Source organism: Halichoerus grypus, chromosome 4 (assembly GCF_964656455.1).
Source record: "Halichoerus grypus chromosome 4, mHalGry1.hap1.1, whole genome shotgun sequence".
Classification (NCBI taxonomy): domain Eukaryota; kingdom Metazoa; phylum Chordata; class Mammalia; order Carnivora; family Phocidae; genus Halichoerus; species Halichoerus grypus.
In genome coordinates, this window is record NC_135715.1 from 82,586,025 (window position 1) to 82,643,124 (window position 57,100).

The following is a 57,100-nucleotide window of genomic DNA, read 5'->3' on the forward strand; positions in this document are numbered from 1 at the left end:
CTACACCTCGAGGGGAACAGAGTGATCGATGTGAGCTCTGAAGTCTTATTTTCGACGGCTGCACTTAGGAAATTGAACTGAGAGGACTGTCCCACATTTGAGAGGCTATAATTGTGGTCAAAAGGAAAAGCAAAATGTGTTCATTATTATTATTATGAATATGTAAGGTATAAACACTCATTTACCTTTTAAGCAGAAAATGTGTTCCTTCTAATAGAATAATTCCTGACTATAAATAAGAAAACCAAATTAACCATTTTTTATATCTATCATCTATCATCTATCTATCTATCTATCTATCATCTATCTATCATCTGTCTATCTATAAATCATCTATCATTATCTATCTATCTATCTGTCATCTATCTATCATCAATCTCCCTCCCTCTCTCTCCCTCTAAGAAACATTTACCTAGGGGCACCTGGGTGGCTCAGTTGTTAAGCGTCTGCCTTCGGCTCAGGTCATGATCCCAGGGTCCTGGGATCAGGCCCCGCATCGGGCTCCCTGCTCCGTGGGAAGCCTGTTTCTCCCTCTTCCACTCCCCCTGCTTGTGTTCCCTCTCTCACTGTGTCTCTCTGTCAAATAAATAAATAAAATCTTAAAAAAAAAAAAAAAAAAAAGAAAGAAAGAAACATTTACCTACCTAACTCAGAAAAGAACATAAATTACCATCCAGGAATTGTGAAAAGTAAGCCATCAGCTTCTTCATGGTGCATGGAGAATTTGAGGATAAAAGGTATTTTCCCTGTAAATAGCTCCCCAGGTGTCCAGAGAGATCATTAAAAAGCAGACACTTCCCAGGACACAAAAGAGGATCCAGGGCTCATGGTTGGAAACGTCACATAAATGTGTCACCTGTCTTATCTCCGTCCTGCCATTGAGGAAAGCACACAGAGACAGCTTCCTAGGCCAGGATCTCAGCGCTGCCCCATCCCAGGGATGAGCCTTCTCACAGCCCTGGTTTTGCTCACCATGACAGCTGATGCGGGGCCCTCCTCTGGAGACAGCACTTACAAGCTCTCTCCACTGTGGACTGTTTATAGAAGCGACTCTCTCCTTGTCACCTTCCCTTCTCACTCAGACTACCCTGGCACAGCTAGAAAAGTAGGATCTGTTCCCACAAGGCCATGTGGGCTCTTGCTAAGGGAGCCCCCTGAGGACACTGAGAGAAGGGACAGGGAGAGCCACAGGGGGTGATACAGTCACGGGGTGTCAATGTCCTGACCTTTCAGAGCCTTTAACCCACTTCTGCATTAGAGTTTACCGCAGAGTCAAAGCGAATGCCTGCCGGGCCAGGAGCCCTCTTGTACCTTCGGCCACATCACAGTCCCTGCACCCCGGCCTGGAAGCAATTGATTTCTTGGCTGGGAGCATTAAGCGGAGCTCTGAATGTATGTCCAATGCTTGAGGTCTGCAAAAGCCACCCTGGCACAAGTCACTTCGTATCACACGGGCAATAGACCCTGTGACCGACCTTTCCATTGAATTTATCTTTGAATCCTTATCTTTAAGTTCTATAAGCTTTATAGGCACAGGCTTTGTCATTTCACCTGGACCCTCTGCCTTTGGAAAGGAAAACAAGGAGTGGTGTCTCCCCCAGTTAGAACGGCTGGGCCCCCCACTGATCCCCTGACCAGCAACTGGATCCCGACTAGACATTCTGAAAGTCTGTCGCGACAGCGATGGCTGAGTCCCCAGCAGTGAATCCTGGCAAGCTGGAAGGGAGCATGCTTGGAAATGTCTGCAGCACTTCCGCTGGTGTGTAGACACTGGCATGCAAGCAAAGATTCCATAGCCAGCTCTCCAGAACGAAATGGATCTATGAAAAATATGTGTCGTTACTTGTAATACTTGCTGTATATACTTACAAAGACGTTATACATTCGAAGGGGACAGACCTCTCAATTTATTAATAGTAAGGTAGATTCAGTTTGTTATACATAACATATAGATAGCTCAGAATTTATACATAATAATAATAGCAACATATATAATATTCTGTTGTAAATCCCATGTAGCCAATAAGCTGTTGTTGAGTTTTTACCCAATTTTGCATATGAATGCAACCTATGGTTCTGATTCAACCATAATCTGACAAATGGTGCTGCATCGTAATTCACTCTTTCTGCAATGAATGTATTGTCATTACATCTGTATGTGATCTACTGAGAAACGATTTCTAATGCTCATACAAATGAAGTCAATGAACTGAAACCCCTTTGAACTCTGTTACTACATGTGTGAGAACTTCACGGCTTGTTGACATGAGTGACTCCTTTGCTGTTTTAAAATGTACCTGGGATTAGTTTTAGTCAAGTCTGGTGAGACATACAGGCACGGAAAAGATTGTTATGAAGGAAGAAGTTTATACGTGCAGATCCCTAGAAATAGGAGGCATGGAACACCACACAGAGCCACATGGGGAAGCACCAGCCTCCTTCAGGAGACAGGGCTACAAGGGAAGATAGCAAACCTTGGTCGTCATTCTGAGTAGACATAAAATGAGACAAATTGCGGTTTGAGTTTTCCTTTCAGATCATGCATATGTATGAAACACGTTGCATCTGAATGGACTTTGTGTGCCCTGTCAGGGTCAGTATCTTCCTCCACAAAACAAAATCTGAGACTGCTGGATTGAAAAATGTCACTTACTCACCCCAGAAACTCCTAGAAATCCATCATCTCCAGAGTATAGTTTCCATGCCATCTGCAGGGAGGCTCTAAGGATTAAGAGTCACTACCTGGTGGGCTCCATGGGTGAATGCAGCACTCAGAGCCTAGGGCTGGACCTTATGAGGAAAGACTTCTGAGGGCAGAAGGAAGACACTAGGCGCATGAGACCATGGCACAGATGAAGGGGCTAAGGTTTCCAGATCAGAGACTCGGTAGAGTATCACCACCTGAGCCCGACCATGTCTGGCTGACGTCCCTTCCCCATTATTGGTGCTCCTCTGAGCGGGGATGAGGCCAGATATGAGGCTGCGGCTGGCATGAGCACCACCTGGGGGTCTCCCTACAAGACTGCAGTAGGCCTTCCTTCTCCTCTCTTGTCTTCTCCAACTACCCGTGTGCCAGGACAGGTACTTTCTTCCATGACTTCAGCAATTTCACCGACAGAAGCAGGCGAGAGGCAGAGAAGCGAAGTCAGGTCTCCAAAGATTGGCCCAGAAACGCATTCACCCTTTTTCAGTTAGGTAGTTTGCAAATATTTTCTCCCACTCAGTATGTTGTCTTTTCAATGTGTTGATGATCGGTGATTTCCTTTGCTGTGCAGAAGCTTTTTAGTTTGGTGTAGTCCCAGCTGTTCATTTTGCTTTGTAGCTTTTGCTTCTGGTGTTAAATCCAAAAATCAGTATCAAGAACGATATCAAGAAACACTCTTCCAAAAACATTGTGTGTTAAGGTGAACAAATGAATAGAGATATTCTGACACCTCTGTGCTCCATAGTTTTAATAGATTCTTGGCTGGCTCAGCAGGCACAGCATCTGACTCTTGATCTCAGAATCTTTAGTTCAAGCCCCGTTTTGGTCATGGAACCCATTAAAAAAAGGGGGGTTGTTAAGAGCATTCTGCCCCATTTTCATCTAGGCATTTTATGGGTGTAGCTCTTTTGTTGAAGTCTGCTACCTTTTGACGTCCTTTTTGTGGATGGGGTTGGACAGGCATCCAGTTGCATTCCTTTGCTTGCAGCTGCCCAGTGTTTCCAACACCACTTATTGTGCAGACTGTTGCTCCCCTATTTTATATTCTTGGAGTTTTGTTGTAAATTAATTGACGAATTAATTGTTGATTTCTTTCTGGGCTTTGCAGTCTGTTCCATTGATCTGTGTGTCTGTCTGTATGTCAATACCATACCGTTTTGATTTCTACAACTTTGTAATACACTTTGACATCAGAAAGCATGATGCTTCCAGTTTTGTTCTTTCACAAGATGGCTTTGGTTACTCAGGGCTTTCTGAGGTACTATTCACTTTGTAGGATTATTTGTTCTATTTCTGAAAATGCCATTACATGTTGGTAGGGTAAGCACTGAATGTTTAGATTGCTTTACGTAATGTGGACCTTTTGATTACATATATTCTTGGGATCCATTAGCGTGGGAAGCCTTCTGACTTAATTCTGTCTTCCTCAAATTCTTTCACTAATGATTTATGGTTTTCAGTATACAGGTCTTTCACCTCTTGATGAAAATAATTCCTAAGGATTTTATTCTTTTTCAGTGATTATAAATTAAAAATGATTTTCATAATTTCTCTCTATGATAGCTTCTTATTGGTGTATAGAGATGAAACTCATTTTTATATGTTGAATCTGTGTCCTTAAGTTTTACTGAATTCATCTGTTAGTTCTATGAGTAATTTTATAGAGTCATTAGGGGTTCAATATATCATATCATGTTCCCCTAATAAGTGAAAAATTAACTGGGAATATAAGTTGATGCCATGTAACTTAGAAGAAAGGATACAGATATGCTCAGTGATAGTTTTCAATTTCTCTAAAATGTTTTGTGATTAATGTAATCAAAGGAATCCATAAATATGGCTTGTTTTAATGTACTGTTTTCTTTAAGCCGGATGTACAGAGCTGTGGCGTGGACCAATTATTCCCAATACTTTCCCAACCTACACCCTGTGCGCTTTGGGAGGCCTACACGGTTCTCTCTACTTTCTGCTCTGGAAACCAGTGTCTGACTCAGCTGCTCAGAAAATACTTCTCGAAATAGTGCACTTGGGAAGAAGCCTATTTCTTCATAGATCGCCTAGAAACGCTGAATTGTACAGAATTGTTTTTGATCTCTCCGGGAATCCTTGAAGATGTCCCAGGTGGAATGTGGCTTGTTTCACAGACAGATCAGGGAGCCCCGCTGCGCTCCTGCAGTGCCTCCTGTGGCCACCAGAGGGGGGTGTGTGCTCTCAACAAGGACCCTGCTCTGAGACTCCACAGAAGACACAAGTGAATCTCCTCTGGGACTTCCTTTACAATCAGGCAATTGCTTCCGGATGATTTATTCTAAAGTCTTTGGGATCTACTGACAACTCCGTACAAGTAACAACCTAAGGTACTACAGTGACTAAATCGTGTCCCTTCTTACACGTGCAGATACAGGAAATTATAAATGAATGAATGAAGGTGGACCTTCACCTCACGTGAGACAGAAAATGAACCCCAAATGGATCACAGACCTAAATTTAAGAGCTAAAGCTATAGACCTCAGAGAAGAAAGCATTAGAAGAACTCTCCCTCACCTTAGATTTGGCATCTGTTTCTCAAGGATGACCCCAGAATCAACAAGTGGAAGAACAGAGACATGGGTAAATTGGTCCCCAACAGGACTGTCTGTCCTCTTGGCTCCCCATGTGCTCCAGGCTCCAGGCAGGACCTGTACCAGTCATTTCTTTCTACAACCCATGTAGCAGTAGCCGTTACGTTCTCCGTTTTAGGGATGGGGTCTGTAGCTTCAGAGCCCCGCCTGGCGTCACCCAGCTACCAAGAGGCTGAGCAGGGGCTAGAACTGCTGACTCTCTGCCATTGGACTCTGTGCTCCATCGAAACGGCTCCTCCCTGGAACTCAGGTGTGCAAACTCCACATCCAAACCCTGAGGCCTGGGGACCTCACTGAACTCAGGGGGCAGTGGTGCCCGCTCTGACTGGGGCTGGGCCTGGGCCTGTTGTCTGACGACGGCAGGCCTTGGCCCTGAGGCTCTCCCAGTACCAGCCAGCCTTCATCTGGGCAGGAGGAGGTTTCTCCCTGGCACCAGGCACAAAGGTTCATGTAACCTCAGACCTGAGAAGTCCCTTCTGAAGCATCTGGATGCAGCCTTCTTGTCAGGTGGGGCCCCCAGGGGTGGCAGGAACCTGGAGTCAAATCCTGCCTCAGCCTCACTGTGGAGCACGGAAGTCAGAAGTTCCTTAAAGCCTGGATTCCCTTATTAGTCAAAAGGGGACAGCATTTCTACCTTCCGCGTGGAATTGTTATTGGGATTGACTGACATGATTCATGTTCTCAAAAGACACTCAGTAATCCTTAGCTGTACCTGTTTAAGTTAGCCCACTGTGAGCCCACTGGGGCCATGGGCTCTGGGCTTCGGCCTCACTCTGTCCCCTCTGCCCGGCAAGCCCAGCTCCCCCGGATTCAATTGTCCTTCCAGAAAGCCTTCATCACTTCCACTATGGGTGACAGGTCCCTCAGTTGGGATCCCACAACACTGGTGCTCACCCATCAGACCCAGGCGAGCCCTGGGACTGGACATCACCCAGAGCTTGTGTCCTGGGCATGGACAATCCCCAGTGTGGACACTGGCAGCCTGGAGCTCCCTGAACTGTCACCTGCTTTGGGAACAAATGTTGGGGTGCCTTGAGATGGGGCTCTGTCCCTCCATAGCAGACAAAATGAGCTGCCCTCAGCTCCATCATGCCTGTCCCCCATCTGTCCCCACCGTGTAATCATTGGTACATGGCAACTCGGGCCTCCTTGGCTGCCAGGATCCCAGAGGCTTTTGGTGGTTGGTGTTGAAAGTATTTTCTGGAGGTGAATTTGGTTTTGATGGAAACCTCGGGAGGATGAAGCCTGGCCACCCCCTACAAGCCCACACAGAGCCTGTGCCCCTGACCAATACGGCAGCGCCCCAGCCTGTGGCAGCCCTCCCCCTCATGCTCAGAGCTCTCCTCTCTCTCCTGCTCCCCATCCAATGGTGTTTTTCTCTCTTCCTGCAGGGAGAGCCCCCAGTGTTCTCTCTCTGAGGATCTGTCTTCTGTGCCTGGGGAGCTCCATCTTGTGGCAGAGAGGACAGGGGTGACTGACCATGGCCTCCCATACAGGTTCAGGTGAAGTGGACTCCCCCTCACCTGCCGCTGGGGGAGGACAGGGGTCTCCCCCTTCTCCTCACATGGTGTCTTGAGCAGGAAGTGCAGCCCCCTCTCTCGCACAAGCTGAACTTGAGGGACACCACGGTTGGGGCAGGCAGGGGCAGGGGGTCACTGCTGGAGGAGCCTGAGGGCTGTGGAGGGGCTATGCCCAGTGCCAAAGCCCCTGGCTGAGGCTCAGTCCATCCTGCAGCTCCCATAGGCACCCAGTGTGCTTTCTAAAGGTCTCTCGTGCTCACAGAGGTACCAGTGGTTCTCGCTGTCGCCACTAATCCTACATCCGGATGAACGCATGTCTGTAACTCACTGACCCGCGCTGCCATCCGAGGTTCCTCCCTGAGACGATGGGCTCCAGCCAGGATGGCCAGGGCGCAAGCAGACAGGAGGGGCCCGACATGCAGCCCTCTGCTGCCTGGAGCACGGCCTGGTTGCTCGAGTTAGAAGCTGAGTTATGGCGCAGGAGGGGCTGGAGTGGCTGGGGCGCGTCCCGGGACGGGCCTGCGTGAGGTGTGTCCCAGGACTCGGGGCAGGGATGCTTGTGGGGGAGGACCCCTGAGGGGGGTGTGGGCAGGCTCTTCCCTGCTCTGTGGGTCACTGCCAGGGACCCTGATGGCCTCACTGCTGGCTTGTCCTCCTCATGATTTCAGGGCTCATCTCGAGTCTCCGGGGTCCCTCCTTTCCCAAACAAGGCGCCACCTTAATAAAGAGAGCATAGATAGAGGAGTCTGCGGCCAATACTCCAGAAATGTGGCTCAAGGGGGTTCCATTTGTTCCTCTAGGAATCAGTCCTAAAGAAACAGAGATTTATGGCACGGATGTACTTTTCAGTGTAATTCTGAGAGGCAAATCCGTATAAATGGCTCAACTGTTCAACAGCTGGGGCAGCTGAGGAAATGCTCTGTGGCCACTGAGAATGCCCCAGGGGACAGGAGTGACAGTGTCTGTCCACTGTGGGGACGTCAGGTAGATCAAGAGCCCAGCCCTGGAACCCCCCTGCCCCACCATGTCACACACACACACACACACACACACACACACACACACACACAGCACTCAGAGGGAAAGGACTAGAAGATGGACTCATGTGTTAAGGGTGATTATTTCTTGGGAGAAGGAATGTGTCTTCTTTTCTTCATATTCAAATGATTATTTTACTAAATAAACATAATCTGGCTAATACCTAAAGAACTATTTACTTTAGTACCAAATATATTAGTAGTAAATGGGAAGATTTCATGTGAGATTTTAACATTTTTATAATATGCACATTACAATAGGATAAACGTGGTCTATCCAGGAAAATGAAAGAATTTAAAGGTGTCTCAAGGACCCAGACATTTCTCTTGTGGTTTCTGCCTTTCGAGGCATCCTTATAAATGGGAACCTATCCCACATAATGAAAAGACTTCATTTTGCGGCTTCCCAGAATCTTTGCATTGTCAGGAACATTCCTTTGTAATAAAAATGTTATTTTTATAAAAAATGGAAAAACATTATGAATCACTCTTCTGTTCTGTAACCAGACACAAAAGGCCATATTGTAGGATTCCAGGCACAGGAAAATCCCAGAACAGGTAAACAACAGAGACAGGGAGAAGAGCAGTGGTCTCTGTGATGGGAATGTTCTAGAAGTGAATGGTTGAGCAACACTCTGAGTGTACCTCATGGCACCTGGATATACAATTGAAAAGGATCAGAGGGGCACCTGGGTGGCTCCAGTCCTTAAGCTTCTGCCTTCTGCTCAGGTCATGATCCCAGGATCCTGGGACTGAGCCCCCATCAGGCTCCCTGCTCAGCGGGAAGCCTGCTTCTCCTGCTCCCTCTGCCCCTGCTTGTGTTCCCTCTCTCGCTGTGTCTCTCCCTGTCAAATAAATAAATAAAAACTTTATAAAAAAAAAAGAAAGAAAGAAAGAAAAGAAAAGGATCAGAGTAGGGGCGCCTGGGTGGCTCAGTTGTTAAGCTTCTGCCTTCGGCTCAGGTCATGATCCCAGGGTCCTGGGATCCAGCCCCACATCAGGCTGCCTGCTCAGCGGGAAGCCTGCTTCTCCTCTCCCACTCCCCCTGCTTGTGTTCCTGCTGTCGCTCTCTCTCTCTCTCTCTCTGTCAAATCAATAAATAAAATCTTTATTAAAAAAAAAGGAAAAGAAAAGGATCAGAGTAAAATTTTATGTAAACTCAGATTCTACTTCATTTAACGAACAAAGTACAGGAAGCCATTATACAGGTGCATACAGACCACAAACACTACAAAGAATGCAGTGACAGGGGAGGGGAAGCCGTCCTTCGGGGCTGTAGCCAGCACGAGCTGCTGCTCGGGGGCCGGGGCTGGTTGCTCCACTGAGGCAGGGGCCTGCTCGGGCCCGGCGGCGACCCCAGGACCAGGGCCTGGACCCTGCTCGACCTCCGGGTCGGGCATCGGTGCGGGTGGCTCTTCCAGCGCAGGAGCGTGAACGAGCGCTCTGACTAGCACCTGCGCCGGCGCCCGCGGGGCAGGGGGCGCCCCTGCTCTCCCTAGTGGCTGAGCCCCCGCAGCAGGGACGGGCTCGGCCCGCGGGGGCTCTGAGGCGACAGCAGGGGCCACAGCGCGAGCTGGGCCCAGTTCTTGCGCTCCTTCCGGATCTCGCTCCGGGGCTGGTGCTGTAGCTCCAAGAAGAGAAAGTATCGTCGGCCTGATGGGCTTCCCACGTCCCTCCTAAGTGAAGGAAACTTTTCCCTCCGCTCAGTGCTGTCTGAGTCCAGGATCCGATCCCTGGGAGGTCTCCCCGGACGGCAGGCCATGGGGACAGGGATCTGGGACTACGCACTGCTCCCGGCCCAACCGCACTCTATGGAGGCTTGCTCTGCGTGGCCCGCCCGGTCCCCTCCACGGGCCCTCGCCAGGCACCCCCGGCCCTCCTCACCCCCAGCCTCTGGCTCCGGGGGCTCCAGGGCTTGCAGCTGTGACAGCAGACGCTGGGCACGGCGTTCCAGGTCCGAGCCTGGCATATGGAGGCCCATGTACGTGAGCAGCACGTTCAGGCGGGGAAATTCTGGGGGCTGGAAAAAATCCTGGGGATATTGGTCCAGCCATGTGCCCAGGATGGAGGAGATGGCCCTGGGGACAGACAGGTAGGCAGGGAGTCAGAGGACAAGGCACCCTCCCACACAGATGTCCCAGGGAACCCCTGAATGTCAGAGACCGGGCCTACTCCTTGTCCACCTGTGATCTGGAAGGACTGCCTGACACAGGCCTGGTCACAGAGGACAGGCTGCCAAAAGCCTTTGTGAGGGGGAGCCCTTGATCAATGGTGTGGCCATTTCTGTCCTTGTTGGGGGAGTCCGGGCACACTCCTCAGTCTGTGTCCTTGCCCACTTGCCACTTGGATTCAACTGCATGCGGCCAGGGAGGGGTGGTGTCGGGCCTTGTTCATTGCCCTCACTGCACACATCACTGCTCTGTGAATATCCAGCCAAGGAGGGAGCAAAGGGACTCTGTCTCGTGCCAGGCCTTCCCAGGACCCTCCCAATACCTCCAGCTTTACCTCCTGTGCCTAATGCTGCCTCATTCACTAGGTGCCATGAGTGGGTCTCTTTCCACTGACACTCCTCTCCCACAGGGTGGGGGACGTCTGTCCCTGAGCTCTCACTGGGTCTCCTGAGCACCTGCTGAGCACCCAGTGTCCAGGTTCCACCAGATCGCTGAGTGTGATGGCCCCACACTCCTTGTTCTGGGTCCCGGGATTGGGGTAGAGACAGGGCTGGGAGGGGGCAGGGATGGGCAATGACTCTCTCAGGGGCTGAAGCTGTCCTCCAGCCCCCTCTGCTCTCCCACAGTGCCCACAGCCCACCCACAGCTCCCCTTTTTCCCAGATTCCTAAAACAGGAGTCGCAGATGTGTGGGATGAGGGTCCAGCAGCCCCCCATCTCACAGTCCCCTCGTTGCCCTCATGGGGAGGGAATTCCCTCCCGTAGTAGCCGAAGCTCACTCACATGTTCCGCTGCTCCAGGGCTCCGCCGAGCTCATCAGAAGTAGAGAGAATGCACCCATATCTAGAGGAGGCCAGAGGGGCACCACATGAAATGTCCTGTGGATGCCACCTCTCATCATGTCTAGTGTCACTGTCTGACTAGTCTGGAGCCCTGGGGTGCTGTCTGCTCTGTGCAGGGGTCAGTCAGCTCCTAGGGAAGCACCTGCACTGAGTGGGGCTTCCTGAATGCTTGATGAATGGAAGGGCCCCAACCACCCCATCACAGATACCTGAGTGGGCCTGGGCCCCCTGCTCAGCCCCAGGGATCCCTGCTCTGGTTTCACCCAGGACACGGACCCCAGATGGAGTCTCAAATCTCCCTTTCAAATGGCAAAACAGCCCAGCTGGAGACCATAGTGACAGTGAGGGATGAGGCAGAGGATTCCTCGTGAGGAGCAGGACAATGATAAATGAGCACAACCACAGCCCCTCTAGCAGGCCTTTCTGCAGGCCCAGGCCCCCAGGTGTACTTTCCCTAAAGGACACCACTGAGTCCCTATAATAACTCTGCCCCAGTCAGAGGAGCAAACCGAGGCTCGAGGAAGTTTGGTGACGTTCCTGAGACTCACAACCAGGCGGTGGCCAGATCTCACTGGGCTGTGGAGGGGCAGGGTGCTCACGTTGTAAAGAAGAGGTCCAGCACCTCGGGGTGGTGGCAAAAGCTGTGTTCGTGCCCAGGAATGTGGAGATGTAGCTGAGGTCTCTGCCTAGGAAGGCGGGCACCAGGTGTTATTCGCATCTCCAGCAGGTCAGCCCGGTTGGTCCAGAGCACGCGGGTCTCATTCCTCTCTGTGGCTGAGCCATTTTTATCCTGAGGTGAAACGGAGGAGACATGCACTCAGCTCTGTAGCCACCAGGAGGGTTGGGGGTGGGAGCGCAGACCAAATCCCCAAGATCTCAATGACTTATGGCAACAGGTGGGACAGGAGGGCCCATGGTAGAAAAAACAATGAGGTGCCTGGGTGGTTCATTGGGTTAATCCTAAGACTCTTGGTTTTGGCTCAGTCACGATCTCAATGTCTTGAGATCGAGCTCCTCGTAGGGCTCCGTACTTAGGGCAGAGTCTGCTTGAGGATTCTGTCTCTCCTTCTGCTTCTCCCCACTCTCCCCCTGCCTCTCTCTCAAATCAATCAATCAATCAACCAATCAGTAAGTCTTTCAGGAAAAAGAAAAAAGGTCCTTGACATCCATACAAGGAATTGAAGTAGATGATGTCGGAACACGTTTTATGTCAGGTCAGGTTGTTAGCTGAGTATGGACACCACCTCCCCGCATGAACGGCACCGATCCCGTGATCTCTGACAACATACCCCATTCTTGAGATGAGAGCACAGACACGTTTTCTTAGGCGAGAGGGCTCAGGATAGTAGGGCATGTAGGATGTTTAGTGCAGCACTGTGAGTTGGCCACAGAGGGGAGTCCCATCAAAGCCCTGCATCAGTCAAGGCCTCAGTGGCTGTGGTAACTGACTGGCCTTCTGGAATGTTGTACAATGAGGCCCCTGCTCCTGACCCTGTAGGGGCCCCAGGGATGTGGACTTTCACAACCCAAGGGCAAAGCAGGAGACACAGTACCATGAGCCCCATGTCCCTTTGGGGAAAACTCTCCCAACTCACCATGATCATGTGCAAGATTGGAGAAGATGGGGAAGGACTGTCAGGCCAAAGGGGACACCTGGAGGACTAGTTAGGAAAATGCATAGCACAGTGCAAGACGATTCTAGATGAATGGGATGAGACATGGTTTAAGGTGTCTTTTCTGATGTTCCTACAAATACGTGGACAATGACGGTGCATCTGGCCCAGGCAGGGCAGGGCCCCGAGGGCAAGTTTGGGGAGGAGATGGGGATGCAGATTCAGATGGAGCAGGACTGTGGGAGGGAGCCCAGGGCAGTAGCAGGCTGGCTTCTGGGACCTGAGGCCCTTTTGCTGCATCGGGGCCCTGGGGGGTGGGTCACCCCAGCACCTGCACTCACCCTGAGCCAGCGCTGGACTCTGTTGCCAGTGTGGGGCACCTTCCTGTCCTTCACGGAGGGAGCGTGGAGGCCCTCATCGTTCAGCTCCTGCCCCGTCTCCTGTGGGGAGCTCTGTAGAGACAGTGCCAGGCAGCCAGGCACGAGGCCTCAGAGCCCTGTGCGGCTACCTTCGCTGGGCCTCGGACCCAGGGACTCCATTCCACACACACACCACACCACAGGATGCACAGCCCTCCACCGCGGAGAGAAACGTGACACAGCCTCAGGGCCTTGGATTCACTCTGGCACAGGTGAGAGGCCCTCAGGGATCCTCATCTCCCCCCGCCCCCCACCCACCATGACGTCGGTGTGAACATGAAGGCACCGCCAGGGCATCCGCTGCCCTGCGACGTCCTCCAGCCCAGGGGCAGGCCCTCCCCGCACATCCCTCCTTCCCGGAAACTCAAGAGGAGGGGATGGGGCTGCCCTGGGGTGGCTCAGGGAGGTGGCTTGGCCTGGCCCGGCCTTCTCTGTATTACCTTATGGCCCCTCCTGCCAAATGCCCTGAGGCAGCGGGGGCGAGCCTTGAGCCAATGTCTGCAGCAGGTGAAAAAGCCCTTACCCTGGGGTTTCTGGAAGCCAGAGCCCCGGGAAGTAGGCAAACAACAAGAGAACATCTTTCACGATCGGATGTCTCCAGTCAAGTGACCCTGATACGGGACTACAGTAGAATGTGGGTGCCTGGTCACAGGGGTTCCAAGTTCTGTTGGGGTCTGTGGTCAAGGAAGTGACTTCACTGCCTGGGATCCCCTACCTGAGTCCACTCCTGGATTGACGCCCCCACCAACAGTGCTCTGGGCTGCCGGCTGCTCATCCCCGGTCCGCATGCAAGGCCACATCTGTGTCCAGTGACACCAGCGCACCCCTCACCACAGCCCGCAGGGAAGGTCTGGGTGCAGCCAGGGCCCCAGCTCGGAAACACACCCGGCTTCAGACACAACTCTCCACTCTTACCTGGTCTGACCCTGCCTAAGCCACTGTGCTTGTCAGGGACGGTCTGTGTCTGGTCTGTCCAGTGCACAGTATTCCAGCATGGACTTCCTCCAGACGTCCACGGCATATGTGGGATGATATCTATGAAACTGGAGGAGTGGTGTCTCATGTAGGAAATACCTCCAACCACATTTTCTTCCTCTTCTCACCTTCTCTGAGTCCGCTACTGGTCAGATTCCACCCCACAGTCCCTACTGGGGTGTGTGTGTGTGTGTGTGTGTGTGTGTGTGCGTGTGTGCGTGTGAGCATGTGGACGCTCACCATGTTGTGCACGTGTGTACACCAGGGCTCACACTCTGGAGACCCAGAAGATGGCAGCCCCTCCGACAGAGGGATGGGCAATAGCTTCCCAAGATCTTAGGCTTCCTAATTTCCAGAGCAAACCCTAAAGAAGACGGTGGAGCCTTGGCCCTTGAAGGTCAGAATCCACCCTTACCCCTAGAGTCTGCCTGTCCTGTGCTGCGAGCCATTACCTCCTTTCCAATGGGTGTGATGTGGATGGGGGGGCCACTCAGTGGGTTGCCAGGACCTGGTTCCTCCTCAGACAAGAACGTGCTGGAATGCCTCCTGTAGGATATCAATGCTCACCCTCACCCCCACACCATCTCCATGTCTGTAGCCACTTACTTCAACACGACCTTTTCCAGAGCCCCCACTGAATGGTTAGGTGCATCCAAGGCCCCAACTTTGAGGACATTCAAAGAGGTGGGTTCGTGCCTGGTCCAGCCTTCTTACCAGTCTGTGATTCTGGGCAAGGCACTGACCCGGCAGGGGTCTTGCCCTTCTCCCCTCAGTGGCTCCCGCCGATCCCCACCTCCTGTGTACACATCCTTGTGTAACCCCCTCCCCTGGAGTGTGATCTGGACGTAGTGGTTCACTTCCATTCCACAGAACGTGGCAACATGACCCAAAGCCCCTTCCGAGATTCGGTTATAAAAGCTCCGTGCCCAGCCCCGTGCTGACCCTGATCCGTGTTCTCGCTCAGATCCCCACACTGGGAAACAAGCCCCTATGTGGAACCATGACACAGGCATGTGCACGTGGCCTAACACCGAGGGCCAACAACAGACAGAAGAACTCAGGCCTTCGAGATGGACTGAATCCCGCCAACACCCCTAAGTGAGCTCGGGTTCTAAGTGAAGCAGGTCCTGCCTTGGTGTTGTCAACAGCCCCAACCTCCTGAGAGGCTCTGGTAGGAGCCCCCAGCTGAGCACTGCTGGGGTCCTGATCCCCGGAGACTGTGACCCAGTGAGTGTTTGTGGGCGAAGCCACCGAGTGTGGGGAGATGTGGTGTGACCCAGCACTAGGAGCAGGGCACTGAGACTGTCCACCTGCCCCAGGCCCTGCCCCTCCTCCTCTCCCTCTCTGCTCTCCTCCTCAGCTTCCTCCAGCCACCCTGGCCTCCTTTCTAACCTCCACTCTGGCAACATCAACTTGGGCCTCCACTCCTCTGCAGCGTGGTGCCCTCTGCTGGCTGCATATACTTGGATTTGTGCTGGGGTGTCTCCTTGGCCTGCCTCAGGAAATCTCAATGTCACCTCAGCACGGCCTTGTCAGACCCCTCACCTGCCGGAGCTCGGGACCCAGTTGTCGCCCCTGCTCTCTTCCTATGGAGCAACTGCTCTTTTCATTCACGTTTTTCATTCATGTTTGTCCATCTTCCCTCTAGACCCTGAGCTCCTAGAGGGGGAACCCGGGTGGCTGAGAAGCACCTGCATCATCTGAGTGCTCGGGGCACAGCGGCTGATGAACAGGCCAGAGGATCCATCCCACCACCGACCAGCTCAACTGTTGGAGCCTAATTGATTTGGGTCCTTTGGAAGTCCTTTTATTTTGTTTTGTGTTTTAAGTAAACTCTGTGTTCGATGTGGGGCTCAAACTCACCACCCCGAGATCCAGCGCCATGTGTCCTACTGACTGAGGAAGCCAGGTGCCCCTTTGGTCATTTTTAAAGCTACTAGGCTGATAACTATTGAAGTTAACTTGGTGATTTCAACATTTAGCAGGTATATTTCGTTATGCTGAATTACCAAATATCTCCCCAAGTTTCGGTAGCATGTCACCATGGATTCCCCCACATGACAGCGCTGAGTGGCTGTTCAGATGGGAGATGGAGCGCCTTCCTGTGGTCATTCAGGACCCCAGGGTCCCTGCACCGTGGGCCTTCTCCCTCCCTGGGAGGTCATGTACCTCTGCAGCCGTGAGCACAAGGGGGAAGATGACAAAGATATACATACAGGAGAGTGTTCCTAGCCAGGTCTAAAAGGCTCAAAATGTCCACCTTCATGCTCAATCTTTTATTTTTTGGGGGGATTTTATTTATTTATGAGAGAGAAAAAAGCACAAACAGAGGGGAGGGGGCAGAAGGGAGAAGGAGAACCAGAGAGATGCTGGGGGTGAGGAGGATAGGGGGTGGCTTAATGGGCCTGTGGAGGGAACAGCTTGGGCCACGCAGAGCAAGCCTCCATCGACTGTGGTTGGGCCGGGAGCAGTGAGTAGTCCCAGATCCCTGTCCCCATGGCCTGCAGTCTGGGGAGACCTCCCAGTGATTGGTTCTTGGACTCAGACAACATTGAGTGGTGGAAAAAGTTTCCTTTATTTAGAAGGGACCTGGGAAGCCCATCAGGCTGATGATACTTTCTTTTCTGGGAGCTACAGCACCAGCCCCAGAGCGAGATCCGGAACCAGCGCAAGAACTGGGCCCAGCTCCCGCTGTGGCCCCTGCTGCAGCTTCCGAGCCCGAGTGCCGCGGGTGGGGATGAGTGTGAGGGGCATATGGCTGAGGATACAGCAGAGGGGAGGCACCCGGCTTAAGGAGGCTACTGCAAAGTTTTATAAGCAAAGAAGTGCCAAGTTAAAACTTTTAGAAGTCTCCTACTGTGGGGGATGACCCTGGCTTAAAGGTGTTCAAGTGGGGAAGCAGGGTGGAGTCCCCGCTGTGACAGCGTGATCTCAGGATCCCGGGGGTCACAAGAAGAGCGGGTGGGGCCTGAATGCTTCAGAGTTCCCAGACGTCAGATCGGGAAGGCTGGCTGAAAGCCGCGAGTCTAGGTGCTGGCTTCCTGCTCTATGTAGCCCTAAACCACGAATCCCAGCACGGTTGCGGGGTGGCTTTCCTGGGAGGGGTCCAGCAAAAAGCAGAAGCATGGCAAGCCCTCCAACACCCAGGACGTACAGCGTGGGTCTGGGCCACAGGAATCCATAGAACCTGGAGTTGGAACTCGGTCTCGGGCCTGAGATAGGAACACTTCGTCACTGGCAGGTGAACACAGAGTTCTGACAGAAACCGGGGAGGTAAGACAGACTGCTTTTCTGTGAGGGCTCACTGAAGAGCTGGGGGGCAAATTTTCAGCTCCTGGGTAGGGAGCAGGGTGCAGCCATATTCATCCCACCCATTGGGGCCGCAAGCCTTCAGGGAGTAAAACAGCGCCACATCCTGGAATCCAGAGCCGCTTACACTGAGGCCTGCCTCTGCTGGGAGAGGGGCATTTGCACCAGTTGAAGTACACCTGAGGATCAGTGCTCAGGGCCCTCCCCCTGAAGGCCAGCACAAACCATTCAGTCCTGTCATGTTTACCGATCAGAGAGGGGTGCAAAGCTTCAGCTCCCAGGGGAAACACTAGTAGCATTCTTTGTATTTTTTTTTTAACGTTTTATTTTTTTCAGGTATTTTTTCTTATTTTTCCGTCTTTTTTATTATTAGTTTGTTTGATTCCTTTCATTGTATTTTTTTTTCTTTCTTCTATTCTTTTCTGGACACAATGACGAGATGGAGAAATGCACGCCAAAATAAAGAACAGGATGTAGTACTCACTACCAGGTATTTAATCACTATGGATATAAGTCAAATATCTGAACTAGAATTTAAAACAATGATTAGAAAGATACTAGATGGGTTAAAAAAAATCGTAGGAGACATTAGAGAATCCCTCATTGTAGAAATAAAAGAACCAAAATCTAGACAGGCCCAAATTAAAAATGCTATTACAGAGATTCAGTCCCCAACGAAGACTATTAAAAGGATGGCAAAGAGGCAGAAGAGTAAGTCACCAATATAGAAGATAAAATAATGGAAAATAAAGAAGCTAAAAAAGAGAGAAAGAAAAATATTGGATCACAAAGGGAGATTTTGAGAACTCAGTACTTCCCTAAAGTGAAAAAATATCCAGATAATAGGGGTCCCAGAAGATGAGGAGAGGGACAGAGGGGGAGAAGGTTTATTTCAACTAATTGGAGCTGAGGACTTCCCAACTCTGGGGAAGGAAACATGTACTCAAGTCCAGGAGGCACAGAGAACCCCTCTCAAAATCAATAAAAATGTGTCACCATCTTGACATATAATAGTCAAGCTTTCAAATTTCAGTGATAAAGAGAAAATCCTGAAAGCAGCTCAGGACAAGAGGGCCTTAACCGACAAGGGTAGATACATAGGTCCAGCAGCACACCTGTCCACGGAGACCTGGCAGCCCAGAAAGCACTGCATGATATATTCAATGTGCTAATGGGAAACTTACGCAGTCAAGAACACTTCATCCGGGGAGCGTGTCATTCAGAGTAGAAGGAGAGATAAAGTATTTCCAGGACAAACAAAAAGTTAAGGATTATGAACACTAAACCAACCCCAAAAGAAATATTTTTGGGGATCCTTTGAGTGGAGAGAGAGCCCAAAGGTAACAAAAATCCAGAAAGGAACAGAGACAATCTAGAGAAACAGCACCTTTGCAGGTAAATCAATGGCACTGAATTCATTCCTTTCAATAATTTACTCTGATGTAAATGGACTCAGTGCTCCAATCAAAAGACATAGGCTATCAGCATGGATTAAAAAACAAAACAAAACAACAACAACAAAAAAACAAGACCTATCAATATGCTGCTCACAAGTGACTCATTGTAGAGCCAAAGACACATCCAGATTGAAATTGAGGGCATGGAGAATCCTTTATCACACTAATGGACATGAAAAGAAAGCTGGAGGAGCCATCCTCATACATCAGAAAAAAACAGATTTTAAACCAAAGCCTATTATAAGAGATAAAGAAAGATACTATATCATAATAAAAGGGTCTATCCAACCAAAAGATCTAACAATTATAAGTATTTATGCCCCTAAGTTGGGAGCAGCCACATATATACACCAATGAATAACAAAATTAAAGAAACTCACTGATAATAATACAAAACTAGTAGAGGTCTTTAAAACCCCACTCACAGCAAGGGACAGATCATCTAAGCAGAAGATCAACAAGGAAACAAGGGCTTTGAATGACACAGTGGACCAGTGGGACTGCACAGAGATATTCAGAGCATTGCCTCCTAAAACAGCAGAAAACACATACTTCTGGAGTGTACATGGAACATTCCCCGGAACAGATCACATACTGGGTGAGAAATTAGGTCTCACTAGTACAAAAAGATTGACATCATACCATGCATATTTTTAGACCACAGTGGTATGAATCTTGAAGTTAACCACAAGAAAAAATATGGAAGGACCACAAATACGTGGAGGTTAAAGAGCATCCTACTGAAGAATGAAAGGAGAACAAGGAAATTAAAGAAGAATTAAAAAAATACATGGAAGCAAATGACAGCAGGACAACTCAGAGCCTTTCAGATACAGCAAAGGCGGTCCTAAGAGGGAAGTATATAGCAATATAAGCGTTCCTCAAAAAACAAGTTATTATTCTCCAATACACGACCTAACCCAGGAATGGACCCACAACTCTATGGTCAATTAATCTTTGACAAAGGGGGAAGGAATAGCCAATAGAAAAAAGACAGTCTCTTCAACAGATGGTGTTGGGAAAATTGGACAGCCACATGCAAAAAAAAAAAAAAGAAAGAAAAAACGAACCCAGACCACTTTCTTACACCATACACAAAAATAAACTCAAAATGCATAAAAGACCTAAATATGAGGAAGGAATCCATCAAAATCAAAATCCATCAAAAAGACGAGAACACAAGCAACAACCTCTTTGACCTTGGCCACAACAACTTCTTCCTAGACATGTCTCTAGAGGCAAGGGAAACAAAACCAAACATGAACCATTGGGACTTCCTCAGGAAAAAAAAGCTTTTGCACAGCAAAAGAAACAATCAACAAAACTAAAAGGCAGCCTACACAATGGGAGAAGATATTTGCAACTGACCTCTCAAGTAAAGGCCTAGTCTCCAAAATCTAGGAAGAACTCATCAAACTCAACCTCCAAAACCCAAAAAATCCAATCAAGAAATTGCCAGAAGACATGAACAGACAAATCTACAATAGAACACATAAATGGCTGACAGACACATGAAAAAAAGGCTCAATATTGCTCTTCATCAGAGTAATACAAATCAAAACCATAATGAGATACCACCTCACACCAGTCAGATGGCTAAACTGAACAGCTCAGGAAACAACATATGTTAGCGAGGATGCAGAGAAAGGGGAACCCTCTTACACTGCAGGTGGGAATGTCAACTGGTGCCGCCACTCTCGGAATAGTATGAAGGTTCCTCAGAAACTTAAAACTAGAACTACCCTATGACCCAGCAATTGCACTACTAGGTATGTATCCAAAGGATATAAACGTAGTGATTAGAACGGGCACATGCACCCCAATGTTACTGCACCAATGTCCACAAGAGCCAAACTATGGAAAGAGCCCTGATGTCCATCGACTGATGAATAGATCAAGAAGACTTGGTATAGATACACAATGGATATTACTCAGCCATCAACAAGAAGGAAATCTTGCCCCTTGCCACACTGTGAATGGGACTGGAGGGTATTATGCTAAGTGAAATAAGTCATTCAGAGAAAGACAAATACCATAAGATTTCACTCATATGTGGAATTTAAGATACAGAACTGATGAACTTAGGGGAGGGAAGGAAAAATAAAATAGGCTAAAAACAGAGAGGGAGACAAACCATAAGAGATCCTTAACTACAGAGAACAAAGTGAGGGTTGCTGGAGGGGAAGTGGGTTGGGGGATGGGGTAATTGGTGGATGGGCATTAAGGATGGCCCTTGATGTCATGAGCACTGGGTGTTATATGCAACTGATGAATCAATAAATTCTACCCCCAAACTGACAATATACTATATGTTAGCTAACTTGAATTTAAATAAAACTAAAAAATACAAGTAAAAAAAAAAAAAGAGGTGTGCAAAAAATGTAAAAAAATCACTCTTCTCACTAGCTTTTTAAAAATACATAAGTATTTTTCACTTTAAACATGTGTTAATATAAGATGTATGTGGAATTTAAGAAATGAAACAGATGAACATATGGGAAGGGGGAAAAGAAAAAAAAATGAGAGACGGAAACAAGCTACAGGAGACTCTTAAGGATACAAACTGAGGGTTGATGGAAGGAGGTGGGTGTGCGGTAGGCTAGATGGGTGATGGGTATTAAAGAGGGCACTTGTTGTGATGAGCACTGGGGTTGTATGTACGTGATGAATCTCTGAATTCTACAACAGAAACCCATTTTGCACTGTATGATCTCTAACTACAATTAAAATTAAACAAACAAACCTGTGTTAAGATGGGTCAGCCAATACTATTTTAAGTGAATTAAGAAGTATTTTAAATCTTAAAAATTCTAATATTGGAGATATTAATACATGTAACCCACGTAATGAAAAACTCTTCGATATCTTCAATAATTTTTCAAGTGAGGAAGGGTCTTGAGAGCACAAACTGAGAATTGGGATCCCAGGAATGCCTCCGGCTGTCCTGCCGGTGGTGGGCCACAAGGGGGCAGCATGCTCCCTGCTACTCACCCACAGGGGTCTCCCCACATCCCTGTCCAGCACTCTTCCCGCTTCCCTTCTTTCCTTCTCTGCACTCTCCTGAGCTGCACCGCCTCTTCATTACAGGAAGTAACCTTCTAAGCGTGGTGCCATCAAGACCAAGGCAGTCACATATTACTCTGTAAATGTTCATCAGATGTCTCCTATGCAAAGCTTATCACCCAAGGCTGAGTGCACAGGAGAAGCCCCCTCTCAAAGAGTTAAATAAGTGGTGAGGGAGCGGGACCCAAAGGCCAGACATTAGAACAGCGACACGGTGATGAGTGCGAAAGCCCTTTATTTTCTATAAAGGACTGAATGTTACTAATAGATTCCTGACCTGACAGGCAGAGGAAAACCAACAGGGAGATACTGAGATACTGGCCAGGAATGTCTGGAAGGATCTGGAAGCTCAGGGACATAAGAAGGACAAACACCAGGTTCTGAGAGACATAGAAGAGGAGAGATTGGAAAACTAGAAGCCAGGGAACTGGAAGGGGAACACAGGATTTTTCTTTTTTTTTTTTTTTTTAAATTTTATTTATTTTTGACAGAGAGAGAGAGAGCACAAGCAGAGGAAGCAGCAGGTAGAGGCAGAGGGAGAAGCAGGCTCCCCGCTGAGCAGGGAACCCGATGCGGGGCTGGATCCCAGGACCCTGAGATCATGACCCGAGCCAAAGGCAGACGCTTAACCGTCTGAGCCACCCAGGCGCCCCGAACACAGGATTTTTCTACTTGGAAGGTGAGGTTTCCCAGATGTCAGGAGAATTTGAGCAAAGACTCCAAGTAAAATGGGGAGTAGAGGACCTTCGAACTTGGGAGAACGGCCGGTGGGGATCTAAGGAGCAGGCCTACTGGAGGGGCCTCACTATAGAGACAGGGGCAGGGTCCAAGCTGCCCCCAGCAGTCTGTCTCAGAGACACAGGACACTGGTGGCTGAAGGCCATGAGCAAGCTAGGTGGCAGTCAGCCTTGGTGTGGACTAGCCCGAAGGGACAGTGGTCTGACTTACCCATGGCCATCCTAATATGCCAGAGACAGAATGTGTAATCTGGGGGCGGGGGTGTCAGGAGGCCTGTGGTCAGGAGTCCAGATCCAGAAATCTCCATGGAAGAGCATCTGGGAGTCCTGGGCTGAGATGGAGGGGAGGAGGACAGGGAAGACGGAGGGAGGGAGGTGTGCAGGAAGAGGCAGCAGGGGGTGTGGCCAGGAAGGGGTTTGGCCCAGGAGCCATCCGCCCTGTGGGAGAGGGAGCCTGACCTCTCTTGCTGGGGGAGCTGCAGGTAAATGGGGTGGAGGGTGTGGGGGGAGGGAGCAGACAGGGCCCTGGAGCCCTGAGGCATGTGGTACTGGGGCAACCCCAACCCCCTCCAGACACCAGCAAAGCCTGGAGGCAGCCCTAGAAATGACTAATGGCCAGCAAGTCTAGCCTCCTCACTTAGTGAAGAAAAGGGACATAGCCGATGAACATAGGGGAAAGGAAGGAAAAATGAAATCAGGTGAAAATGAGAGAGAGGCAAACCATCAGAGAGGCTGACCTCTAGGACACAAACTGAGGGTTGCTGGAGGGGAGATGTGGGGGAAGGATAACTGGGCGATGGGCATTAAGGAGGGCACTTGGTGTCATGAGCACTGGCTGTTACATGCAACTGATCAATCGCTAATTCTTTCCGAGAAACTCGGGGGGAAAAAAAAAGAAAAGTAAAGGGAGTCCTGGGCAGTGGGATGAATGACTACCCCGAAGGCCACGCAGAGAGTCTGGCAGAGCTAGGGCTGGGACCCAGTTCCTAGCTCCCCCTTCTGCCATGACCTTTCCCCCAGGGTCCCACAGGCGAAAAGAGGCAGGGCCTGAAGAGGTCCCACTGTGTGCCTGGGGTCCCCACCCGTCCTTTACACATCAGGAAGGGGTAAGCTTCCCTGGGGGCCCACAGCAGGACAGCTGCGCAGAGGGGCAGAGACAGCCCCAGTCTTGGTCCTGGGCATGGGGGAAGGAGGACAGGGACAGGACGAGGGCCGCAGGAGCCGCTATCTGCTCACCTGTTTGCCCATTTGCTTGAACACAGCTAAGGAGACCGCACCCACATCTCCCGGGGACAACCTCCAGGAATCCTGTGCAGACCAGGAAATCTCCCCAGTTTATTGCAGAGGCCGCGGACAGGTTGCCCCAAAATGTGCCATTTTGGTATACTGGTTATTTATTTATGTATTTCTGATTTTATTTTTAAGCAATCCCTACACCCTACCTGGGTCTCAAACACATGACCTCAAGATACAGAGTCCCACACTCCACTGACTGAGCCAGCCAGGTGCCCCTGGCATACTGAATATTTTCCATAAAGGTGACTTAGGACACAGCCTGTGCAAGGACACTTAGACCTTCCCCTGGCAGCAGGAAATACATCTCGCATGGAACAGGTACCCTCTCTGAAGCAGGACGTAAAGAGACTGCCTTATCCCCAGAGGTGGGGAATTTAGAGCCCAAAAGGCTTTAGAAACAACCCGTTACTTTTTACCATGTACTGTTCCAGCCCAAACTCTGTCTAGAATTCCTTACTAATCCAAGCTCCCAAAGCTCAGGGTTCTTTGTCCTGTCGATGCCTCACAGATTTATTGTCACTTTGTCAAATGGGTAAAACTGCCTGCCTTGGTCCCTTCTTTGAGTCTCAGTTGCATTATTGGGCTTCCAATCATTATCCTATTAATCTGACTCATGCAATTTTAATTCTTAGTCCTGCTAAGACCTTGAGGGTAGAGAAGAACTTTCCCTCCCTTCGTCAAGCCGTAGTAGGAGGCTCTGAGTCTCCCCAAGGAGAAGACCTTACTTCCCACCACCTGCATCCCAACCTCTGGCCTTGGGGATCATTGAGGAGGTTGGGGGGAGCCCCAACTGCGGGAGCCCAGAATAGGCTGCCTGGGTCAGGACCTGCACTGTGCAGCCCGGCCCTCCCTCGAGTCTGGGTGGACCTGGGATCACTGGGCCCGCTATGGCCTTCTGACCTGGAAGAACCCACTGGCATCACAGGATCCCCCTTCTGTTGGGGGACTCCCTTGTGTTTCAAAGTCTGTCTAGACTCTCAGTCCTGCTGACTGCTGATCCTGTTCTCGCTGCCCCCAGGTCACTCTCGTCCTGATTGGAAGCTACAGGGTCATAGTCAAGGAACCTCAAGCCCTACATTCAGGCGAACTCTCCCCACGCTTGTCCTGTTCCACATCACTGGCTACTCTGCCCCAAGCTGGCGCATGCGCAGCACTCTCCTCTCAGCTCACCCGAGGCACTGAGGGCACTGCAGGCCCCTGGAGCCGGGGCTGGTCCCTGGTCACCAGGGTAGTGGGGCCCACACACCAAAATTAACCATGAGATCGAGGGGGGTACTCGACATATGCCAACTTCCAAGCACTAAGCTACACAAATGCTCATCTTTTCCCCTACAGTAGAACCACGAGTATCTGCACTGCTTTGCCAGGACGGAGCAGGCAACTGACAAAAGCAGCCCCGGCCCCATATGAGAGACCTGGGAATACTGAGTGTGGGAAGCCTTGGACCCCATCAGGCTGACTGTCACCATTTAAAAGCTGCTTCCGAAAAATTTGGGGGGTTGACTCCCTCTACCCTGGAAGGTATGCAGGTGGTTGGGAAGCAGCCTGAGCTACCTAGGCCTGCCCAAGCCTGCCAGATGGGGTTCTTACTGCGCATGCACACGCTGCGCATCAACAGGGCAAGAAACGGGAGAGGCCGGTCACTGGAGCAGGCTTCTGGGGGCACAAGGCCACCTGCCTCATTCTAAACTCTAATTACACAGTTTTCCATTGAGGGCAGAGATGGAGAAACCAATCTTGCCAGGACAGAGCCAGACAGGCTGGGTAGGGCATCTTCCAGCAAGACACACTGGGGAGCCTTTACTGCTGGTCAAGCCCGGGACCCCATCCAGAGTGGGTCCAAACAGGTTCTGACTCTGGCCAGTTGAAAACTGCAGCCTCCACGGAGGTATCACATTGCCTGATTTCAAACTCTACTACGAAACTCTAATAATCAAAACAGTAGGGCACTCAGACATACAGGTGAATGGAATCAAACAGAGAGCCCAGGAGAAGCCATGCATATAAAGGTCCATCAACTGATGACAAAGGAGGCAAGTCCATACAAGGGGGAAAGGACAGTGTCTTCAATAAAGGGTGTTGGAAAGACTGGACATGCGTAAGAATGAAACTGGACTACTGTCTTCCGGCATACACAAAAATAAACTCAAAATCAATTACAAACTTGAGTGTTAAGACGGAAACCATAACACTCCTAGAAGAAAACATAGTCAGGAAGCTCTTTGACATTGGTCTTAGCAATATACTTTTTGGACCAGTCCCCTCAGGCAAGGGCCACAGAAGCTAAAATAAACAAGTGCCGTAATAGCAAACTGAACAGCTTTTGCACAACAAAAGAAACCTACAACATAAGGAAAAGGCAACCCAGTGAATGGGAGAAAACATATGCAAAAGGTACATCCAGTGAGAGTTAATACTGAGAATATGTAAAGAACTTATACAACTTCATGCCAAAACCACAAATAACCTGATTTAAACATGGGTAGAAGACTTCATCGACTCTTTCCCAAAGAAAACACAGGTGGCCAACAGGCTTCCGAAAAGCTGTTCAACATCACTGATCATCAGGGAAATGCGTATCAAAACCACAATGAGATATGACTTCCTACCTGTCAGAGTGGCTATTACCAAAAAGACAAAAAATAACAAGTGTTGGCGAGGATGTGGAGAAAATGGAACCCTCGCACACTGTTGCTGGGAATGTGCATTGGTGCAGCCACTATGGAAGGTCCTCAAAAAATTAAACATAGAAATACTGTATGACCCAGCAATTCCACTTCTGGGTATATACATGAAGAAAACAAAAAAACACCCATCCGGAAAGATATACACATCCTTGTGTTTCTGGCAGCATTATTTACAAGGACCAAGATACTGATGCAACCCTAAGTGTCTGTTGATAAATGTATAAAGAAGATGAGGTATGTATACATAAGGAATATAACTCAGCCGGAAAAATGAATGCAATCTTAACATTTGCAACAACTTGAATGGACCTAAGAGTATTATGCTAAGTAAAATGAATCACAGAAAAACAAATCTACTAGGATTTCACTTATATGTGGAATCTAAAAAACAAAACAATGAAACAAAACAAAACAGAACCAGACTCATAGATGCAGGAAGCAAGCTGTTGGTTACCAGAGGGGGAAGAAGGGGTCAGGGGCAGATGATACAGGTGAGGGGATTAAGCAGTACAAACTTCGAGTTATAAAATAAACAGGTCATGGGGATGGAATATACACATAGGGAATATGGTCAATATAATTCCAGTCACTTTGTAAGATGACGGATGGTAACTAGACTTACCCTAAGGATCATTTCATAATGTATAAAACTACTGGATCACTCTGATGTTGATCCACCTCAAACTAGAAGATAATGTGTATCAATGATACTTCAATTTAGAAATTGATTAAACTGAAAAAATAAAAAATAAAACTGCTACCTCACAGAGATTCTGGGGCTGGGCTCCCCCTACCAAGCATACTGGGCAGTTGCTTGGGGCCAGGCCCCAGCTGCCCAAGACCTGCTGAAGGAGTGTGCCCTGCACATGCAGGGCTGCTCAGTGCAGGGCTCCCAGGGATCTGGAACAGGGCAAGGGTTTGCAGACGCTGGTTCCAGGAGCTGGCGCTCGGGGTACAAGGGGTTGGTACAGTCACATGCCTTCTATGCACAACACAGCCTAGGCTCACCTCAGGCACAGCTGGAGGATACTGGACTAGCCAGGGCAAGGAAGGGCCACTGGCTGGCAATAAGAGACAGCTGGGCTGTCTGGCAAGGGAGACACCTGGTCCCCAATCAGGCAACCGGTCCAGACGTACTGTGCATGGACTGTGCCTGTGGGCCTAGCGGTTCAGGGTTGCCTGGGATCTGGAACAAGGCGAGTGTCCAGGTCATAGGCTCCGTCTCTACAGGGATAAGGGGTATGTCTAACTTCAAGGCATAACCTGCAGAAATGAGCATAAGTTTCCCAAAGGCACAGCTGGAAGAGACTAGAATATATTCCCAGGGCGGCGCTAGTTGGCTGGAAGGTGATTCTTCCAAGGAGAGTCCTCTGGGTTCCCTGGTTCTGGAAGAGCCCTGGACCCGATTAGGCTACAAGTCCAAATAAGGATTTGCAGCTGCCGCCTCAGTGTGATTCTCAGGGAGTGAGCTGGGGACAGTGCTCCCCAAATCTGGGGCCGGAGGCCCTCCCACCTGCTCTGTGCTGCCCTGCAAGCAGGTGAGCTCCAGGGGAAGCTGGTGGCCTCTCAGGCTGAAGTCACACATTTCCCATTCTCGGGGGTCTTCATCCATTCTTGTTCACCACAAGTCCCTCTCCATTGGGTTGCTTGGGCCCCATGGTAGGAAGAAACTCACCGGCTGTGCCCGCACCGCACTGTGCTCGGGCCTCCAGTGGAGGCTCCATGGTGCAAGGACCTGGGGTTTGCTCACCTTGCAGCCAGAGCAGGGCTGTCTCCAAACAGGCACCTAGAAATGCTGCAGGAAGGATGGATCCTGCCACGAAGTCAGGGATGGAGGAAACCAGGAGCTCTACTGGGGTAGAAATCTTGTAGAGTCAAAAACTCCACCTCCCAGCCTGTGGGAGGAGTCTCCCACATGATCCAAGCAGCCTCTATTAGAGAGCACACCCCTGTCCCTCACAGCTACTCCAGCCCCGAGAGACCCTGTGGTATCTAATCCCAAAGCAACCTCAGGGCCCAGCACTGATGTGGGGAACAAAGGCAGAAGAAAAATTATTAAATTTCCTTATACCTACAGCCCACTGATAAACCCTTGAAACAGGCAGAGGGACATTCCTCTATCTAGGGACTCAACTGCCTCTATTGATACTTTGCTAAGGGGGAAAGGCAACCCTATCCTGAAAGCACCCCCAACCCCCAGATCCTGTAGGTCCAACTTTAGCATATAAAACTTCCTTCGGAAACTTCCTTTCTCTCTAAACCCCTCAAGATATGTGTTGGTAATCACACCCCAAGCAGATGGCCCACGGATATACATCTGAAGGTTCTCATGACTCAGGTTTTATTAGGTGGTAATAAATGACCTTTTCCCAACAATAGCTAGCCCCCTCAAGGTCCTGGAAACCTTGCTTCCAAAGTTCCTTAGAGACTTACCCTATCCCTAACCCCCTCCCAACTTGAAAGTATATAATGGGCCACTCCTCATGACCCCAGTGCAGTTCTTCCTGAGCTTTCATAAAACCACCTTTTTGCACCAAAGAGGTCTCAAGAATTCTTTCTTGGCCATTGGATTTGACCCCTAACGTTCTTTCCTACATCAGTCCCACCTCCCAGAACTTTCCCATCCTCCCACCTTGAGAGTGGACTTCCACTTTAATTAGGTGTTTGGTGCTTGCTACATCCCTGCTGACTGCCTCGATTCAAGCATGGATCGGATCCCTGCATGAATCTTCTCCTGGAGGATCCAGGAACTGAGACCTCCCTTCACACAATGCAGACTCAGGGGTAACAGCTTCAACTGATGCCTGAGCGCCACCAATTGGCACCTGCTGCCTCAGAATGATTGGGAGTGGGGGGCTCTCCCATCCTCTACACTATGCAAGCATTTGGGGACAAGCACTAACTCCCCAGGCCCAGAGGGCCCCAGTGCCCAAGGTCTGCAGAAGGACTACCTGCTGTGCATGCGCAGCTGTGCAGACCAGTATCGGGAGGGATCTGGAACTGGCAAGGGTCTTGGAGTCCTGATCACAGGATTCAGCTCTTGCAGGACCAAGTTTGTGCCTAACTGGAAGCTCCACTCGGCACAAGTGGGCATGGTCCCCCTGAAGGCCGAGATGGAGGAAATGGTAGTGCCCTGCCTGCATCAGCCCAGCCCCCTGGCTAGGGTCTCCTTCACTGAGAGACTTGCTTACCGGTCAGCCCAGGCCACTATCAGGCAGTCAGTCCAAACGGGGACTGGTAGTCCCCAGTTTAAAGCTGCCCTCAGGAAGATTCAGGGGGCATTGGGCACTGTCCCCTCTGGAGGCTATGCAGCTTTGGGGGACCAGCCTGAGCCTAACAGGTCCCAAGAGCCAAAGGCCAGCTGACAGAGTACATACTGCACATGTGTGGGAGACACAGGTCAGGGGAGCCTGGAATCTGAACCAGGGCATCTGTAGGGACAGGCTGAGTTCTAGTAGTGAGCTACTGGGGGACCAGGACACGGCCTAATTACAAGTGCTAGTCTGCACAGATGCGCCAATTCTTCCCCCTGAAGACATACCTAGAGGAATCTGGACTGCCCTGTCAGGCAAGGCAGTGTAGGATGGGTTGAGATTTCCTCCAGTGAGAGACACCCAAGAGCCTTGATTATGGTAGCCCGGGACCCCATCAGGCAGCCAGTCTAAGTGGGGAGTGACTGAGCCAGGTTGAAGCTGCCACCTCAGAAAGAGTTTTGGGGAGTGAGCTCTGTCCACCCCGGGAATGCTGCAGGTTCAGGGGACCTGACTAAGCCCAGCGGGCCTGGTAAACCGGGGCAGCCCAACACTGCTGGCCGACAGTGCAGACACTCTTGGCACACACTACTTGTCTCTCCTGGTTTAGCACCCCATATCCTCTCCTGTCTTTACCTGCTAGACGCAACCGGCTATCACCTGCATGTCTCCATACTGACTGTCTGCATCATATTATGCATACATCTTGGATTTCTTTCTTGTCCTTTCCTTTCCTTTGCTTCCCCTCCCTCCCTCCCTCTCTTCCTTCTTCTTTCCTTCATTCTTTCCTCCTTTCTTTCTTTCATTGTTTCTTTCTTCTTTCTTTTCTCTCTTTCTCCCTCTCTTCTCTCTCCTACCTCACACCCACGCCCCTCCCTCTCTTCCTTCCTCTTTCCTTTCTTTCCTTCGTTCTTCCCTTCTTCCTTCCTTTCTTTCTCTCTCTTTCTCCCTCCCTTCTCTCTCTCCTACCTCCCACCCACGCCCCTTCCTTCCTTCCTTTCTTCCTTCCTTCCATTTGTTTATGCTAACTGGGAGACATTAATTTGTCAAAAGCTTTTATTCCCTTGCTTGGCACAGTATCCAAATAAGCTGTGGCCCTAAGGGTAGTTTTTCTAAGTATGTCACAGCCACACCTTTCAGGTGGTGAAATTCATGCAGCTCAAGACTGAAACCAGTTCCTGACGGTTAGCAGATGCTGTAGGACGTTGCTAACCATGCTGGAGAAGGTTATCTTTTGACATCTGCGCCACTATGGATGAGAGAGAGGGGAAATACTGGCCTTCCTCCTTCTCAAGGATGTGCCTGGAGGCGTGGATTGGATAGGAGAACGGCTGCCTCCCTTCTGTCACCCGCTCAGTGTCCACGTGGCCTGCACCCACCGGAAGTGGGACTGTCTGTTTGCCAGAGTTGCAGTGGCCTGAAAAGAGTCCTTTCATTTTCAGGGGAATGGACCACATTCTGGAGAAAAGGGAGCTTTTAATACGTTCTGCAGTTATGCTTAAGCACTACTCATTGGGGTCTCTCTTTATACGTCAAGTAAAAGGATCCCTCCCTGCAGTATGCAATGAGACAGAGGTCCTGTCTGGACAAGAACTTTGCGTCCTTACACAGAATTACATCCACGTGGGGAGCACGGTGCCTCGGCAGGAAGTCCGGAGCAGCACGGTGACCGCAGTGCAGTCAGACAGTCCTTCCGCTGCCTACCTTTGTGGCCTCCCCCTGGCCTCCTGGAAGACAGGGGGCACTGCTGCCCCACCTCTGCCCTGTGCACCAGTTGCCCAGGTGCGAAAGCAAATGCAACCTCACGAGTCTGGAGCCGCATTGGGCCGGCAGCTCCCTTTCCCCTACTAGTGGTACCCGGCATAGCCGGAGCTCTGCTTGTTGTAGAGCTAAAGACAATCAGCTCAAGGCCATCTGGGTTGGTTAGACTGCCACTGCCCAGTGTGAACGTGGGGCCTTGCGTTTCTGAACACAAAGGCAGTGATTGTGTTCGGTGGGTGCTGACCGGGTTCATGGTATTACAAGGAAGGGAAAGCTGTGTTGTATGATGTGAGACCCAGGGATTTAGAGTATAGGGCGTCTTTACACTGTTGGCCCCAAATATAGTGAGCAAGTTCCCTTAGATTCCTTATATACAAGAAAAGTCACCTGCCTTTCTCATGTGGATTATAGCATTATAGTTCTCTTGGTTGAACTACTCAACAAAAGTCCTACTAGTAAGGGGGACTGGTTGGTTCAGTCTGTAGAGCATGTGACTCTTGATCTTGGGGTCCTGAGTTCAGCCCCATGTTAGGTGTAGATTTTCCTTTAAAAAAAAGAAAAGGGAGAGAGAGAGATTTTACTTAATACCTTAGAAAAAGGGTGGTGGACCTGAGTGGCTCAGTTGGTTAAGTGTCTGACTCTTGATCTCACCTCAGGTTTGATCTCAAGGTTGTGAGTTCAAACCCTGCTTTGGGCATGCAGCCTACCAAAAAAATAGTTTACTTAAAAAAAGAATTACTTCTCTTTTTTCACTATATATTCATTTTCTTATGTTTTCAATTTTCCCTGCTGTTATACATGCTTACTGACATAATTTTTATGAGTCTATGATAGTCCATTTAGAGGTTTGCACTATGTGAAATATTCCTCACATCCTATGTGAGAACTTGGTGGACCCAGGTCCTCTGGGGTCCTTGGTCTGCGTTCTCATCTCATTATGTCTTTTTCTCTTGTCTCTACTAAGGAAATCATAGGAAACAGAAATTTGCACCTACCCTAGTGCTATGGTTCTGAGGAGCAGGTGAGAAACCTGTGTTTCTCTCTAGCATGCTCCTCCTCAGGGTAACACATTTGCTGGCCAGCTCTCATCTCTTCTCAGTCTCTCATTTCCTGCCCCTCCCCATGGCCACCTGTGATTGTCAGCCTCTGACCTTTCTTTGCCCGAATGGTGGTTGCTAAGGGCTCCCTCAGAGCACTGTCAGCACGTAAACAAAAAGAGAAGGAAGGTCACCCGTGAAATCCAAAAGGCTGGGTGCTTCTTCAGAAGGAAGATGTACAGCCCATCACCTGGCCCATCCCCCAGGGAGGCAGGAGGTATTTGGGGGGATGGGAGAGCAAACCAAGGCTGCCCTTTTCCATGTGGTTTCCCAGGCCTTGGACCACAGAGTTTTCTCTGTGCCCCTCCGTGTTGCTTTGTGCACATATCAGTAGCCTCGGCAATGGTGATGCCCACTGGCTGTGCTTACCAGACCTCGCTCCTCTGGGAGACTTCTGAGCCAAGTGACCTGCCAGTGCAATCTCCTAATGACCATTTTCATCTGCAGAGTGAGCTCTGCTGCAGAAGCTGTGTGGCCAACAGGAGAATGGGTGTCCCGGGGTAGCAGAGAAGTTTTGCTCATGGATCATTGCCATGGGTCTTCTACTTCCTTTCAGTGACCGCTTCCGAATGTCCAATCAAGTTCAGCTCTGTTGGGGTAAGAAAGAGAATTCACTTCAATCTATGAGGCAGGTTATAGTCAAAATAGCGACTGGGGTGCGTGGCTGCCCAGTCACTCGATAATTTAAAACCAACAGGTGATGCAGGCAATTCTCCCCTCAGCCACTCACCAGCTCAGTATGTCTGTGTGTCTGCTGTCTTTTGTGGCTAGGATATTTTTCAGTATATTTACCAAATCTCCTTTCTTAAGAGATGGCCCATCTTGACAGTTGTCTAGCCTGCTTTCATCAGTGATGATTTAATGTGGCTCTAAGCTTGTATTGTTGACTTTGCTGGTCATAGACATTCCTTCAGAAGCAGTACCTCAGGGCAAATGGTTTGTTCCCAGTGGGCTGCAGGGTTCCACCTGGCAGTTTTCCTCCACAGGGCAATCCAGAGACAGAATCACAGATGCAGTTGCGTCTTCATCTCATGAAGTTTGTGAAAGTCAGGGTGAGTCTCCATGACCCATCTGGTATCCACAGTAGACCAGCCTAGTAAAATGAACAATGGTTGGAATAACCCACTCTGCCTCTCTGCAGAGCTTCACAATCTTACTAATCTCTCCCATCCCTCCAAGGATGTTGCATGGCCTCTGATTTAGTCTGAGGAAGGGCATGGTTCCAAGGGCCTCTCTTTGGTCTCCTCTTTCCTAATAAACATCAGACCAAGGTTCAGAAACCAAAGTGGGAATTCCACCAGTGCTTATATGAGTATTTCCATTCCACATTCTTGACCTGGGGAAATGAGCACAGGATGACTCTCTGGTCTCAGTGAACAAACTGTTAAATGTAGGACGAGGCTTCTTCTATTTCCACACCTTCCAAAGCCCCTACTCCAACTGTTGGGCAGGTCATGTAACAGTCCTGGTCTTTGGGCATCAACATATGTTCGGAATCATTCTATAAAAGTTCCCAGAAAAGGTAGTGTTTCCCTTTTTTCCAGAGTTGGTCCCACCAGTGAATATCTGTGTCTTGGGGGACATTTGGGGAAAGTTGGGGGTGGGAGATGAGATGCATGGCACACATGTAGAAGGTTGTAGGGTCATTTCCCAAAGGGCTCCAGTCTCTCCCTCACTCTAGGGGCTCAGAGGCCCACACTGGCTTAGGGCTCATAGCTGGGGAAGAGACCATGATTCTTCACTATAGTAACGACTCAATCTAGATATTTATTTTTTCTGCTACATTGTCCAACAATTTCAATCTGGACAGACCTGATCTCAACTGTCCAACAGCACACACCCTTGAGGTTCCCGTCCTCTGGTTACCATTCTGGCTCCGTGGCTCCTGGGTGACTGCACACACCTTGACTCTGCTGGTTGAAGCATCCTCTCCTGCCACTCCTCACCTCCCATCTCCTCCTGCAGTGTAGGACAGCTCCCCCAGAGCTCCTCAAGGACACTGGTACCTCCCGTACCCATGCCTCTGTAAGTGTGTTGATGAAGGTAGTGCACAGATGGCTGTGTCTTTCAGCAAGCACGATTAGGGATGGCTGAGCACATGGCACATCACAGAACCATTTCAACATGCCTGACTCTTATGCTTCCTGACTTCTTCCTGCCTTCCTCAACGGTATACCCAAGGAAATCCCAACATTTGGCCCTTATTGACCCAATATAGCATCCAGAATATCAACACCATGTGCAAGTGGTCAGGGTCGTCCTTTAAATACCAACTCTTAACTGAGCATATTCCTATCAATGAATTCAGTCCAATCCATATCTTTATTTTGTCCCTTTGGTCTACCACTCTCACAACATATTCCAGCCCTGCCATTCAGGCTTTGGCCAGCACAGAAGGGCTAGGTTCTCTAAGCTGTCAGTGTATCGTCTCTCCTTCAGGAAAGGCCTCGGAACTTTCTAAATGGCTAATTTTCAAAATTTTTTCTTTTCTTTTTCTTTTTTTTTTTTTTTTTGAGAGAGATAGAGAGTGACCATGAGCGGGGGCATGGGGGAAGGGTGGGGTGGGCGAGAATCCCAAGTCGGCTCCATGCTCAGCATGGAACCCAATGCAAGGCTCAATCTCACAAGCCTAAGTTCGTGATATGAGCCAAAATCAAGAGTCAGACACTCAACCAACTGAGCCACTCAGTCGCCCACAAAATTTATCTTTAGATCAACTTCTATTATGAGCTCCTATCAATACAGAGCAATGAAGTCAAGCAATTCTTTCATCCTATAGAAAAACTTCTCCCTGAGGAAAGAGTGACTCTGTAGGGACCAACAGAAATTACACATCAAGCTAATCGTGGACTATAAAACAAGGGGGAAAATCATTTTAGGGTGATGGATACATGTACATCACCTTCATTACAGTGATTGTTTTACTGGTATGTATATATATCAAGAGTCTTGAAATTATACACTTAGATCTATGGAAGTTTTGGTTACATAATTATACTTCAAAAGGCTATAAAAATATCCAAAGACTCACACACCTAGGAAGGTAAATACTCTGTACTTATTGATCTGAAATAGTTACAGAAATAGACAACTCATCTCAAAAAATCCAACCACATCATAATGAGGAATTCTGGTAGGTCAGAAGAATTGAATGGAATAGAATAAATTCACTAAGGTACTTGAACTATAGGAAGCTAGAAGGTAATATATTGATGTCCTATATGCTCTCCAATTTCCCTCTTGATATACACTTTCCTTCTTAAAAATTTTATCTATTTCTTTGAGAGAAAGAGCGGGAGCACACATAGAGGCAGGGGCGAGAGGGGCAGAGGGAGAGGCAGAAACAGACTCCCTGCTGAGCCCGATGTGGGGCTCCATCCCAGCACCCTGAGGTCATGACCTGACCTGAAGGCAGCCGCCCAACTGACTGAGCCAACCAGGTGCCCTAATATTCTCTTTTTTTATTACTTTCTACCTTCTTACCTATTTTATCCACTTCTTGCCCCTCACCTTGGCAAATCATGTATATGTTCTCTGTATCTATGAGTTCGAGTTACTGTGTTTTTTGTTTTCTGGTTTGCTTTAGATTCCACATATATGTGAACTCGTGGTATTTGTCTTTCTCTTTCTGATTTATTTCACTTAGTATGTCCCCTTGGCTGTTATGAATTATGTGGCAATGAATGCAGGTGCACACGTATCTTTATGAGTTAGCGATTTCAGTTTCCTTGATTTTAACACCTAGGAGGGGAATTGTTGGATGATATGGTTATCCTATTTTGAAATTAGTTTCCCTGAAGTAATCTGTATCCCCAAGGTGAGTCTTGAACTCACGACCCGCAATCAAGAGTCACACACTCTTCTGACTGAGCCAGCCAGGAGCCCCTCACATTGAATTTTTTGGGAAAACTTGATACCGTTTTCCATAGTGGCTGCACCCATGGACAATCCCAACAACAGAGCTTTCCTCCACATTTTGGTCGACCCGTGTTATTTCTGGTCTTTTTACTACTAGCATTTCTGACGGGTGTCAAGTGCCATCTCTTTGGGTTTTGATTTGCATTTCCCTGGTGACACATGGTGTTGAACCTCTCTTTATGTATTTGTTCGCCATCTGTGTGTTTTCTTTGGAAAAATGTCTATTCTGAACTCTGCCAATTTTGTAACTTCTATTTGTTTTTGTGTTATTGAGTTGTATGAGTCTCTAATAATTTGGATATTAAGCCTTTATCAGTTAGGCAGTTTGCAAATATTTTCTCCCATTCAGTATGTTGTCTTTTCACTGTGTTGATAATCGGTGACCCTCACAAGTGTCTGCAGTTGGCCCTGTCTGTTCTTCTAGGTCACAGTGCCCTACATGCTGAAAGGAGACCCCAACTACAAAACACATTCTTCTCTAGCCTGACCATACCCCACATCCGGGTCAGAGCACCTCGAAAACCTGTCACCTGCTGCTCTACCTGGCCAAGAATCAGCCCCTCCCCTCACCCCCATGGGCGCGGCTGCAACCCTCTCACATCCTTCAACACCCCTCAAAAGGCCCAGCCTGACAGAAACTCGGGGCTCACATGTCTCTTGGTGTCTGGCCCCTCTCTTCCCTTGGAGAGTGAACCCACTCTGTCCTGCTTGTGGCTCTACTCTTTGTGCAATTCTTTTTTTTAAATTTATTTTTATTTATTTTTTTTAATTTTTTTAAAAATATTTTAATTTTTATTTGGCAGAGAGTGAGATAGTGAGAGCAGGAACACAAGCAGGGGGAGTGGGAGAGGGGGAAGCAGGCTTCCCGCTGAGCAGGGAGCCCGAAGCGGGGCTCGATCCCAGGACCCTGGGATCATGACCTGAGCCGAAGGCAGACACTTAATGACTGAGCCACCCAGGTGCCCCTCTTTGTGCAATTCTTTGCCGCCCGCGGCACCGGCCACCCTAACCCTAACATCAGAATACATTACATCTTCCAAAATTAGAGAAAAATGATACTGGTCGTTAAATCTGTTTAGAGTTTATTCTTTTCTCTTAATCCCCACTTGATCCCTATCGGGGTCTTCATGACTTCCTGCGTAAGCATCCAAGAGCTTCCCCAGGGTCTGGCCTTTCTATGCTGTAGTTCCTCCTGCATCACCTGGCTCCACCCACGGCTCCTCCTCCTGCCCTTCCACCCCTCCTAAGGACCCTGGTGGTCCTGCTTGTCATTCCCACAAGACCTCCCTCCCTCTAGCAGGCAGTGCTCTCAACACTGCCCCCCAGAGCCCACGTCCTGTAACTGCCCTGTAACTGCCCCGTGGGGGTAAATCAATACTTCCTGCTCTAGAAAGCCCTGCCTTACCTGCAGAACTGGGGCAGTGACTCTCCATCCAGTCTTTTCCACTGTGCCCACGCAGAAGCCCTGAGCCCCCAGCAGGGGTCCGCAGCACACTGTCATGGTTGCGAGGGGTAGCTCAGCTTTCACCGCCTGGGCCAAGGCTGTGAGGCACACTGTCCAAGCCCTCAACTCTTGAAACCTCACTTTTCTCACCTACAAAATGGAGACATTAATGTCTATGTCATAAGAACGGATGCCAATAAAATAGAACAATCTGTGTGACTCAGTGAGAATAGTATGCCTGGTCCACATTAAACAATAAAATAAAGCAACTTGAATCAAACCAGAGTGTAGATCAGATGAGCCTGGGTTCAAGCCTCCACACAGCCAATAGTCACATATCCCCAGGCCAGTTTCTTAACTTCGCACGTCTCAATTTCCTCACTGAGAAATGGGTGTAGGTGTGATAATCCATTTATTCCTTTATTCATAGGAACACCACCAGATTGTGTGGTACCATACATCAGGCCCTGGGCCACAAGGTAGGAATGCAAGGACAAGAAAGGAGCACTCCCAGCACTGGGGGCACAGAGCCACCGAGAACACAGACCGCAGAATCACAGTCCTGGCTAAATACTGGAGTCCCCTGAGCAGGGTAAACAATCCTGATGCTGGGCTCTGCCCAGGGATTCTGAGCAGGAGGCCTTGAGGTGTGGCTTTAGGAGGGATTCAGAGCTTCCCCTCAGACCCCAACAGGCAGTACACATCGAAAACTACTGCTTTCGCACTCTCAGAGAATTCCTTTACACCTGATTTGTTGCAGAACATTTCCCCCAGAGCTTGTTTGAAGTACTGAGGACACAGAGGTGGGGTGGTATTCAGTCCTGGGACAGGGTGTCCCACTTTCCCACACACGTTGTGTCAGCTCAAAGGGAGTCAGAAGCTCCACTGGAGGTCTGGTGGGTGGGTTGGCTCCCATCTTATCTGTTTACAGCTGATAACAAGAAAGAACCTTCCCCAGAGCCAGGGATCCGCTGCCCCTCACCAGGCTTCCAGCCCTTCTCAGGCAGCTGCTTCCAGCTGGGCCTTGCTCACCAAGGGAACCTGTGCTTCTCTGCCCTGAAATGCAAAGCACTCTTTTACAATACCTGTGGGTAAATGAGAGCACGTGACAGCCCTTTCCCTTCCTGGAGCTGCCTTAGGCAAACAGCCAGAGACAGGACTTTCCATCCCTCTTTCTGGCTTCTCAATCTTGTCTTGCTGGCAAGACATTTCCTTTGCTTTTCCTACAGGTTCCTTGTAAAGTGTATATTTTCAGAACCTTATTTGACACAGAAGTTATCATGATTTCTGAGATTTGGTTTCAAAGACTCCAGAAAAAAAAAGGGGGGGTGGGTGCTGAATAAATGAGATTGGCAAAGGTTGATACTTAATCTCTGAACCCCAGTTCAGTGAATCATTATCCTGCTTCTTGGTATATTCAAAAGCGACCACAAACAAAATATAATGAAAGGCAGTATGGGAGGAAATACAACTTTGGATACTACTCTTAGAACGTTAATGTCATAAGAATGGTTTGAATTTGTTCGATATTATCATGTAAACTGAAGTTTTAAAACTTCTTATTCAAAGAAATATAGCCCTTTAGATTATACATGGTTTTATTTTAGCGTACAACCCATTTTGCTCAAAAGAGTTTCTCTTGATTTAGAATCATATAATTTTATATATAACTAAACTATGCAGTGAACAAGTAATAAGCATTAAGTTCAAAGGTATTTGTCATGCCTGCAATCACAGATGCTTGCCCGAAGGTGTGAGGGGTCCTCCTCCAGAGAGTTTGCCCAGCCAGGTCTCCTGGTCCCCCCGGGGTCCTGGCAGCTCACAGAACTAGTCCTTGGGAGGCCCACGGGAGCCAGGCTCACCAATTCCCTTGGCTCTATTGCTGTATTTATTAGCCTCTGGAATAAACCTCACATTTAAAGATTATGAAAATTAAATCAGTATCAAAGACTATTTCATCTTTGGAGGAAGCAGACTATTTCTAGAAAGCTGTTTTTATATTAAAATCACAGGACAATTTGCCCCAGAGTTGCAAAGCATCCTCTTCAGTGATGATAAAAGGGTCCCAAGGCCTTATTTTGGCAATCACTCCCTTCTTGGATCCAGAGCTTAACATCAGACAATGACTGGGGGAGTGCCCTCCCAACTCCGTGGTCTTCACACACTGAGCACCCTGTAGGCTTCTTCTCATAAAATTACCTATTGTTTGAAGATCTAACTGCCACAGGGACTTAAACTAAGCCTCCGTTGCCTCTCCTTTTACATGGAGGATAATAAAAACACTGCCCCAGAGGCATGCTGTATTAAATGGGTAATGTATATGACACAGTCACCACCGTGCTGGGCAGAGAGAAAAGGCTCAGTCTGTGGAAGGATCGATACATCCTCAGAAATCATTCGTGGGGAAATGTCTCCCTTTATATTCATGCTCCCCAGTCAAGACTTTTGGGACCCATGTCCCACCCAAGGGCTCCCTTCTCTAGCTGGGCCCTCACCACCATACAAGGGTATGCAGTATAAAATTTCCATTTTCCTGTGAAAACTTTTCTTGTTGAGATTTTAATTGTTTTTTGTGTTTTGTTTTGTTTTTTCGGTGAGGGAAAGGCTTGTTGCCTTAGCCACCAATGCTGACATCAGGGATTGACTACTCCTGTTGCTGTCAGCCCTGTTAACACCACTGAGGGGAGAATCAGCCCAAGTCTCCAGCCTTCACCCCACCCCCACCAGGTCTCACTGAGGGGACAGTCCTGGAGGCTCAGCATGGGCCCTGCCTGTCACAGCAGCTCACTGCCTAATGGGCTTCCACAGCAGAACGCAGAGATCTCACTGCTGTTTCTCACGGCCTAGAGAAGAAGAGGAAAGATCTGTTTCTTCTTTTCTTATCCGTCTTATGTCCTAACGCAGTTATTCTACGACCTGGAGTAAAGATCCCTTCAAATACAAAACCCGGTAAGACTCGACTTCCTTGGAAACAGATCTACACTTCCTTGGAAATTGATCTTCAATGTACTGAAGAGAGAAAGAGACGCTTACACCAGACCTGTCAGTGGGAAATGACCCGGAGACACCCTGTTAGGTAAGGACACACATCATCCAGATCTCAGGGCCAAGAGCGGCATCCAAAAGCCTCCAGAATAAACTGCAGTGCATGCACAAATGTTCCTTCTCATTAAGGGACATGCACACTTCCTTGGTCTCAAAATCTAAGTCACGACAACATTAATTAAGTTACATCTACAAGTTACAAAATGATGGCATAATATTTATTATACATTACATATTGAATATACTTACGTTTATATATGATTGCTTTACATTTTAAGCATATGTACATTTCTACTTTTAATATTTTAAACTTCAATAATTTTCTTTAAACATTCTAGGCTTCTGTTTTTTGTCAGTTTGGCATTACACATCATCCACTTGGGAGACAACAGTAAGAAACATTTTATTTATACTCCCTTTTTATTGTATATTTATTGTTTAGTCATCATCAGTCTCATACTTTCAATGTTTTCAAAAGGTTATCAAGGAGAGAAACATAAGGGTAACAGAGAAGAAATCAATGCTCCAGCCCAGAAGCTCCAGCAGAAAACACTCAACTGGACCCTGAATAACTCTGGGGAGGGGAATGGAAGCATGGATGGCTGGCGGCCCCAGGATTCAAGTCCCTACCTCAGGGCTTTCCAAGGTGGTAAGTCGCCTTGTCCCCCAAATAGCTTTGTGGTCATCTCCATCACTGGTCTCCCAGTTTAGGATCTGAGAACAACCTGGAATACATTAAGAATAAAATGAAAACCCCAAGAGAGTTCATTTTATCATCTTCACATGATGATATCCTATAAAGCGAAAAATATGTCCGAGTGACGTGCTCCTTTGCTGTGAAAACAAGTTGTGCCCTTTCATTGGTACAATGTTGCATTTGCACAGGTCTAGAGGAGTGTGATAAACATATTCAAAACAACTATCCCACTCCAAGTGAAAAGCGCACCCTTGTTTGGCTTATTGCAGACTCTCTGGCTCCAGACCCCACGTCTCTCGCGGGGGGGGGGGGATGATGTCCCTCTGGGGGGGACAAGGGGTTGGGAGGGTTTTCTGTAGTCATCAAAACCTGTGGGTGGTCCCCGCCCTGAAGGCCTGGTTTTAATCACTGTCCAGGCAAGTCACAGCCTGACTTTAACATATGAAAGGAAGGAAGAGAGAAAATGCTACTTGCTGGGGCCAGGGTTTCTCCTTGGGTCCTTGAGCCGGTTCCTGACCCTCCAGGACCCCTGGCAGTTAGTTTTGAATCCTTAAATTAACAAGCAGGGTTTACCTGAGCAAACACACATGGGCATGGAGGTAAAGTTTACTGCCTCTCCGGGGAGGCTCATGAGGCGCTCTCTGGGGGAGTCACTGCGAAGGGCCAGGGGGCAGCGGACGCCAACACCCAGGTGTCCCCCCAACAGGCGCGCCCCCTCCGCTGCGCTGCTGCAGGAATGGCGGCACCTGCGTCCTGGGCAGCTTCTGCGTATGCCCCGCCCACTTCACCGGCCGTTACTGCGAGCACGACCAGAGGCAGAGGTGTGTGCCTGCGGGAGCCGGCTGAGAGTTGGGCGGGGGGAGAACCGGGGCTTGACCTTGCGGAGGGGAGCGGGCGCGGGCGGAGGGCGCCGCGGTAGGGGTTGGGGGAGGGGAGTGGGGAGTGGATGGGCGCAGGCGCTGAACACGCGCGGGGTGTGGAGGGGCGTGGAGGGGCGCGGACACGAAGGGCGGGGGGCCGGGCGGGGCGGGGCGTAGAGGGGAGCGGACACGAAGGGCGGGGCGTGGAGGGGCGTGGGCGTGGATAGCGCATGCGCGCCGACCCCGCTGATGCTGCCTCCCTGTCCACTCAGGGAATGCGGCGCCCTGATGCACGGAGCCTGGACCTTCCACCGCTGCCGCCTTTGCCGGTGTGTGTTCGCAGCTCTGCACTGTCTCCCCCAGCAGACGCCGGGCAGCTGCGGTAAGAGGATCGCGTCCTATGCACACAGTCCCCGCTCGCAGGGCATTGCTCCTTGGTACCCTCCAATCCGCAGAGCGGTAGCTGTGCCAGGCGACACAGAAACGAGAAACTGGGTTGATTGATCACTTAGGAAAGTCACATTGGTTGTGAATCACATAGCATATTATCATTATTATTTAAAGTGATTCCTAAGTTTACTCTGCCCCGATTGCTGGGTTTAAATGTGTTTTCCAAACAGTGTCCTTTGAGTGCGCAGACTTTGGGGAGCACAGCAGCTGGTAAGCAGAGCCAAGCCTGGCAGAGAGGTTGCCCACTCAATCTCCAGTGACTGCCCTACACCACGCCAACACCGTCTCCTTAACTTTGAAATGAGGAGGGCAGCGGAGCAGGACAGGGACAGGCGTGGATGGCCAGGCGCCGCCCTTTAGAGCCAACCAGGCAGTGCTCCCAGAGAAGGAAGGCACCTTGTAACCACCCTCAGACCTGCCAGGCATATGAAAAGCCAGGAGGGTGTGGAGAACACATGGGGTGAACACTCATTTGTGAGAATTCTGAGCAGGGAGCAAACTCAAGGCACATGTTTCCCTTGTTAAACTCAGGAACATGAATTTCCTGGGTCAGAAAACAGACTTAGGAAAAGGAGGCACAGCATTTCCATCCCACATCCTGCACCCTCTCCCGTCTTCGGCATGCTCTGCCTGGACTCCAGTGAGAAGCACAGTGAATGAAGGCACACCCCTTCAGCCTCTTCATCAGCCCTGAGGGCCTTGGCTGTGCAGTGAGCAGTCAAAGCTCCCAGACCCCCTTTTCTGTTCCTCCGTCCACCTTCTTCGACTCTGGCCAAATCCCACGGTTGAAGGGGATTTACTTCCTGATACCACAGCCCTTCAACAGCACTCCCCACCCCTTTGTCCACTGTCAGGACTGCAGGGGAGGGGCAGCACCACTGGGGGTGGACCCTCCAAACCAGCGTCCTGCCCCTGCCTTCCTGGTGGGCCCAGTAGTGGAGGAGCGCACTTAATGACTGCTCAGCTTCCAGCCCACCTTCCTGCCCCTCCCTCCCTGTGCTGCAACCTTGGGGAGGATGAGCTGTCAAGAGATGCTGAATGAAGGTACAGCCCATCAAGCCCCCTTCCTGCCCCTCCCTTCTCATCCAGCTGTGCATGGTGTGGCCAGTGCCAGTAGGGAGAGAGAGGTGATGGTACAGCATTGCACGATGTTGCGGGTTGTCCTCCCTCTCTCCTGCCCACCGGGTTTCCCAAAGCCCCCCGCCCCCCCCTTCCATTTGCCGGGCTTATGCCCCTGATTCGCTGGCTGCTCCTTTTGTGGCCCAGAGAAAGAAGGACACAAGTTAGGGAACAGGCATCGGAATGGCAAGTGGCACCTGTGTGGTCCTACAGGTGAAGTCATTTCCTACATGCCCTTGGCGCTCCCAGCAGGAGTGTGGGGACGGGGCTAGCTGCGGGCATTTGCAGTCTCCTATGCAAGGCCAGCTTGGGTTCAGAAGCAACAGGGCAGGGACCAGATTCCAGACCCTCTGCTTACTGTTTTCTATCCTTGGAGACCTCCAAGGCTGGGAATGCTGTCTGCCAAGGACTGGGGCAGTGGCTCCTCCATGTGACTTCTGCTCATCACAGTTAAACAAAATAGCCATGTTTCACAGTAATTTGTCAGGTGCCGAAAGGACAGGAGCACTTTTGTACTGTTGGACCTTCCTCCCTCAGGGCGGATGACCGTGCTGGCTTGCTGACGGAGGTTATGATGACAGGAGGGATGGTGATGAGAATGATGATGGCTCTTAGCATAGTTCAGGCACTGTCTCCACTTTATCCCGTTTGATTCTCTTAAGTCCATGAAATAGGTATTATTGTACTTTTTATATTTGAGGAAGCCGAGGCTTCGAGGAGTTAATTCCTACAGCTAATAAACATGATCTGATATTTCTTTCTTAAGAGATAATCACAAAAGGCTAATTGTCAATTTAGAAAAAATACATTTTATAACATTTAATTATTTAAAAATAGTGCAAAAAAACATACCATAGCATATTGATGTAATTATTATTCTATGAATAGTAAGAATATTACTCTATGAATAAAATGGCTACCCTTTATGGACTACATAAGGACATCCCTAAAGTATGTCAAACACTTTTTTAAATTGTGATATAATTTGCAGTTAAGAGTATATTAGTTTCAGGTGTACAACATAATGATTCGCTATTTCTGTATGTTGTGAAATGATCACCACACTAAGTCTAGTTAACATCCATCGCCTCCCATAGTTATGGTTTTCTTTCTTGTGATGAGAATTTTTAAGATCTACCCTCTTAATAACTTTCAAATGTAGATTTATTAACTTTAGTCAACATGCTGTACATTACATCCCCGTGATTTATTTATTTTAAAACTGCAAATTTGTACCTTTTGATCTTTGGTCGTCACTCACTTTGCCCACCTCCCAGCCCTCACCTTTGGCAGTCACCAAACTTCTTGTATCTATGAGCTGTGTTGTTTTTATTTAAGATTCCACATGTGAGAGTTTATGGTATTTGTCTTTCTCTGTTCCATTTATTTAATTTAGCAGAACACCCTCAAGGTCCATCCGTGTTGTCACAAATGGCAAGATTTCCTTCTTTTATGTGGCTGACAAATACTCCATTGTGTGCGTTTGTGTTATCTATCATATATTTTCTTTTATCCACATTTATGTCACATTCATTTTATTTATATCATATTTACACATTTATATCATATATGTTCTTTGTCCATTCATCCATCAGTGTTCACTTAGGTTGCTTCCATGTTTTGGCTATTGTAAAAAATATGCAGTGAACACAAAGGTGCATATATATTTTTGAGTTAGTGTGTTTGTTTCCTTTGGATAGATGCCCAGAGAGGGAATTGCTGGATCATATGGAGTTCTATTATTAATTTTTTGAAAACCCCCATACCCGTTTCCGTAGTGGCTGCACCAGTTTACATTCCCACCAACGGTGCATAAGCGTTCAGGATGTGAATCTTAACTACTGTGCCATTTCTGTACTCTTCCTATAGGAATAATTATCAATATAAACTAAAGATATTTTTGATAGTGTTATTTTGAATATTGAAAATATAGCCATATTCTAAATCTATAGGTGTTTTAAATCCTTTACTGGGATGTTATGAGGATTTTGAAGAACATATGGAAGATAGAATGGAAAATTATGTTCCTAATATGATGAAAGAGATGTGAATCAAGGATACATCTGAATGGGTGAGTCGCCAGTAGATAACATCATACTACAAAATCATGACCCTCCAGCACCTCCAGGGACCTGAAGGACATAGGACCTCCTAGGGTCCTTCTTGCCCTGATGCTCTGTGGGTCCAAGAATGACAGGCTTTCTTAGTGCCAAATAGAATGTCTTTTCAAGAGCATGGTTTTCCATTCTGATTCAGAAGAACACTATTAGTTTCTCAACTTGCCCTCCACCTTCTCACGTAGATGTTGAAGGATAAACTGAAAGTGAAATAATCGTGTTTGTTGCTGTGAGCTATTTTGTCATTTTCCTGTTACATGATGTAAATAGTGTTTTGTGAATAATATTCTCAATAAATATTGAATGGATGGTCTTTGACCAGTTAGTTCCAAATACAGCTCCAAAGAAGAAACACCATATAAGCCCTTACCTGTTATTAGATTGCATTCAAAAGAAACCATTTTGAGTATTCTAAAAACGATATGCTTGAGGCAGGCAACTCTCATTACCTCTACTATTTTCTTCATTTACATTTGTTAATTTTGCATTTAAAGAGACAGTGTAGCATAATAGAAAAAGCATTGGAAAATCCCTCCAAAATACTTGTTCAACTCCCCAAAAATAACTTGTTATAATGCTTACGATCTTTATGAAAGGTTGAATAATTTGCTTGTGTTTCAGTCTCTTCAACTACAAAATTAGAGCTGAATATTTACCCCATGGATTTGTTAAGATGAAAAGGACTTCACCTGTTATATATGATGCACAAAATAAATTATTATTTTATTCTCATCCCCATTAACAGTGTTCAAGTCAATATAGTGAGGTTTCAAAAATTATTTTATAATCTAGCATTTATATGCAAGTTTACTGAAATGTGTTTTTTAGTTTGTGAACAATATCCACTAATTGAGGGGCATTAAGTTAATTATGGTTAAAAAACAACAACAACAACAAAAAAACAGGCTTCCAGCAAACAGGAAGCTTAGTGTTGAGCCAGACCAAAAACTCATTATACCAAGGGGTGGTTCTTCCCCTACGTAGCCCCCAAAACTTAAGTATTTCATTAGCTTCAAGAACCAGTTTCGTGTTCCAAAATTTAGAGTCTTAAGTACTGACACGGTGAAGTAGCAAATTCAAGTGCCTTCAGGGGTAAACAGGGAATGTGAATGTCAGGTTGGGGTCAGGTCAAGCCTCACCTCATGCTTCCAACTCAGTTTTAAAAATGGTATTTCTGACACCAACCAACCCAAACAAGGAAACAACCATCATAGGGCCAGAACCAGCCTATTCGGCCTATGGGTGACATGGCCCTCCAGGGTCGTGGCCCCAGCCAGCAACAACATGCTGTGTGGGAGAGACAGAGACCCTTTGTCCTGCCCTCTGGGGACAGTCTCCCACGCTAGGTGCCATTGTAATGGGTAAGATTCTCTGGGTGTCATGGCAGGAGAGGAAGCCGTCTGGCTCCCAGAGGTATCTGCAAATTGGAGAGTTTTAGGAATGCTGCTTCTGGACCCCACATTGAAATATGACATTCTCCTCATTCAGGGTGGTCTTCAAACTTTTTTCTTTTTAATTTCCCACTCCCCTCCAGTAAAAACACTTGAGTATGTTCCCCATTCAGTGGTGTGAGACAGTGGTCATGCAGAGCAGGTGCAAACTTGATTTTACTTACATCTTCTTTCTCACATTTGCACAGGACTAATACACATGATAAAAATCTGTGCTGTGTCTGACCAAGTCTGAAAATGGCCTTTTGATAAGGATGTGATACGAATCCTAGGTCACAGTAAGTCATCCACTGGAGACAGAATTTCCTTTTTGGTAGGAGGTCAGTTAATGGCTGTAGAACAATTGATTCAGTCGATTCTAAGAAGTACAGTAAATATTGTAAGGCTTAGTTTTACATTTTCTGTAAATGTATAGTGGAAGTTCTAATATTGTCTCTCTGAGCTCAGTGGGTGACCGTGGGCCTCCCGAGAGGGACACCGTATGGTACTCACAGCCCCAATTTGCGTACCCCCATGGGCAGCGCTGACTTGGTCTAACCTCATTCCCAGAGCTGACTAAAGCAGGAGCCTGTGAGTTTGTATCCAAGAAATGACTGCCAACAGGGCCTTTCCTGTGGGCAGCCTGTTTCCTTCCAGCAGGGAGAGTCAACACTGAAGCTCAGTATGGGCTGACCCCGTTCTTACCTGGATTATTTTTTCAGACCTGGAAGATTTTGTCGCCGCGCGCTCCAATGGACTGAGTGCACAACGCATGCTGAGTGTCCTCTTCCTTCTTCCGTGCTTGCTCTTCCAAAGCCTCCTCAGGGAAGGGGGAGACTGCTGACCAGACCCTAGTTGACCGAACCAGACTGCTGACCGAACCCACAGTTCCACACCGGCAGAGCCTTGGCGTCCCTGCGCAGCCTGAGCCAGCATGGTCCTCCGTGGGAAGGCCGGGACTTGGGCAGCCTCTCATTTTCTGTGTTGTAGGGAATAGATCTGTTTCATCTCCTATCAAGTGAAGCATTCGATGAATGTTTTCATTGTTTAATAAATATTTTCATGAACGAGACTGTCTCGCTTCCCTAAGCCTTATTTCAAGGTCTGTGACTTAGACACCATGAGTAAACACTTGTGCTGGGGCCTATTCAACCCTAAATTCTCTCTGATGATTTCAGAGTAAACAGCACATGGCCCCTCGCAGATGACAGCTCTTCCTCGAGCACCCCTTCATCCCCCCGACACAGATGCACCGTGGCTGTGGCAACACGTCCTGTCACGCATCTGGGCACTGTTCGTCTCCCGCACCGCTCTCTGAGTCCTCGGCCGGTAGACACGGCCCCACACGGGCTGTGCTCCGGGTCAAGCATAGCTGCAGCCTCAGAAAAGCTTCATGGATAAGGAAGGCAAGAGAGGGGAGGGAGGGTGGGAAGGAGGGAGCCAAGACGTGGGTCTGACAGCCAGTCAGCCCACCTCCTTTTCTGCGCTTCCTCTACTAACCAGGGCCCCTGTGACACCCTTTTCAGGGCAATTAGCACTGCCTGGGATTATCACCATCTCCTTAAAAGGGGAAGATCCTACACAGCAGAGCCCATTCTCAAGGCAAGGCAGAGGGAGAATTAGCACAAAGAGGTTACAGCCTCAGGCTCTAGGCTAGCCCTCCACTCTTGGAGTCCAGCCATCTCCTAGCCCGCCAGGCAAGCACAGCTTCCTTGCAGTAGGCCAGTCCCCGAATCTTGTTCCACACTCAAACCTGTCCATGCACATGATGCGCCTTGCTCTGTGTTCCCAAAGCTGCCTTGCTCTGTTGGATCTGGGAACTGTATATATCTAGTGACTGGGGAAGGAGAGGAATACATGAGCGGAGGCTAATGGGCCTCTTGAAGCCTTGGGTGGGGGGAGCCTTGACACAACCCAAAGGTATGTATTCTTCCAAACACTGCGGTGCCATCCAGGATCTGCTATGCTGGCGTGCGTCGGTTAATTTCGAGACAGGTGTTACCATCTGGTCTCCATCAGGGTTCTATGATCAATGTGCAAACAAGGAGTAGAGAGTGGAAAACACAGGGTTAATGATTAATCATACCTGGGGCTGACAGGAGCATAAACCATAAGTAAGGAACATAACCAACAACAACATGAAGCTGGGTTAATAATGTAACTCATACAACTCTAGTACTGCTTATGCTTTCAAGACAGTCTAGGAAGCAAGCATCCAGCCTCAGTCTGAACCCCAAGGTGAAATCAATCTGAATTTGCAAAACATAAAGGGACTGAAGGCCCATCTTCCTATCAGTTGCACAGTACTCGGGAGTCAGGCGTTCTAAGCTGGATCTACCAACGATACTAGCTCTCTGATAATTTTCACAGCCCTGTTTGAACCATTCCTACAATGAGAAATCGGAGTGAAAACAAGAAGAATATTACCAGTTATTCAGGTAAACAAGAATAAAATGGGAGCAAGGAAAGGACTCGGGAATAGATAATACAGCCTGTGTTAAAATATTAATTGATCAAGATATTGATATTTTATAAGGCTTATGCAATTTCATTTAAAATGTTCCCAGCTGAACTCAATGGAAAGGCCATCCCATGACATCATATTGCCCTTGTGATGATGTAACGCCACACGTACTGGAGTACTTTTGGGGACAGAAAGGTGCCCTGCCCCCAGACAGTTACCACAATGCTCCACTGTCAAATACTGCACTGGAGGGTGGTTTTGACTCCCCCTCGATGAGAGAACACTACACCTCGAGGGGAACAGAGTGATCGATGTGAGCTCTGAAGTGGGAAGTCCCGCTGAGTTCCCTAGGCTGCTACCGAAGTGCTCCACGTAGTATGCACACATGTGGAAGTACACATATCTCCAGTCATCCGCTGACAGATACTTAGGTTGTCTCCGTTTCTTGGCCATTGTGAGTAATGCCACGGTGATCAAGGGATTGCAGGTATCTCTTCAAGACCCTGTTTTTATTTCCTTCACATACATACCCAGAAGAGGAATTGCTAGATCATAAGGCAGTTTCATTCTTCATTTTTTGAGGAACTTCATCCTGTTTTCCACGATGGTTGTACCAACAGTGTACAAGTGTTCCCCTTTGTTCACATCCTCATGAATACTCATTAGCTCTTGTCTTTGGTATAAGAGCCATCCTAACAGGTTGCATATGTCATTGTGGTTTTGATTTATATTTCCCTGATGAGTAGTGACATTGAGTCCCCCTATTCAGATACCCATAGATCATTTCATGTCTTCTTGGGGAGAAAGTCAGGTCAGGTCAGTAAAGGGTTGATTTGGACTATGGTTCCTGAAAAAGCAATTACTAACGTTGGGAGACATAAATATTTCTAGGCAATTGTGATTTTTGACAGCAAAGTTGTCTTTAAATGGTTTCCAGTGCATTCTGAGCTGTACCTTTTATATCAGCTCAATTATTCTAGAAACAAACAAGTGATAAACTTTGAAAACTGCTCCTCAGAACTTGATGAATATGTTTATACTATGTGTAGAATATTTACCAAATGCTTTTTACACTTTTATACCAATAGGAAGTATGCTGAAAAACATAGGCAGACAAAAGGACACTACACCTCGAGGGGAACAGAGTGATCGATGTGAGCTCTGAAGTCTTATTTTCGACGGCTGCACTTAGGAAATTGAACTGAGAGGACTGTCCCACATTTGAGAGGCTATAATTGTGGTCAAAAGGAAAAGCAAAATGTGTTCATTATTATTATTATGAATATGTAAGGTATAAACACTCATTTACCTTTTAAGCAGAAAATGTGTTCCTTCTAATAGAATAATTCCTGACTATAAATAAGAAAACCAAATTAACCATTTTTTATATCTATCATCTATCATCTATCTATCTATCTATCTATCATCTATCTATCATCTGTCTATCTATAAATCATCTATCATTATCTATCTATCTATCTGTCATCTATCTATCATCAATCTCCCTCCCTCTCTCTCCCTCTAAGAAACATTTACCTAGGGGCACCTGGGTGGCTCAGTTGTTAAGCGTCTGCCTTCGGCTCAGGTCATGATCCCAGGGTCCTGGGATCAGGCCCCGCATCGGGCTCCCTGCTCCGTGGGAAGCCTGTTTCTCCCTCTTCCACTCCCCCTGCTTGTGTTCCCTCTCTCACTGTGTCTCTCTGTCAAATAAATAAATAAAATCTTAAAAAAAAAAAAAAAAAAAAGAAAGAAAGAAACATTTACCTACCTAACTCAGAAAAGAACATAAATTACCATCCAGGAATTGTGAAAAGTAAGCCATCAGCTTCTTCATGGTGCATGGAGAATTTGAGGATAAAAGGTATTTTCCCTGTAAATAGCTCCCCAGGTGTCCAGAGAGATCATTAAAAAGCAGACACTTCCCAGGACACAAAAGAGGATCCAGGGCTCATGGTTGGAAACGTCACATAAATGTGTCACCTGTCTTATCTCCGTCCTGCCATTGAGGAAAGCACACAGAGACAGCTTCCTAGGCCAGGATCTCAGCGCTGCCCCATCCCAGGGATGAGCCTTCTCACAGCCCTGGTTTTGCTCACCATGACAGCTGATGCGGGGCCCTCCTCTGGAGACAGCACTTACAAGCTCTCTCCACTGTGGACTGTTTATAGAAGCGACTCTCTCCTTGTCACCTTCCCTTCTCACTCAGACTACCCTGGCACAGCTAGAAAAGTAGGATCTGTTCCCACAAGGCCATGTGGGCTCTTGCTAAGGGAGCCCCCTGAGGACACTGAGAGAAGGGACAGGGAGAGCCACAGGGGGTGATACAGTCACGGGGTGTCAATGTCCTGACCTTTCAGAGCCTTTAACCCACTTCTGCATTAGAGTTTACCGCAGAGTCAAAGCGAATGCCTGCCGGGCCAGGAGCCCTCTTGTACCTTCGGCCACATCACAGTCCCTGCACCCCGGCCTGGAAGCAATTGATTTCTTGGCTGGGAGCATTAAGCGGAGCTCTGAATGTATGTCCAATGCTTGAGGTCTGCAAAAGCCACCCTGGCACAAGTCACTTCGTATCACACGGGCAATAGACCCTGTGACCGACCTTTCCATTGAATTTATCTTTGAATCCTTATCTTTAAGTTCTATAAGCTTTATAGGCACAGGCTTTGTCATTTCACCTGGACCCTCTGCCTTTGGAAAGGAAAACAAGGAGTGGTGTCTCCCCCAGTTAGAACGGCTGGGCCCCCCACTGATCCCCTGACCAGCAACTGGATCCCGACTAGACATTCTGAAAGTCTGTCGCGACAGCGATGGCTGAGTCCCCAGCAGTGAATCCTGGCAAGCTGGAAGGGAGCATGCTTGGAAATGTCTGCAGCACTTCCGCTGGTGTGTAGACACTGGCATGCAAGCAAAGATTCCATAGCCAGCTCTCCAGAACGAAATGGATCTATGAAAAATATGTGTCGTTACTTGTAATACTTGCTGTATATACTTACAAAGACGTTATACATTCGAAGGGGACAGACCTCTCAATTTATTAATAGTAAGGTAGATTCAGTTTGTTATACATAACATATAGATAGCTCAGAATTTATACATAATAATAATAGCAACATATATAATATTCTGTTGTAAATCCCATGTAGCCAATAAGCTGTTGTTGAGTTTTTACCCAATTTTGCATATGAATGCAACCTATGGTTCTGATTCAACCATAATCTGACAAATGGTGCTGCATCGTAATTCACTCTTTCTGCAATGAATGTATTGTCATTACATCTGTATGTGATCTACTGAGAAACGATTTCTAATGCTCATACAAATGAAGTCAATGAACTGAAACCCCTTTGAACTCTGTTACTACATGTGTGAGAACTTCACGGCTTGTTGACATGAGTGACTCCTTTGCTGTTTTAAAATGTACCTGGGATTAGTTTTAGTCAAGTCTGGTGAGACATACAGGCACGGAAAAGATTGTTATGAAGGAAGAAGTTTATACGTGCAGATCCCTAGAAATAGGAGGCATGGAACACCACACAGAGCCACATGGGGAAGCACCAGCCTCCTTCAGGAGACAGGGCTACAAGGGAAGATAGCAAACCTTGGTCGTCATTCTGAGTAGACATAAAATGAGACAAATTGCGGTTTGAGTTTTCCTTTCAGATCATGCATATGTATGAAACACGTTGCATCTGAATGGACTTTGTGTGCCCTGTCAGGGTCAGTATCTTCCTCCACAAAACAAAATCTGAGACTGCTGGATTGAAAAATGTCACTTACTCACCCCAGAAACTCCTAGAAATCCATCATCTCCAGAGTATAGTTTCCATGCCATCTGCAGGGAGGCTCTAAGGATTAAGAGTCACTACCTGGTGGGCTCCATGGGTGAATGCAGCACTCAGAGCCTAGGGCTGGACCTTATGAGGAAAGACTTCTGAGGGCAGAAGGAAGACACTAGGCGCATGAGACCATGGCACAGATGAAGGGGCTAAGGTTTCCAGATCAGAGACTCGGTAGAGTATCACCACCTGAGCCCGACCATGTCTGGCTGACGTCCCTTCCCCATTATTGGTGCTCCTCTGAGCGGGGATGAGGCCAGATATGAGGCTGCGGCTGGCATGAGCACCACCTGGGGGTCTCCCTACAAGACTGCAGTAGGCCTTCCTTCTCCTCTCTTGTCTTCTCCAACTACCCGTGTGCCAGGACAGGTACTTTCTTCCATGACTTCAGCAATTTCACCGACAGAAGCAGGCGAGAGGCAGAGAAGCGAAGTCAGGTCTCCAAAGATTGGCCCAGAAACGCATTCACCCTTTTTCAGTTAGGTAGTTTGCAAATATTTTCTCCCACTCAGTATGTTGTCTTTTCAATGTGTTGATGATCGGTGATTTCCTTTGCTGTGCAGAAGCTTTTTAGTTTGGTGTAGTCCCAGCTGTTCATTTTGCTTTGTAGCTTTTGCTTCTGGTGTTAAATCCAAAAATCAGTATCAAGAACGATATCAAGAAACACTCTTCCAAAAACATTGTGTGTTAAGGTGAACAAATGAATAGAGATATTCTGACACCTCTGTGCTCCATAGTTTTAATAGATTCTTGGCTGGCTCAGCAGGCACAGCATCTGACTCTTGATCTCAGAATCTTTAGTTCAAGCCCCGTTTTGGTCATGGAACCCATTAAAAAAAGGGGGGTTGTTAAGAGCATTCTGCCCCATTTTCATCTAGGCATTTTATGGGTGTAGCTCTTTTGTTGAAGTCTGCTACCTTTTGACGTCCTTTTTGTGGATGGGGTTGGACAGGCATCCAGTTGCATTCCTTTGCTTGCAGCTGCCCAGTGTTTCCAACACCACTTATTGTGCAGACTGTTGCTCCCCTATTTTATATTCTTGGAGTTTTGTTGTAAATTAATTGACGAATTAATTGTTGATTTCTTTCTGGGCTTTGCAGTCTGTTCCATTGATCTGTGTGTCTGTCTGTATGTCAATACCATACCGTTTTGATTTCTACAACTTTGTAATACACTTTGACATCAGAAAGCATGATGCTTCCAGTTTTGTTCTTTCACAAGATGGCTTTGGTTACTCAGGGCTTTCTGAGGTACTATTCACTTTGTAGGATTATTTGTTCTATTTCTGAAAATGCCATTACATGTTGGTAGGGTAAGCACTGAATGTTTAGATTGCTTTACGTAATGTGGACCTTTTGATTACATATATTCTTGGGATCCATTAGCGTGGGAAGCCTTCTGACTTAATTCTGTCTTCCTCAAATTCTTTCACTAATGATTTATGGTTTTCAGTATACAGGTCTTTCACCTCTTGATGAAAATAATTCCTAAGGATTTTATTCTTTTTCAGTGATTATAAATTAAAAATGATTTTCATAATTTCTCTCTATGATAGCTTCTTATTGGTGTATAGAGATGAAACTCATTTTTATATGTTGAATCTGTGTCCTTAAGTTTTACTGAATTCATCTGTTAGTTCTATGAGTAATTTTATAGAGTCATTAGGGGTTCAATATATCATATCATGTTCCCCTAATAAGTGAAAAATTAACTGGGAATATAAGTTGATGCCATGTAACTTAGAAGAAAGGATACAGATATGCTCAGTGATAGTTTTCAATTTCTCTAAAATGTTTTGTGATTAATGTAATCAAAGGAATCCATAAATATGGCTTGTTTTAATGTACTGTTTTCTTTAAGCCGGATGTACAGAGCTGTGGCGTGGACCAATTATTCCCAATACTTTCCCAACCTACACCCTGTGCGCTTTGGGAGGCCTACACGGTTCTCTCTACTTTCTGCTCTGGAAACCAGTGTCTGACTCAGCTGCTCAGAAAATACTTCTCGAAATAGTGCACTTGGGAAGAAGCCTATTTCTTCATAGATCGCCTAGAAACGCTGAATTGTACAGAATTGTTTTTGATCTCTCCGGGAATCCTTGAAGATGTCCCAGGTGGAATGTGGCTTGTTTCACAGACAGATCAGGGAGCCCCGCTGCGCTCCTGCAGTGCCTCCTGTGGCCACCAGAGGGGGGTGTGTGCTCTCAACAAGGACCCTGCTCTGAGACTCCACAGAAGACACAAGTGAATCTCCTCTGGGACTTCCTTTACAATCAGGCAATTGCTTCCGGATGATTTATTCTAAAGTCTTTGGGATCTACTGACAACTCCGTACAAGTAACAACCTAAGGTACTACAGTGACTAAATCGTGTCCCTTCTTACACGTGCAGATACAGGAAATTATAAATGAATGAATGAAGGTGGACCTTCACCTCACGTGAGACAGAAAATGAACCCCAAATGGATCACAGACCTAAATTTAAGAGCTAAAGCTATAGACCTCAGAGAAGAAAGCATTAGAAGAACTCTCCCTCACCTTAGATTTGGCATCTGTTTCTCAAGGATGACCCCAGAATCAACAAGTGGAAGAACAGAGACATGGGTAAATTGGTCCCCAACAGGACTGTCTGTCCTCTTGGCTCCCCATGTGCTCCAGGCTCCAGGCAGGACCTGTACCAGTCATTTCTTTCTACAACCCATGTAGCAGTAGCCGTTACGTTCTCCGTTTTAGGGATGGGGTCTGTAGCTTCAGAGCCCCGCCTGGCGTCACCCAGCTACCAAGAGGCTGAGCAGGGGCTAGAACTGCTGACTCTCTGCCATTGGACTCTGTGCTCCATCGAAACGGCTCCTCCCTGGAACTCAGGTGTGCAAACTCCACATCCAAACCCTGAGGCCTGGGGACCTCACTGAACTCAGGGGGCAGTGGTGCCCGCTCTGACTGGGGCTGGGCCTGGGCCTGTTGTCTGACGACGGCAGGCCTTGGCCCTGAGGCTCTCCCAGTACCAGCCAGCCTTCATCTGGGCAGGAGGAGGTTTCTCCCTGGCACCAGGCACAAAGGTTCATGTAACCTCAGACCTGAGAAGTCCCTTCTGAAGCATCTGGATGCAGCCTTCTTGTCAGGTGGGGCCCCCAGGGGTGGCAGGAACCTGGAGTCAAATCCT

At 48.1% G+C, this 57,100-nt stretch overlaps 1 protein-coding gene and 1 long non-coding RNA gene across 2 annotated transcripts; one reads left to right on the plus strand and one right to left on the minus strand.

Annotated features, from left to right (window-relative positions):
• Positions 1–9,029: 9,029 nt before the first annotated feature.
• LOC118538276 (uncharacterized) lies at positions 9,030–42,626 on the minus strand. Its single transcript, XM_078070626.1, has 10 exons — positions 42,237–42,626; positions 41,597–41,691; positions 37,883–38,071; positions 33,290–33,652; positions 32,929–33,148; positions 12,849–12,959; positions 11,494–11,684; positions 10,836–10,895; positions 9,767–9,960; positions 9,030–9,503 (listed from the first exon to the last, which is right to left on the minus strand). Exons 5-10 carry the CDS (start codon positions 33,079–33,081, stop codon positions 9,058–9,060), a joined length of 1,155 nt encoding a protein of 384 aa, XP_077926752.1. The 5' UTR covers positions 33,082–33,148; positions 33,290–33,652; positions 37,883–38,071; positions 41,597–41,691; positions 42,237–42,626; the 3' UTR covers positions 9,030–9,057.
• A 1-nt stretch (position 42,627) lies between these two features.
• Positions 42,628–48,711, plus strand: LOC144381600 (uncharacterized). Its single transcript, XR_013447058.1, has 2 exons — positions 42,628–42,905; positions 48,362–48,711. It is a non-coding gene; the product is annotated as an uncharacterized LOC144381600 (long non-coding RNA).
• The last annotated feature ends 8,389 nt before the right edge of the window (positions 48,712–57,100 follow it).

Coding starts and splice junctions, on each gene's coding strand:
- LOC118538276 (XM_078070626.1), bottom strand. CDS start 33,081: ATGAGCAAAACTTCTCTGCTACCCCGGGACACCCATTCTCCTGTTGGC. Junction 12,960..32,928: donor TCCCAGAGGAGCGAGGTCTG/GTAAGCACAGCC, acceptor CTGTCTCTACAG/AGCTCCCCACAGGAGACGGG. Junction 9,961..10,835: donor GCCCTGGAGCAGCGGAACAT/GTGAGTGAGCTT, acceptor GTCTGTCCCCAG/GGCCATCTCCTCCATCCTGG.